General features: G+C 39.2%; 1 protein-coding gene across 1 annotated transcript; it reads left to right on the top strand.

The window, feature by feature from the left end:
• Positions 1–2835: 2835 nt before the first annotated feature.
• LOC308137748 (BMP/retinoic acid-inducible neural-specific protein 3-like) lies at positions 2836–44839 on the top strand (the record flags this gene model as incomplete). Its single annotated transcript, XM_080506557.1, has 8 exons — positions 2836–3056; positions 17628–17818; positions 21815–22005; positions 29117–29222; positions 29486–29722; positions 34070–34292; positions 42836–43178; positions 44069–44839. 8 exons carry the CDS (start codon positions 2836–2838, stop codon positions 44837–44839), a joined length of 2283 nt encoding a protein of 760 aa, XP_080362683.1.
• Positions 44840–72089: the final 27250 nt, after the last annotated feature.

A 72089-nucleotide genomic window follows, 5' to 3' on the forward strand; every position in this document is an offset into this window, starting at 1 on the left:
TTGGAATTTAGAGCAAAAAACGAGACTATAATTCTGAACAGGGTCGGATCATCATTTGCTGTCCATGAGAAATTGTGCCATAACAGATTTGTCTTTCAGGTTGAAAAATGTATTTGAAACTGATGATGGATTTAAAATGTTGCATTCAAGTTTGAAATGTCAGGATGTAAAATTACAAAAGAACGCAAAGAAAATGTTTAAATGAGACAAACATAAAATGAGTGCGCATACACATGTATACACTCAGAGGTCCAAGCAAGCTCGAGCAACGACAGCAGAGATGTCAAACTGAAGTCAATTTCCAAACAGCCAGCTCGTCTCATCTCATCTCAATAGATCGACTTAATTAAAGTCCTCCTGTGTTGCTTATCTTTCAATAATTAACCCTCATGTCCTTCACTCTCCGAGAAAGGAGATATCGTACACTTTGGTATCACAAGTGAAACCTGGTTTTAATGTTTCATCTGTCCACCTCCAGCTGTTGAGTGTTATCCCTGAGCTGTCGTCCGTGTTATCCTAGAGTAGTGATTTTTCAAAACCCACACACCCACACATGGTCATATGGCTGAGTTAACTTGACAGATTGTCATCAGAATACTGTAATAGGACTCAAACCCCCCCCCCCCCCCCCCTTCCATCCATACCAGACACACACACACAGACGCACGATAAAGAAAGAGTGTATCGCTGTGGGGGAGATGATTGGCAGCACTCAAAATGATGGTAGAGACTAATACAGGCTGAGGACAACTCTCTGAACAGCAGGTAGACTGACAACAAGAAGTGTGTGCGCGCGTGTGTGTGTGTGTGTGTGTGTGTGTGTGTCCCACGCATGACTGTATTCATTCCCACTTCCTTAATTTGCATGTAGGTCCAACTTTTAATCAGACTGTTGGGCTTTTACGGTGAAGTTTTTGTGCACATGCATATCATTTAGGAATTCTTTTTTTTTTTTTTTTTTTTTTTTTAAAAAGGAGCAGCAAAGCAATTATTTGTGGGGATAAAAGAATGGAGTTGGGAATGGAGGTTATGCTATTAATTGCATCAATAGCATAACCTCTTCCAGTTTGGAGGCCTTTTCCATGTGCAAAACTTTGTCATATAACTAATAAAGTATGCAGAACTTTTTCTTGCCTGTAAATATTAGGTGTTTGCCTACTGCACAAGCGTCTCTCGTCTCCAGGAGGTTTCCAATGGATCATAAGGAGGTTACAAAGTGGTGTGGTGGTTCACACTACACCACAATAGCGAATAGCGATAAATCCACGGGTCGAGCGCAGGGGGATCTTTCTGTGGGGAATCTGCACAGGTTTTTGCCGTGTACTCCAGTGTAATCCTACAACCTGAAATCATGGGTTTGACATTTATTGGTGCTTTTAAGATGCTCTGTAGGTGTAAATTTGAGTGGGAGTGATTGTGTATTTGCCCTATGATGGCCTTTTGGCTCATCGCGGTGTAACCTGGTTTAGCTCTGTTGCTGTTTGTGTGATAAAGTTTATAAAGTAGTACAGAACAGGGACTTTGTGCTGAACATTAATGGGCTATTTAACAAAGTTGCAGCGAGTAACAAGATTACAAGCCTACTGAAAACCTCTAACTTAATTTCATAATCACCTATTGTCGCCTTAAAATGCATTTAATTTCATAAAATTAAATGATTAATCAGAATTGATATTGAGTACAAATATGAACACTTCTCCCATTTTACTGACATTTTAATAAATTGTCGGAGGGGCCACAGTGAAGGCGGACAGGGGCAACATTTAGCCCACGGGCCACAAGTTACCTATGCCTGAAAAAGAGAATGGATGGATTATTAGGATCATTAAACACTCTGGTTGGGAGGGGGGGGGGGGATCTGGAAAGGGCACTATAATGTACCATGGAAATGAATCCGTCTTTCTATAAAGACAGCAATTTATTATATTTTTTAATCTATTTTTTATAACGTCTATGGCAGGGGTGTCAAACATAAAAGTCCGTGGGCCAAAACCGACCTGCAAGAGGCGCCAGTCCAGCCCACCACCACACCACCAAGCACATTCTAAAAGGTTCAAAGGAAGGATTCATTTTTTAAACAAATGTCTTAAGAGTAGCAGGACACGACACAACACCGAGACCCGAGCTGAGATATATTGGCATGAAAGTGCACTAACTCATTGCTATCCAACTAGTAATAGCCTCAAAGCCATGCTGTCACAGTGAGTTTGTAAAAACACCCATAATGTAGCAGCTATAGGAGACATTTCACAGCATTTTAACCAGAAGGTTTCATTAAAATTGGCCTCATGCTGAGATTTCCAGAATTAATTGTTTCATTTTGTGAAAAATGGGACGAATGGCTGGATGAATTTTGTCAATTTATTTAGTGCATTGTGATTTTTATCTAACCTAAAAAACTGTCAAAAACCGAAGCACAGTTTAGGAGCCAAAACTTGCTCCTAAACTAAACACAAAATGTGGCGTTTGCTTTCATTCACAGATTCACCAATTTGTTCCCCCCAGCATGCCTCAGTGATGTCACATTTTCGAACATCCACATGCATCTTCCTGTCCCAAAAAGCCACTTCAAACATGTTTTTTTTTTTTTCTTTCCACCTCCTTATTTTTATGTTTCCCGCTGGACTCCCACTATGCAGTTTCCATCATTAATTGTGTGTTTGTTTACCTTTGTAGGTGTTTGGGGGTCGTTGAGGTGATGCAGGTCCCCCGGTCATCCCAGTGGAGGAGCCAGCTAATGACAAGTGTCTTTGGCTGCTGAAGACCTCCAACCCCCCCCCCCTTCCCACCCTCCACCACCCTCATCCCTCCCCCCCTCCCCTCCCTCCATCACTGATGGCTCTATGGGGCGTCGTCAGCCTCAGCCTTCATTGCTGGGTGTGTTTACGGATCGCTGTGGCGGCAACGGCAGCGACAGCGGGCCTCCCCAATGACAAACCCGGGGGACCACTGGACTGGCTCTTGTCCGACAAGGGGCCCTTTCACCACTCCCCGGAGTACATCGACTTTGTGGAGAAGAACCGGCAAGGCTTCTCCACCCGATACAAGATATACAGGTGAGTCGTGACTGCGGGATGAAGTGGCAATTTGCGCTAATTACTGCTGCCAAATCACTGCTCCATTGCCATTATGTTCATGGAAAATCCCCCGGCAGTCACTTTAAGTAGTCTCCACAGTCACCCTTTGAAAGCTCAGCCATGTATAAATAAAGACAAGGTAATATCAATATGGTAATGTGTTTACACAGTTAGATTAGTTTAACTCTGTCATAACATTAAGTTAAAAAATAAAGCCACACCGACGTGTACGCCTTCTGAAAAGCCACTTATGAAGCCATTACTTTCAATATATTTATTTACTAAGAGAGTATTAAACCAAAATGTTCACTTTTTAAATATTGTTTCAATGAATGCAACCTTTATAAAGCACTCTTTTTAATGAATTTGGCTTTTGGAATGGTGGACGAAAGCGATGGTTGAAGAAGTTGTATGGTGAACGAAGCCAATGACATTTTTCTCAACATGAAAATACAAATTAATAGCAGTTTTTGTCATCAAAATGCATCCATTTGTTTATTTGATCGACAAAATATGAACAATTAAGCAGAAAGAAACAACCCACACATACACAGCTCTGGTAGTAAGCCATCAAACATATTGACCTAATCAAAATCAACCTAATTTGACAATTTTTATCCCAAAGAGTGAAGTCAGCGTCTTGTTAAAAAAAACAAAATACTGCTCTCCTTAATTTAATGTCTTATCCAATACAAACCACAATAATATCGACTTACTGTGTATAACTTTGTAAATGGTCAAAACATCATGTCAAAAGTTTGATTTGCACAGTCCACACAGTCAAATATGGTGTCAGAATTGTTTAGCCTTTTCAAGCTTTTATTTATTTTTTTAACTTTGAAAGCATCAATCAGCTGGACAGCCTGAGAAGCAAAGCAAAGGGCTAAAGAACTAGTATATGCCTTATTCTCAAAAGTGTAAAACAAAGATTTCACATTGTTGTTGTGACTTAACAAATCAGACATAAGCAACATCTATCAGTTCGATGACAAAGAAGCCTTGGGCAAGACATTGAAACCCAAATTGCTCCTAATGAAGGCCGAGCACTTTGAATGGCTGCTGTCACCATTGCAGTGTGAATGAATAGGTGAAAGTTTGAATAGTATTGAGACTGTATCCATGAAGTCAAAGTCAATTCACCACTTATATTTAAGGCTCCAATTACACAACCGTTTTAAGTGAAAACAAAAAACGTTCGTAGTGCTTTAGTGGTCCGTTTACACAACAGTGGCGCTCAAAGTGGAACTGTTTGAACATGCGCCGGCTGCGCCCCGCATGTGTGTGGTTTCATTAAGACAACCAACAGTGCCAACTCATGGCCCAGCATGGTAACGGCATTGTTTTCAGCATTTCTGCCATTTACGTGTAAATGGACATCGTTTTCAAAACATTGCAGTGTAAACACAAAGCATTTCTGAAACGAAAACACAAAAACTATGCATTTTCACTTGAAATGCTGTGTAAGAGTTAAGAAAAGTACAAAAATTAAAGTTAGAACATGCCAGCTTGAAATTGTTCTCAAGTACATTTGAAATTATTATTATTATTATTATTTATTTTATAACAATGGGGGTTGGTGTACAAAAAGCACACAGTCTTAGTTTTGAGCAAATCTGAAGTAATAAGACAAGCATAAGTGTTTATAAATAGTTTTACAATTGTTAGAATTGATTGTTAGATGTTAAACATCATGTCATAAATGCAATGAGATATGTTAAGAGCTATATATAAACCACCATGATGTTGAGGAGCAAAAATAACAGGATGAGCAATCTTAATAAATACAGACTTACCAATATTTTCAAAGCCTTCTATTATCTCCTGTTACAGCAACTGCAGTATGTCCTTGTGGCATTTCCTACTAATTTCCTAAAATGTATTCTGATTTAATCAGAAGAAGGGGCACAAAAGCCAAGAGAAGTAATTACGAGTGAGATTTTGGTGATGAGCTTGGTTATGTTGTGTTCTGATTTTTGTTAAAACGTGTCATTGGTCGTCACCCAACTGGAATCAGTGTCTATGTTTTAAGATTTTTAGTTTTGTTGGTGGCTTGGGTGCATTCTTTTGACCTTTCAATATAAAATGTATCTAATCAGTCCCTTATCAGTTGTCTTTTCATCATACTTCCATCTCTGGTTTATACTTTCTTTATCTACTCTTATTTAAAATAATCTCCTTAACATTTGTTTGTAATAACAAAGACATCTTCAAGATTTCTAATCCCAGTTTAATTCAGTGTCTTCCATTCATGCCGCTCCTTGGTTGTTTTTGTTTGTTTTGGGTTTTTTTTCACAAACTGTACACTCAGTGGACTTGACAGTTCCTTTGCTTTGACACTTTTCTTTTGTTAAATCTATTGTGTAAAGTCTTCTGTAGAGGTCAATATGATCAAGGAGCCAGTTTTAAGAATTTAAGGAAAAGAAAATACATGAAGGACGGTGTTGTAAAAAGTCATATGAAATATATTCAAACAATCTACTGAAGTACAGGGTATAATGCATAATTGCATAAACACAACATAATAATGTCTGAAGAAACAAGAAAAAGTGACCAAATATGGCAGTTTACCCTTGAAAAGGGTTTTAAAATATATTCCCCCAAAGAATTCAAACTATTAAAGTCCCTGCATTTTGGTATATCTCCTGTGGTGCACAGGTTAAGGAACAGATTAAAGTTGAGGAGAAAGTTATTCTGAGGACATTTCGTTCTAAAAGCGAGGCTATTTGAACACTTGTGTAACAGTAGTGGTCGCAGCTGCATTTCAAGAAGGCTTTTAATCTTTTTTTTTTTTTCCCCGAGCTTCCTTTGTCATTGTAAAATGATAGCAGAAAATGCACCATGACTATGTATCTGATATTAGAGTGCACAGTGATATGCTTTATTAAAAAAAAAAAAAAGTCCCATTCATTGCTCTTTATTAAGCAGACAGTATTATTTGGCTTGTGTTGTCATGCAGAAAAGGTCCGTCAGAGCCAGCTTTCACAGGACATCCGACATGCCGAGACAGGGGTCGTGATGTATTGCATTTGTGCGTGTTGCTATCAGCTGGCTGTATATCACTTCCCAAACCCTTGGGGAGTCACCCGATCATGTGTGCGGATGAGATATGTTGATTAGAAAAAAAAGGGAAAAGAAATAAGACGATTTGTCATGGTCGAAACACAGTCTGACGTATCGGCATGTGACCAAATTAGTGCAGATTGTGTCATGAATCATATCCGTCCGGGTTCGGGGAGACACGGTCCACACTTCTGGAAATGGACAGACAGGGTTCTTAACATCTATGGATCGGTGAAAGGATGCTTTACAGCCTCTGTGATCGGTAGCCATGTTAGAGCTTTTTAATATTTCCTTCTCTGGCAAAAGGCAGTGGTCCATTGGAGCTGAGCTGTATGGGAGGCGAGATTAATAGTCTTATCATGTGGCCAAGTGATTAGTGAGCTCTTAGTACTTATTACTCTGCATTATCACAGAATCCCCTGAGAGGCTTCTGTCAGCTGCAAGGTTGTGTTTGAGGCCCTCTAGATTACCACAATGCGGCATTGATTAATAGTGATGATATTAAAGGGAAAAACTAACCTAAAAAGTAAATAGCCTGTAAATCTTCTTAAATTGAATTTACTTGGACGCAGTCCCATTCGATTTTCAAATGCCGAAGCAGACAGGAGGGATACAGCTGTGTGTTTCTCACCCCCTTTCTCTTTTTGGCAAATAAATGTTTGCTTTTGGTCGAATGAAATGCGGTCATCATTTTGGCAGCTTACACCTGGAGGTGTGTGTAAAAAAAAAAAAAAAAAATCAGCAAGATTGTGTTATTAGAGAAAGTGGACCCACTGTAATATTCTCCAAAGGCGGACCAAACTTCATTGCTGTGGCCCTGCCGTACAACAAAGGTCCTTACATTTTCAGATCATCCTCTTCGCTGTCGTACAAGAACAGGCAGTGATGCACTGTGGCAGTAATACCTGACCTTTCTGTCTTGTAAAAGGCAAAGTAATATCTACTTGCCATGCCTCACCACCTGAGGTACGGCACACCGAGCTGTGAGCACATCCTTGGAGACTAGCTGTTGTGTACGAATCCTATCAGCCTACACAAGCATGGTTTTATGTGGACTTTACATCAATGCTTTTCAACTTCGGATGTGCGACCCGTTGGTGGGGCACAAGGGATCAAGAGGGGCTGAGGCACTGCTGTCAAAATTAGATTTGCACGCCCCCCCCCCCCCCCCCCCCCCCAAACAAACCTTACTAGAAATTTGAGTGCAGCTGAAAAAAATCTTGTTTTTAATTTCAAAAGCTCCTGCTCCTGTGCGTGTTAGCATGTCTGTAAACAAGCGTGAACTCACTGACCCCTTTATTAGGTACACTACCGGCTCTTCCATATTTTCTGCATTGTGCGTCTTTAGAACGCTTTGACTTGCACGCAGGCCACAAATGTAACCCGTAACCTGTTTTCACAACATTTTCAAGTGAAAACGGAAAACTTAAGTTTTTGCAATTTGGAGGTTGGTTTACACAACAATGGCGCTCGAATTCTCCATGTAACCAGGGAAAATTTAACTTTTCTGAAACTCTACTACTCCCCAGGCACACTACAGCTGTAGTAAATAGTTCTTCTGCACATAAACGAGTTTATTGACAATAACAACTATGTTTCCTCCATATTCTCCTGGGACTTGGTAATTAGATTTTGACAGTCACCCGTGACAGCTATTTAACTGCATCATATGTCCATATGAATGTCTGGGTAGTTCCATGTTCAAATCGTATTGTTCTCGTGAGTTTGCTTTCATTACAAAAACAACCGTGTCAACTCCTGGCACAACAAGCCAACTATCTTTATCGCGCCCAATAGAGTGAAGCGAGTGCAAGCATATGTGAATTATACTGTAATCAAATATGACTTTAACCCAAAAGTACTTCCGCAAACTGTTCATGCACACTTTTTGGAAGCCTGCTATTGTCGAAGAACGAGAGCATGCTGTCAAAAATCTCAAAGAGGAGCACAGATATGCTGTGGCTTTCTCGAAAGACAATGTTGAGAATAAAATGTCCACAAGAAGGGCCCGGACATTTTATTCCCAGCCCATCTTTAAAAATGGAAGTATCCAAACACAGTCGATTGCTTATAGTTACACACACACACACACACACACACAAAACAAACACATTTTAGTGTGGTGGTAGAAGATATAATAAGCTATAAATACGATATAACTAGATGCAGATGATTCATTGATGTTGTAAAATTTTGAACTTACTGCTGAAGCCTTGATGAACAAAGCGATAAAAAGTTCTGTTTTTAATCTCAAATAAAACACACTAAATCAAAGCTACAGCTAAAGGGGCCCTTGAGGATTTGCCAAGGAGGAATGTATAAATGTGTGTGTCAGTGAGCAAGGCTGTGCTAATAAGGAATTAAAACAATTGGGCTTCTATAATTATCTGTGATTAATTTATTATGTGCATCTGAGCACGTACAGCACCCCCCCCCCACACACACACTTTGAATTTAACCTGATCAAAAGCAAGCAGCTTTTACCGTTTGATAGGGGAGGCATTTCAAGTGTGATGAACAGCAGCAGATTTTCCAAACCACAGGGGAGTCTGCAGGTGCTCTGAAGGGGGTTGAGGTGAGTGTTTTAGAGCAGACTCCCCGAGCGCTGCTTCTCAGCATCCCACTGCTTCATCCGCACTGATGTTCTTTGTCTCATCTTGTCTCCTGAAATTCCCTCAGAGGTTTCAAGCAAACTTGGTTTCCCCTTGTTGTAAATAAACGAGAGGGAGAGAGAGAGAGCGATAAAGTAGTTTTATGTTTGTTAGTTAGTATGAATTAAATAGTTGAACAGAGACTTGTAAAAAGGCTCAGTGGACTTGGTGTTGTATCCTCAGACCCTCTGGAGTTGGAGCCCGAGGGTGACGAGGAGCTTGTATGTCTCCAGCACCCGCATGTCCAGAGTGCATGGCCGTGCAGCACCTCCACAGTGTAGCTTTACGCGCGGCTGTCGCTGCACTATGTATGTGCTTACTCTGAAATTAGACTGATTGTTATACACTTTGGCACAATTGATAATCAATGACTTCTACCCACCGCTCGGGATCATTTGAAGATGAAAGTTTGACATATGAACACCGTGCTGCTGATTCAGTAGTAACGGCTCACTAAAGAAACATCTATGCCACTGCAAGCTTGGCTGTTTATGATCACATTGGATCTAGAAGTCTAATATTTGAAGATATTAAATGTATGAGATGAATCTGGCTTCAACTTTCCACCTCGCCATCAGTGCTGCCAGTTTACGTGTCTCCAAAATGTGTGTGTGCAAGGTTCAAAGTTGGCGTACCGGCACGTACATTCTCCTGCAAGGTTTGTTTTTGGGTTTTTTTTGTTTTTTTATCACAAATTTTGCGTGGGAAGTGGCGTACGCATCTTTCACGACCCGTTTTGTGCATAAGCAACCTTTATAAACGAGGCCCCAGATGTACAAAAGAGTTCCGTACATAAAAATACGCACAACTGATTTTACACGCAAACACGTGTAGATACTGATATATAAGTTGCCATGTAAATGTGAACTTTTCTGAAGTGAAAATGCAAAAACGATGCATTTTCACTGGAAACATTGTCGTGTAAATTGGGTCTAAGGATCGTGTCTGATAGACGAGTGAAATGGCACACACAATAAAGAGCATGTATTATTGGGTGTCTCCCAGATCATACAAAATAATGTGATTACTACATTAATATGCAGTGTCATTTTGGCAACTACTTGTGTTCAGCCTGCTGTAGATATGCGGCTGTTATTAAGGAGAGAGCCACTTCCTCTTCTGGCAGACAAACACACAAACAATGAGTGTATTAGGCAGTAGCCTTGCTTTATTTAAAATACACATGTCCAGTCTGCTAGTGAAGTAGCATTAATAACCAAGTGGATGGAATAGATTATATCCCCCTTGTGATGAAGATAATTCATTAGTATTGCACTCTGGTTAAAAGACGGATTAACCTAAAACTGTGTTGAAACATTGAAACAGCTAATTAGAGTACATGACCGACGATGACCTGGACAATTTTAGTGTGAGCAAAATCCCAAATGCTTAATTTGCATCCAGTTTTCATGAACATTTTGTGAATTGTTCAGATTGTAGTAGCATTTTGAGAGGACATGAATAATGGGCAAACTTCTTATAGTAGTAAATAAATAATAATTAATGCTCTATGTCAATAGTAGCGCTATCTCATCTGCCATCATTTCATACTCTCTCTGAAAAATAACTAAAATTTTCCTGTTGATGTTTTTCCAGTATGTTAATTCAGAGGAACTATTTCTGGTCATATTATGTATGAGAACCCTTACTTCCAGCAAAGTGCACATATATGTCCGTGTGCTTATGTGGAGCATAAATGAGCTTCAAACTTTTAACTGCCTTTCACTGAATGAGAAAAAATGAGTAATTAAATATTTTCGGATTTAATTGATTGGTGTAACATTCCCTGTAATAGGCTGTGGAGCTTATTGCTGTTGTCCTATTTGAAGCATTATTGTCTGTTTTGTTTGTATAATGATGAAAAACACCAATTTTAGCTTTCTGTTAACCAATGCACATGGTTTTTCTTAATTGCCACAATGAAAAACTGTACTTTAAAAGCTACTTTAAGTCAATTATGTATTCATTTTGGGAAATAAATGGACTCCCAGGTCTGCTTTGGAGTACGTCTTATAATGATTGCACATTATACATGGGTCACACAACATTGCTGCATTACTGATCATATGTCTATTTATTGATTTGCTATGAAGTACCAGATTTCATAAAGGCAGTGTGCATTTACATATGTGTTAATAACCAGGCAAGCCGCTGAATTTTTGAAACACAAACAATGATATGGCACCTTTAACATCTAAAATCTGTGAAATTAGCATGAAGCGCTTTCTCTGTGGATTACTATCAGTATGGTTCTTAAAATTAAATCAGCCCACATCAGATTGTCACTGACCATTTTGCGAAGACTTGTAAATCTCGCTTGATCTTGTGATTGTTTGAAATGATCCATCTCGACAGTTTGGTTGTGGTTGAAAAGCACATCGCTGGGTTCAGAACACAGGGCAGAGGTGATTGAAAGTGACAATATTATTTTCTGGTTTGGTCTTCCTCGCATGCAGTTCAGATCCCTGCTAAATCCTAATAAATGCTCAATGACAGGAGAAGATGAATTGCCAGAATTGGTGCACGGAATAGCAGCGTTTGAGCTACCTCAGCAGTGACGGAGTAATGGATTCACACCGCATTATGCCTCTGCTCAATTTCCTACTTTTCCCACTGATTGAATTTGAAAGATTTTTTAACAAGTCCTCAGAAGGAAATGAATGAGCGCGCGCGTGTGTGTGTGTGTGTGTGTGTGTGTGTGTATGGTGGGGATTCACTGGAGAGACTCGTCATAGCTTCCAAAGCAAACACAATGTGGGCCTTCCGCCTTGGCCACCTGTTCACTGTAAACATTGCCAAGGGAAAGCTGCCACATTCACCAGGGTGAAGGTTGGAGTGTTGACATGCATTTGGCCTCGTTCTGAACATATTGCATTAGGATAATGAATGTGATTAATTTTTGCGAGATGGGATTTCATTTTAAATAATGTTTAACTGTGGAAAATCTCACCGCGCCGATTAAATGTTATCAAACTGTTTAATTATTAGGGCCGCTTGCCAGCAAATAAACGTGGGTGTACAAATGATCAGAACCAGAGTGGCTGATCTATTTACATTCTCTATATAAAATGTTGATAGTAATAAATCCATTCCAATACAAATTTGTGACTTAAAGTTTGCCAGATATGTGAACTTTAATGTGTTATTTATCCAGAGATGACAAATATACAGCTTGAAAAAGAAAAAAAAAAAAAAAACTAAGTTAGATTAAAAGGTACTTTTACTGTTGATTATTTTTTTATACTTGCAAGGTACTCAATAATGTTACACACCGCACCTTTACCCTCACCGGAGTTCTTTAAAGTGTGAAATGTATTTTTTTTTTCACCTATCCAGATTGTCATTTTCAATTAATTCGAACAGCTGTATTTAAAACAAATGGTACTTCTATGACAATTAGCAATAACTATAATTTCATGTATGAAGTACAATGAAAACCATTACAATGTAAACCAAACATATGTATGTCAGAGACCGCAAATAAAACATTTTTGGGAAATCACAACAACAAATAATGTTTATTTTGTGCTATGTTTTCATAACCGTTTTGATGTTCACACTGCTGTCCTCATGTATGTTTTCTGAGAATACAAGCAATGTAATCGCTAAAGTATTAGTAAGTCTGGTAGCTTTGTGGGAATGAAAGTACATGTTTTACACGTACAACACTTCCAACTAAAACCTATTAAAAGTTTTTTCTTGCTACAAAAAAAACAACATAATTTTAAGTTTAAATAAAGGTGCCAATAATATTTACTCTCAGATTAGTTTTACAATGTACTAATAGATGTAGCACAAACAGTGTCGCTGAAATTATTTCTTTATTTGATTGTGTACTGTCATCTCAATAGTGAAGAATTTTCTTTTTTTCTTCACTCCGCCACCAAATCCCACTCCTACTAGTAGCTGAAAGTTTGCAACCCTGATGCAACTGATGTAGCCCTGTGAAAAGGAGCAATGAAATTGATAATAATAATGACTTAGCTGGTTGTGGGGAGGATTGCAACCTTCTAAATTCAACTCTGTGGTGAAACCCATTTTATTTCATCCGTTCCCTGCAGGATGAACCATTTGGCCTATCGGGAGTTTAAGATAAGACAGGGCTAGCTTATCACCGTCAACGATAACTGAAGAAACGAACGACAGCGGGGATTTGCGAATACTTTTTCGGAACCTGTCCTCCAAATCTCGCCCGCTCTCCCTCCCACTTTCCCTCTCTCTCTCTCTCTCTCTCTCTCTCTCTCTGTGTGTACCACCCCACCCCCACCACCACCCTTTTCCCTCCTGCAGAATGTGCAGTAGCTTTGAACTACTGCTTTCTCACTGCAAAGTGGAACTCAAGAGACATAGTGTCCCATTTGAAGAGGTCATTTATTTGTATGGCATAAAATGAGGTGAAGATTAATAGCCGTACCAGATATATCTGAGGCAAAGATTAGTCAAAGGCTTTGTGTGAGTACTACAGAGTCAGCAAAAAGGTCAGCAGGTACCACGTATCCATTTAACATCATTATGTTTACTTCCAACCGTGCCCACAGTTTCTGCTTAATATTGTGTGAATCACTCCCCCTGCTTCGTGATTACGTAACAGAAAATGATGCACTTTGCAAATCTTTGGCATCAGCTCGTTCTAACTTCTGCTTTCAGCGCTCTGCGTGCCAGGCAGTTTATGCTTTGTATCATTTAAACATCTGTGTGTTCAAGCTTTCCTCATTACTCCTGCTTTAATGTGATATATACCCTTTTCAAAAGGCCACACTCCCTTCATCCATCATCTGCAAGCCAAGGTTGTTCAACCCATTCTGATTACAGAACTCAATTGTTGTTTTCTTTTTCCTTTTACACCAAACAGAGAATAGCAAACATTTGACCGATTCAACAGTGCAGTGCATATACGTTGACTAATTATCTGTTGCATCATGTCTCACATTATTATCATATTAATGTCTGCATTTCTCTTTTGTGCTTTTGAAGTTCACACAGCATTAAAAAGAAGGTTCTATGAGAAACTACCGCCCCCTTATTTTTTATTTTTTTCCTTCTCACCCAAGCAGGAGTACATTGGGGGCAGAGCCAGAATTGGTGCTGCACACTCTCATCCTCTACCAGAGAAATTTCAAAGCAATCAGTCGATCTGTTATAATTACAGCTGCAAAATCTGACTGTGATTTTATAACTGTTATTTTTGGGAAAAACCCATTGCATTGCAGGGTGGGAGGGGAAATTGCTCACCAAAGTAATAATATTGATAATAATGGGGTGTATATTTTCTTTAGCTATAAACATATTGGTTATGAAAAAAAAAGCACACATTAGAACAAATGAAAGCCTTTGATGACATAATAGTTAATTAATGACTGATACATATACTCGTGTAATAATGAGGCAAAAACTGATCATTGTTATTTCAGTAATAACAACCACACATATAGAAATAAGAAGTTTGGATTTTTGTTTATTTTTATTATTTTTTATGTATTAAATCTAGAGTTACGTAACTCCTGAGCTCGCTATTTGGATTTCAGAGTATTTTCTTCAGTAAAGCAACCTGTTTTGACCTCACATTTTTTGATCTTCTGCTGCTTTAGTCATATGGAGTCTTGCCATCGGTTCCCTATTTTCAATTTGTTATGACAGCGGGTTAGCAGTGGTCAGAGTGCAACCTGTAGCCTGGACTGCTTGGGGCCAAGTGGCAACTCTTTCATCAAAATGAGTCGAATTTTCTTTGGGAGGCACTGCGCTAAATGACCCGGCCCTGCTGCCAATATGCCAGGTTTGTAGTTTTGCCGACACTGAAAACTATGTGTTTGTGAGAAGGCATGATGCTGCAGACTGCTGCATGGGTTTCATATCAAACATTCTAAACCAAGCTTCAAACATACTTTTTTAGTTATGCCTTTCACAAATTATATATTTACACCCACATATCCAAAAAGTTGACTCATTGTGTTACCTAAATGATACAACATAATTAATGAAGACAGGACATGTGTAAATGTAATAAACCTATATTTAACCAAGCAATAGAACATTTCTTCTTCGTCTTTTTCATGTTTTCTTAGTTACTTGTAGTTTTTCTTTCATTTTCACTGTTATTTACTATTGCTGTTGCTATTTCTTCCATTGGATTATTGTCTTGCATTCAATATTTCCTTGTCGTCACTTGTTCCACTGTATTCTAATTTTTTGTTGACATTAACCTGTATGTAAAGCTTGGTTATTAGTCCTGGGTCAAATGGATTTTTACACAATGAAATGCTTACATTGGGGGGTTTTTTCTTCCATGGTATGAATGATTCACTTTCTATTATCAATTTAAATTGATCTAACACTATATTGATGACAAAAAAATCAGAATATTGGGTGACTTTTAAGTTTATTTGATCAGAATCTAAATAGAACAATGTTTGGCTCGTCACTGTGATTTTTTCCAATCAACACAATTTCAACAATATGGGCAAATTCTATCCATCCGTCTCCTATATTTTTATCTTATGATTATTTTGCACTGCCATCTCCAAGTGCTAAACATATTGTCATTGTGCCGATTCAGTTACATCGACACTTTGTCTCACTTGCAGGCTGCACAGATCACTGCCCGTGCTGAGTGAGTAAAAAGGGCACATCCCTGGACATGAAAGCTTGTATATATAGAGACACAATCAGATATACGAACACTCACACTAATAGGAAATGAAAGCCTCTTTTATGCTTGACATTAATTAACCGCGCCGATATGGAAATAGTCATTTTGCATGAATTACGTTCCTATTTCTGACCATCTCCTGGAAGCTTGTGGATAAAGACCAAGTGTTGCAGTACCACCCGGACGCATGGGGGCAGTGGATAATGGCGAACAACATAAATCATGAAAGGTTTCCAAGAGTTCCTGTGGGCCACCTAGAGATGTTTAAAAGCCTCACAGGCTGCCGCTGCCTGCCTCCAATAGCGTCGCTTCAATATCAACACCAGCACCTATTTGTATAAGTCTTCTTCTCACTTTCAAGTAGCAGAGTTTTCCTTTTTGTAAAAATGCATGACAATAAAAAAGGTAGTTATTTTTGTATCATTTCAAAGTATTTATTTGTATGTTAGACATACAAAGTCAACCCATATGTTTGATTTGTGGGAGAAAGCTGTAGAAAAGCCTCATAACAAAATCCATACAAAAACGGCCATGAGCACGATCACACTGGGAACACCTTGATGTCAGCCAAGAAAGATGCCCCTGTACAATGAAAAATGAAAAAAAAAAAAAAAGCCTTTCAGTTTTGACATGAACACATCTTCGTCTTTCTTCAAACTTTACGCAAAGCAGTCATTTTAATTGTCGAATTTTCATTGTCACACAGAGAATTCAAATAATAAGTTACGAAGGACGTTTTTCATGGAAATACTTCTTGAACGTCTTGATACGAGTAGGGTAACTTTGTTCCCAGTCAAAGCACTACCAAGCAAAATATCAGTTGAAAGAGCTGTGCCTTGGGCAAATATTCAACAAGAATACTAGACCAGAATGCAAGCAGGGTGCCAGGTTGGCCTTTATTGATGGAACATCAATCAGGTCCTTTGTCTCCTTGAGTTTTGCTACACTTCTGCAAAGCATGACACTTTTGAAGCTGTGTTTATTCCACCCCTGCGTTATATTTTTACATGGCAGTGGAAAAGCAGAATGAAAGCTGCACGATTTTTTTTCCTACATTTGTTCAACTGTCAGATTCCATCATATCCTGCAATCACTCAAAGCTATCGAAGGCAGCATATATAGGCTATAGTGGTCGAGGTCAGGCAAATGTATCAAGGGGAATAAAACACCCAAGAAGGCAGCACAAATTAACTAAACATTTCTTGTGGCATTCTTGCTGCTACTTCGTGTTCTCTGTCATTACGTTTTGTATTTCAGCATTGGGGCTTTTTTTTTTTTTTTCTTACTCCACGTCGTGCTCGATTTATTTTAATGCGTTATGTTACAATGGGGCTATTATTAGCTCGAGTTTAAATCCACATTCCACCTGTATATTCATCCTCGCTGTGTATAAATGTCCCCACATACTTTTTATTTCACTTTTTTTGTGTTATATTTGGAATTAGGCTGTGCTGGCGTTGACAGATTTCTAACATTACCAAATAAGCCTGATATAACAAATAGAATTTGCTACTCTGGTTCTCCAACAAAAGTTGTACTCTTGAGACATTTCATCTTGCTTTACTAAATGAAATTTAGAGGAGTACATACATGAAAGCTATCTATCAATGTTTCGGGATACACATATTATGAACTCTAAAATTCTTAAAATAAATTGTTATTATTATTTATTATTATATTATTGTTATTATTATCTAAACGTTGTTCATTACTATGTCACTGACTGTGCATAACTACCACCTTAAGTAATATTGGGGGATTTTTTTTTCTTCCTAGCTGTTTTTTTGTCATCTACACTGACAATAATGTTTTTGAAAAGGTGGATAAAGGGTTTGTTGGTAGATTAATGCAACCTGCTATTTAGCTTGTATGAACTTTTACTCAAAACAAAATCCTCTGGACAATCGCTCATTTACTGATTTACAAACAAGTATACAACAAAAACAGATGATACAGTATAAAGTTAAGCAATTTTCCAGAAGATGTGTATATGAATACAGTAGAAAATAAATTAAACAGCGGAAATCCTAGTGTACCCTGCTTAAAAAAGAAGTAGAAAGAAATATACACTACCTCAGTAATCCTTCAAATATTACCTTTTTTTTCTCTTGCGAATCAGTTTTGCTGATATAATGCATGTTAACCTCACGTGATTTTTTTTTTTTCCCTTTCCTTTTCCAAAATCTTTTCTAGGGAGTTTGGGAGATGGAAAGTGAACAACCTGGCAGTGGAAAGACGAGATTTCCTGGAGTCTCCATTACCTCTGACTCCCGAGTTCATCAGGAACATTCGACTGTTGGGCCGGCGGCCCACCACCCAGATGATAACTGACAATCTCATCAGGAAGTATGGAACACACTTCCTGTTGTCAGCTACCCTGGGAGGTAAGGAAAACTCTTTGTTTTGTATTTTATTATTGTGATCAGCATTTGTTTGGGTTTTTTTTTTCCCATTCTATAGGTTCACAGGTGGTGGAATTCATTTCAGCTGATTCTGTGTGTGATTCGGTTTACACCATGGACTGGTTGCCAAGTTATCACAAGGCTTCCATAAGAAGTCAGACAACCACGCACACACTCGATCATATTTTCATATGATGGAGATACCCAATTAACCTAACATACGTGGTTTTCTTCCATTAGAACGCAAAGGATATAAATCAAAGAACAACCTCGACACAGAGTCATGCATGTCCTGCAAAGTTAAAAGTCACTCCTTTGGACTCAAATAATACTTTACTGCCATGCTATCTGTTACAACCTTGTCTAATCAAATTCATTTGGTTACAGTGCAGAAAACCCCTGACCTAAACGAGCAATGACAAAGTTGCTTTGAAAATCACTGTGGTGCAGGCGCAAGCGGAGAGAAAATTGCTGTACCGATGGATTTAGTCCAAATTTAAGTATGTTGGCATTTAGCGATATTTTTATGTGCATGTTGGAGAGTTTAAATAAAGTTAGAAGTGATTGTAAGTGCACTTAAATCTGTATAAACAGCAATATTTTCTATTTACAGTGGCCAAAAAATAATATAATAGGGAATTAGCATTTCATTAAAAGAATTATTGTTGATGGAGTTTGCACTCTCAACTTTGAAGGCAGAGGTGTAACTTGCTGCATTGTTTTTATGTTATTACCAGTTGTGACTGCTGTCCAGTTTTGTATTTTGGGATGTTTTAGTGTGAAACAAAGATGAGATTAACAAGTGAGTTTTGGTATGATTTCTCTGCGATCAAATTTTGCCAATATATGATTTATTTTAATTTTGTTTCACATTTTACCAAACTTTTTGCCAGTTTTGTTTTGAGCTCATGTGGTGAGTCAAATTTAGGTTAATTTCAACAAACAGCATAAGTTATATGGCTTCCCCATACAGATTGTGGTTAAAAGTCGTGCCACCCCCAGTGTGGAAGGCCCAAAATGCGCCTTCATATCACTGGGCATGTCTTCATTATGGTGTGTGTCTGCATGTGTGCATGTGTGCGTTAATTTGCTTTTTATTCATCTATTTTATCTTTGCACTGTTTTTAATTCTTGTTAAAGCACTTTGTGTTACTTCACTGTATAAAAAAGTGCTATACAAATAAAGATTGATTTGATTTGATTTGATTACAGCAAAAAAAGAAGGATATTGTTTAAAACCTGCTGGGTTGGTGCCATTTCAACTGGTGCATCTCTTCTATTTCCTAGTGCAGGACTAAATTGTCTGAGGAAAGCTGCAGACCAATCACATGCATATTCGTCACACCACATGATACCACCCAGGCGCTAAATACAGCAACTCCAAAGCCCTGATAGATATGACTTTATATGGAAATATAAAGTCAGTGAAAGAATATCTTGTTAGAAAAAAATATTAGAAATAAAAAAATACTAATGATACAATGGTACAAAACAAAGCGAGAGATACAAATGACTGAGCAGGTGAAGGTTGAGAAAAATATGAAGCACACTGCACTCTCCCAAAAAGAAAAGTTGACAGTGAAAATAGAGAATTTATTTCACAATGGACTGACTAATTTCAGTTTGTACTGAACCAGTGTGTCTCATTTGTTCACAAACAATGGTGCTTATGAACAGTGCCAACATGAAACACAAATATGAGGGAAAAAAACGTGTTTAATAAATATAACATTTCAAATTTGAAGTGAGATCATGAAATTAATGGTGAAAATAGGAACTAGCTGCAGCATTTTCCTTCGATGCCAGCCTGATAATACTTGTTGGTGCATATGTTACAGTGCACGACGGGATATGCCTTTTAAGGAATGACTTCCTTCCTAGATTATATGGGCTTTAGTAAAGTATACAATTTGCAATGATAAAAGCTTTTAGAATTTGTTCTCATAGCTGTTCCATATGGAAAACAGATGGACATAGCACAATACGCCAATTCGGTCCGACTAACTGAATAACACGCCACAACCAAATTATATGCTGCTGGCAGCACAGAAATTGGTCTTCAGAGATGTTTGAATGCGAAAGCCTGTGTACTGTACAACTGCCACTCCCACTTCTAATCTAAGTCACCCCATTCTGGGGTTTTTTTACACTCTGATGAATGAACATGCACTAATGGTCCTCTTGTGCAAGAAAAAAGGGAGGAGGAGGAGGAGGAGGAGGAAGGAAAAAAAAAACCTAATTTAAAATGGCAAAGAGGCCCAGGCGAGTCTTGAAAAGCAGATCTGCCTTTACAGAGCAACACTTGTCAATTACTTCAGACCAAACTCCGGGCTTTGAAAAGGTCGCTGTTGTGAGCGGCTGCTTTCTATAATACAACCGTTGCAGCTGCTTGAGCTGATGCAGCCCCTCACTCTGGCTCCTGGCCAGCAGTTGGCGGTACGAAGAGAAAGAGAATGAGGAGTTTGCCTTGGCCCTGTGCCAGAGATATGCCTCTGCGGTTCCGAATAGATTGCCTCTGTGTTCGGAAACATATGGACTTAATGAAATTAATAAATAGATTGCGATATGAAGAGGGTGCCCTTCAGCGGCCGCGCAAGAAAGGCAGTGGGCAGAAAAAAAATGCCCCCAAAGCATTAACGCTGCATTATGATGAGAAATATGATGTGCGGTGTCTTAGGGAACTCTCGAGCAAAGAGAGAGTGAGCCGCGCCATGGCCCCTGGACTTACGAAGAGCTGATTGCTTTGATCAGTAGCCGCAGATAAGAGAGTGACGCGGCTCATCCACATTGCGGTCAAGTGTCCTCATGCATCAGAGACGCTCGCGTTTACTGCCGCTGTACTCGTAAACACCTGGACGTTTTTTATGCGCGTGTCCCTCCTGGACGCGAACAGGTGGTTTGAAAAGCTGGCGGTGTTTAAACCGTGGATTCATTGGGAAGCCAGATAATTAAATAAATCTAAATGCGAAAAGGCATCGTGCGCCGTGTTCTACTTTAGGAAGACGGTGAGCGTCGAGGAAGTCGGAGCCGCTCGGTGATTGACAGCTGGCTCGTGGTGGAGTGCAAGTGTACAAACACCTCGCAGATAAGTGCTCAGCAATGACGACTGAAAGAAATAGGAAAAATATCAACACATTAATCATCAACTTCTTGTTATTCTTCCAAGAGGCTTTAAGGTGCAATTGTGGTTTAAAAACCTATATAAACATAATTCGAGGGGCCCAAACATCTGCCTTACTTTAAACAACGTATTTGTATCCCAATAGATATTTAGAAGATACTATGCATTTTGTACCAACTTCATTAACACCCCCAAAAAACTTGATTCACAAATATTGTCCAAATTTTTTTTGTGGATCCACAAAAAATGCATTTGCATTTTAATATCTAGTTGTTTTTTTTAGCTATTGTTACCGCATGTATTCTTTTGCTACTCATTTATTACTGTCCACTTGCTGCTGCAACAATGCAGATGTATCTGTTAAGAGACAAATAAACAATCATCTTATCTCATCTTACATTTAAAAGTTATATCCATCCCTTTATATCCTTTGGAATGATTTGGTCATGTTTTTTTTTTTTTGTTTTATTGGGGTTTTTTTTTTATCCTATGTATCAATACAAGTGTGTCAGAGGGAAAATAACTGATCTGCATGAAATGTGGACAGACAAAACAAACAAAATAAGTATAATCTCACTACATTCTGTGCATTTCACGATCAGAAGAGTATCTATAAATCTCAGATCTTTACTTTGTTGATTTCTTCACAAGACTAGCCATGCTTAGGAAACGTCTCAGGTATTTATTGAACATACCTTTTATGTTTCTAATTTTGCAGCTTGATCCTCACCAAACAATGACATGTTCGGGACATTTTTTTTTTGTTTTTTTTTGGCCCTCACTCTCAACAATAATACGCCCTCTATGGCCACACTTGTAACAGATGTATCTTTTTTTCTTTCTCTTTCTGTGTGCAGGAGAAGAGGCCTTAACAATATTTGTGGACAAAAGGAAACTGAGTAAGAAAACAGAGGTGAGCGACTACTCTGGTAACTCCTCCACTGTGACTCTGGAAGCTCTGCACCAGCTGGCTGCCTCCTACTTCATCGACAGGGAGAGCACTCTGCGGAAGCTGCACCACATCCAGATTGCCTCCACTGCCATCAAGGTAATAACACTTATTTCTTTTTTTCTTCGCCAGGTTCTTTCAGCGCTTTCAAATGCAGCGATATTAGAGACTCAATCTACTTTGATCTTTGGGTCTGTCATCAATCACATAAAGCTCATTACACTCCAACAATAAACTGAATTTCTTACATGGCTTGAAGCTAAAATGGCAGTCATCTCTTTCTCTTTTTCGTTACTTGCCAACTTTCATACTCCCCCGAAAGCCTACTATTACTTCTGTATGGCATAGAAATACCAACGGTGTGCTTCTGCAACATCTTGCAGATTACACAAGGGCCAGAAAAACACTGACCGAAAGTATAAAACAGAGAAACTTGGCTCCATTTACATGACTTGTCAAGTGCAAATGCCTCGTTTTTTCGTTTTAGTTTCAGAAAAGATTTGTATTTATACAGAGTGCTTTGAAAAAAGTGTCCGTTTGAACAGAAACAATAGAAATGCTGAAAACAATGGAGTTCGCATGATGGGCCAGGAGTTAGCGCTGTTGGTTGTTTCTGTATTAAAACCACGCACACACATGCATGCAGGGAATTATACTGTAATATAATACACTATAAACATTAATAGTGGAGAGTAAATGAACAGTATTATAAACGACAAAGTTGATTACTATAACACAACTATTAAACTACCAAGTCTCTGGAGATTTTGAACCCTGAGTCATGACACACTGGAGGCCAACATTGTTGTTACTGTCCACTCGCATATGTACAAAAGAATTATGTACTACCGCTTTGGTGCATCTGCGTGAATGGCAAGGATTCAGAACGCTTAGATTTTCTCCTGTTTCCACAGAGACTGGGTGAGAGCACTTTGGCTGTTTTCAAAAAAATTGCCTTCTCAGTGGCCCCGAGCAACGTTGTCATCCAAAGCCCTATTGAAATGTTTCGTTTTCACTTGAATATGTCTTTGTGTAGTCTTAGTCAAGTGAACTTGTTAAACTGTTCTTGGTAATTTCTTTATACCTTTGTCTAGTTACCCGTCTCATTGGCACTGGCATCATCAAGTGAGACCTAAAAGTAGCATTGCATTAGCCCTCACACACTTCATATGAACAGCACACATTACTGCATGCAGCCTGAATTCACAGATGCATGATCCTGTGCTGCTTGTGCGTTGTCCTCTCGGTTGTAAATCATTAGACTTGTTCAGATGGAATATTTCAGCATGTGCTTTTGGAATATAGATTCTGGAGCCAAGATATCTCACTCATTGTAGTTCAGGTACCACGTACAGACTGATGACTTAATGCTTCAAATCATCGCTTTGTTTTTGTGGATGCACAACGCCTGCAGTATAGCTCGCAAGCATCAACAGCACAATTAGTGCTGCTACAGTCTACTGTTCAGGTCTGGGTCTCTGGTATTCTGTCAGTAATAAGGAATTGTTTTTCAATAATGCTCTGCAAGATTAGCCTTTTGGATCCTCAAAGGACCGATTTAGCATTGAGGCAATTTTGTAGACACTTCTGATCCTTAACTGTATATGTTTTTCAGTATTGGTGGAAACTTTTGTTGGTAGATTTTAAATATAACAAAGGATTTTAGTCCTTCCTGACATATATCTCATTGTAAACTGAGTGAAAACATGATTCCAATCAAGTAAAATCACTGTGCAATCCATGCTTCATCATGCAAATCTTCATCATGCAAAATCTTGTGACCCACAGAACGTATGCACCTTTACACCACTACATACCTTGGACTGAAAATACTTCTATGTAGAAACAGAATCTTGAGATCAAATCTTGTTATGAAATGCTTCCATGAGCTTTCCATGCAGAACATTTTTTATTGTAAAAACGAAAACAAAAAAGAACCAAACAAAATGGTTAAGCAAGAAGTGCACCCTTCATGTGTCACCGATTTCAAGATGGTTCACGTGATCGTCGGTACAATTTTTATTGTTACCAATTTCCTTGTTAAATTACCACCGATGGAAATCAGGTAGAATATTACCCTTTTTATCTGCCTTCTTGGTATGAGATATGATCTGCAGCTGCCGCGAGCAGAGCCAGTGTGGAGGAAGCTCCATGATGAGCACATATGGTGAGGGGAAGATAAATGAGTCTTGTGAAACATGGCTGGTGACAGGCTTCTGCCTCCGGTTGTCACCTTCAGGTAGCATGGGGTTAATGGGGTGACAGAGGGAAGGATGACCCTCCTTTCTGACTTTTTCATTTCTCAGAACACAGTGGTAGACAGCTTGAGAAGTGCGACTTTCTCTGCTGTAGTAGAGCATGAATTAGACTCCCTGTACGTATATCAAAGATCTGTCCCCACACTATATTGTGTTCAGGGTAGATTGAGAATTTTTTTTTTTTTTTTAACATCTAAAAGGTGGCCACATCTGAGCTGCGGAGGCAGATGCTTTTGTCTGTTTCAATTCTTGGGAATTAGTTTTTTTTTTTCTTTCTTTCTTTTTTCCCCTGCTACACAGAGGACGAGAAGACAAGTGAGTGTGCTTTCATGCTCCAAAGGTAGTCATCAGGCGTAACTGACAGGTGGGAAGTGTGGAGAGACGGGAGAGACTCACCCCCATCAGGGGTGGAAAGAGAGTCAAAGGCGCGACGGATTCCTCCACACGTGTGCTTCATTTCCGCAGGGCGTTGACCCGAACCGCAGCAGAAGAGATGCAACTAAGCACTTCTTTTGCATGAATGTGAAATTGAAAAGTTTGAGAAACGAATGAAATGAGGGCTGGTGAGTCAACGTCCATCCTCCCCGGCTGTTTCAACGCGAGGAGGAAATTGAAGCTCATTTTGCAAGAAAAGCATGTTACTCACTTTTTTTTTTTTTTGAAAGAACAAGTCACGGCACTGAGCGCAGTCTGTGATTGGACCAGCTTGTTTGTACAATGACTAATGGCTCCAGTTGTTGGGGAGCGAACAAGAGCATTTCTGTTGCAATTTTAGAATTTCCTAGACTGAATCGATGGCGCTATCCCCACCTGACTCAGCTCATATTTGCCAGTCTGTCTACACACAGTGATGAACAAGGCGGCAGGCTTGAACGAGGAAACAGCAGGATCTTTTTTTTTTTTCATACTTTTCTTATCTCATGGGCAGTCTCTTGATTTATTTCCACTCTTATTATAGCGGAGAAAGGCTTTTTTTTTTGAAAGCATACACAATAATACAACTGAATCAGTCGTTGTCTGGGTTTTCATACAGTAGCGAGACAATCCCCTGTAATCACACTTAACTATGTTTGTGCTGTATAGTTGTGGCACAAAGTATATCAAATAGAGAAGTAAAGTAATAGGGCTGCTAAAAATAAAAATAAAAAAAACATGCAAACATAATGTACACATCAGACTAAAGGCTGCTTTTATGTTGTTGTTTTTTTTCAATGTTTAGTTGTTTTTACAGCACATTTCTACTGCCATCAGTTCTGCTTCCAGTTGCGAGAACAATTTTGCCAAACAAACCGATAAGCAGACATTTACAAGCACTAAACTGCAAACAAGAAAATTAGTAGCTGGCATAGAAAATCCAATCTATAGTAGGAGATTGTTTAAAGGAGTGAAAGAGAGCAAACCAGAGCAAACATGAGGGCGAATAGTGGAATTATTGTGGCCAGCCATGTCAAGGTAACTGATGAACGCACTTGGACTCAGACCTGATTCAAGTTTTTTGAGGCATCTCCTACCGAGTCAAATGAGAGCATACATAAACATAGTGGACCATGGTTTTAGGCAGCCATGAATCTTTTGACCAATCAATTGACCAACCACGTTGCTCTTTACTGGGCCTAATACAAACACTGAAGTCAGTTGTGCATTGCACACCCGAGACGATAATTCGCTATAAAAAGATGGATTTAGACAAAATTAGACAGTCTCGACAAGCTGCGGAATCATTCCAAATCCTCATAATATATTATATCTCACCAAGGTGTAGGGAACATTGATTGATTGATTGATAAAAAGGAGGGGTTTCCTGCCAATATATCATTTAACTTCCTGTTATTGTTGCAATGTTGAGGTTTATTGACGATGTTTGTTAGTTCTGATTCTCTTTTGTCACCACCTGAAAACACCATTAGAGCGAGTTGGCCTGCGATTGGCTGAGAGTGGAGAAGGGAGTGGGTCAGGTGAGCGTGCGGAAACTACTTGTGTGTGTGTGTGTGTCAGGCAGTTTGGAGAATGGAGGAGCGGGCCGGTTCTATTCAGTAATAAAAAGGCTTCACAGACTTGAAACTCGTCTTACTTTACAACTTCCTGCAAGACGCTGCAAGAGTGACGCACAGTGACGTGGGGAAGTAACTTTGATCTAATTACTGGTTTGTAATAGTACGCATTACTCGTTACTGAAAAAAGTAGTCACATGAGAGGAACGTGTTACCAGTATGACTGGCTCCAAGTAGGGCTATTCATTAAAATTACAATTTAATTTAAAACCCAATACATTATGAAATATTGGGCTGAAATAAAAATAAAAACCAAACGTGATCCAGTATGTTAAACAACTCAATTGTTGCTAGCTTTGTCAAAAGCTGAGGCAGACTTTGCAACATAAATAGACTGAGAGCTGATTACAACTGCAGCTTGCCTACTTAAACAGTGATTAATTACTACCTTCCAAGCTCATTTGGTAGCTATGAGTAACACACACACGCGCGCGCACACGCACGCAGTTTGTTTTCAATATGATTACATTAATGGATACACAAATGAAAGCATAATTGTTGAAGGGTCAAACTGCTGCTCACATAAGTGGCTATAGACATTTCTTTTTTCCAGTAATACAATACAACAATGCGTGCGCTGCGTTCTGGTGATTACATGCTGCTATGAAAAATGTTTCTACAAGTGTAATATTTTTCTACTTTCTCATCATTTGTTTATTTGTCGAACTGAGCACATTGGGGAAATATCATTTGCATGCACAACCTGGACTTTTAACATTGTCATTATCCATGAAAATACAAAACAAATCTTCCACAGAATCAAATCCTTTGCTGCTCTGCCACATACAGTGATGTGCTGAGATACAGGTGGCCAATAATGTCCTATTAAGTATTTTGTAATATGCCAGGATGTATCTACAGTGAATAGCAGCTGCTCTGCAAAGCGGAAATTGAATGCTGTGCTCATCAGTCATTGTTTTGCCATATGGCATATCATATGGCATATCAAATAATTCCTTATATGGATACAATATCCATGTTTTTCGAAACCTTGGGTTGTATCTCATTTCCCACATTCATATCAGCATTAAATCCCCCATAAGGAAAACAGAGGATTTATGCGATGTAAATGTTATAGCGGGAGAATTCCACTGAAATTGTCCTCATTTCCCTTTTTCCCCATCAACGGAGGATATTTATTCTCGCTCTCAACCCCGTCCTCTGGATTAGACTTTTGATTAAAGAGCCCCATATTGAGTGTTCACTCCCCTGCAGCACAAGGTTCATATGAGCTCTCGAGCCCTTTAGCCCTCGATGATGGTGTTACTGATCGACTGACCCTCATTGTCTCGCCTCATCCATCTGTCACTTTGCACCAACTGTCCTCTGACAAGCCTGACCAGGACAAATCGCTGAACAAAATATGGTGTGCCACAAGCACAAAGGGAGAAAAATGGCAACAGCTCAGGTGCGCCCTGCTCTGTCGCAGCAAGAAAAAGCGGAGCCCAGAAATAAGATCTCATTTTGCAAATGAAGTAAAAAAGGTGCTTTGTCGGAGCTGCTTTGTGGCAAAGGTCAATCGAAACGTCTTCAATCAGTTGCGAGACAAAAGAGAAAAAAGGAGAGAGGAAAAAAATGCAGCTGGTTTAAAAAAAGATATGGAGCAAAACTCTGTTACAAAGCCAAGAAGTGTTGTGTTTTTCTGTTCTACTTCACACTTAAAAGTACAATCGATTAGGGAGACATTCGCTTAAAAAGGAAGATCATCCACAAAATGATGGCCACCTGCCTGGTATTGTGCAAGTTCCTCTTTGCTGCCAAAAGGTCCTGTTGGGGCATGGACTCCTCTAGACCTCTGATGGTCTGCTGTGGTATCTGGCACCAAGATGTTAGCAGCAGGCCCTTTGAATTTCACAAGTTGTGATGTGGGCTTTTCATGGATCGGATTATGTGCAGCACATCCCACTCGATGCTCGATTGGAGTAAGATCTGAGTAATGTGGAGGCCAAGTTTACACTTCAAAGTAGTTGTTTTGTTCATTGACCCATTCCTGAACCGGTATTGCTTTGTGTCAGGACGTATTATCCTGCTGAAAGAACCCACCTCCATATGGGAATGCTATCTACATAAAAGGGCTGACATGGTCTGTTGCAGAGTTTATGTAGGAGTTACATATCAAAGTAACCCCCACATGGATGCCAGGACACAAACTTCCCTTGTAGAACACTAACCAATAAAGCATCATGTAACTTCCTCTGGCTTGTCTTCTTCACATTGTGCATCCTGTGTGTTTTACAGTGAGCAACACACACACACTTCCAACCACATGACTTTCTGTGCCGAGTGACTAAAATCTCACTGGCTGGGTCATGACTGTAGGACCATGTGCAAAGATCTTGAACCCTGAATACTCCTCAGGCTCCTTGGAGATGGGGAAAACACGGAGGGCAGATTTCACAGCACTGTATGTACACAACAATGGGAAGGTTTACGGCAGAGGAGCTGTTTAAATATATCCCAGCACACACTGGGGTCCGTGCTTAAATACTCCCTCGATCAGGCTTTGCTGCTCATGTACCCATTGTTGGGACTTTCACTATTCATTGGTTTACTAGATTTGTATTTATTTCAACACTTCTGATAGATACTGAACACTAGAGTCCAGTGACAACCAACAAAATGGCTCTTGTCAGACTTGCTCAGTTCCACACATTTAACTATTTTTCTTTTGGACAAAAGGTTCACTCTCTGACTTAATGTGTCCCACCTACTAAAATGTTCCATGATAACCTGTGTTATTGACCGCTGCTTTAAGTGGTCATAATTCAATGTCTGATTGGGGTTTTTCGGAATTCACTTTTGCATTAGATTTTAAGGAATACCTGTTGTGTAAAGGGCCCTAATTTAACTGAGTGAAATTAGAGTGAAATGTATAAATAAGCTGTTTCTTTTATTGTGCAGGTGACGGAGACCCGCACAGGTCCTCTTGGATGCAGCAATTATGACAACCTAGACTCTGTCAGCTCTGTGCTGGTTCAAAGCCCCGAAAATAAAGTTCAACTGCAAGGTTTGTGTCTTTTTCTTTTTCACTTTTTGTGACAGTCGTTAGAACTTTCTTTTTTTTGGGGGGTGGAGGATCAAGCCTCCGCCTGCAAAATTTAAGCACATGAAGCAAACAGCAGTAACTCTTTGGAATCCAAATATACAGATTTATAGATTTTATTGAGTAATTTATAAGCTCAGCCAGTGCTATGTTGCCACTACACTTTCACTGTCACTCCCCCAAGTTCACACATTGATGGCAGCACTAAACCCAGGTTGGTTTTACAGGCTTGCAAGTGATCCTTCCAGACTACTTGAGAGAAAGTTTTGTGCAGGCTGCTCTCAGCTACATTGCCTGCAATGGAGAGGGTGACTTTGTGTGCCACGGAAATGACTGCTGGTGCAGCTGCGACCCAAAGTTCCCAGAGTGCAACTGTCCCTATATGGACATCCAAGCCATGGAGGAGAGCCTGGACAGGATCACAGAGACATGGGGGTTGCTCTATAAAGAATTTGAAGAATCAGGTAAGGAAACGCCCATGAAAAATAATACATTTCTGCTTCCCCTTCTCATCACAAGGCTCATCTTAAATGCAAGAAAAGCTTGGATTTTTTAATATAAATCATTTATATGATGGGAGGTGGGGATGAATTTGAGTGTTTTATCTGCACTATTAAATCTGAGTGAGAACCCTATATGCATGTCCCTCCCTATTCCATGATTTATGGTTGAACTGTGATAGCGAGTTGAGAATCCTGGATCTTGGCACACTATCTGCATATTGCAAATTAACAACGCAGCATGACCACATGAAAAAAAAACAGGAAGAAAAAAAAAAAAAATCAACAGCGCTCAGCTCAGGTAGTTTACAATATGTCTGGAGCAGATTAATCAGCTATAAAAACCCATTAATTTCCAGTCCAGCTTTTCATATCACCGGGGAAACAGAGTTTGAATGGAAGCTCTTAGCATAATGTTTGGTTATTATTGCTGTGCTCGGTCACCCTGCCTTGGCGATTATTACTCAGGTGAAATCAAAATGGATGTCCATTTTTTTTTTTTTTTCCTACTCTTCAGATTTGCCTGAAATATCCGTAAGTGCAATTACTTTCAAAGTTTATGTTTTAATAGCCGGCCGTGAAGCAAGGCCAGAAGCGTGCCCAGAATACAGACACACCTCAAGTGTCGTAAACTTGTCCTTCAGTGAGCGATATCACAGACTTCTAACCCGCCGTTTTATCGCCGTAAGAAGACGCCAGAAGGTTCATCCGCTGCCTCGGAGAGACGATGAGGAAAAGTGACTCCTATTGCTAACTTTGATGGATACACTCGGCTCATATGAACTGTGGTGTCAAGTCATGCGTGCATTGTATAGCTTTGAGCCTGACTTGAACCTATTTTTAGCCTGATTTGAATCACATCATTGGGATGATTGTACTTTGCTCTTGTGTCGTTACCTGTGCTGCACCCATCCATTACAGGGCCAAGATAAATGTGCTGCTTCAACAAGAAGCCAGGAGTTTGTTTTTTTTTTACCACTGTGGAATTGGTGACAAGATGACTAAGTGGTCAAGGACTCTGAGGATGACTTTATTTCTATTAAACTGTGAAATTCATTTCAAATCAGCAATGTGTAGATGTTAAAAAGTCAAAATCTAAATGATTGAAATTGTCTAATAGTCTATGGGCCAAAAGAAGCATAGCAGTAGGAGTCCAAAGCATACACAACAAACACACATCACACAAGCATCTTGCTCACCCTTTCTCCAAACTACTAATACTGCCACATATAACACAATGCACAAGAGACTTGTAAATTGGATATCATTACTAAAAGCAAGCCTATCAACAGAGGAATTTCCCATTACTACAAATTAAAAAGGTGAGTAGGTTGTTCATAACATAAAGAAAGAATGCTCGATGGATTCAACTTCAACAGTGATCTCAGTACCTAAAATCGATTTGCAGCCCAAATACCTCCCAATTTCCAGAGTAGTGTCTGGTGCAAGGACATTTGACACATGGACAGGTGGATGTCGGGGACATAACCTGCAACCCTGCAATTGAGCTTTACCAACTGAGCCACAGCTGGATTATAACATAAAGTCCTGAATCAAGGAAAAAACATTAAAAAAAAAAAAGTTTCACATTCTTATGGAAGGTCAAGAAAGATTCGAGGGCAAGGTACATTTTACCCAGCCTTCTCTGCATAGCACACTTTGTCTGTGATTAATCAGATTGGGTTAAATTGTGAAACATGTTGTGTTTGTCCTGCAGCTCAAGAACCAAGAGGGACACAATTTGCCTTTTCCATTAAAATAGTTCCCATAATTAAAAAAAATCCTCGTGGCAAATTGTCTCGATCACAATTTAAGCCCTCTGGTAGTGGTGATACCTTGTTTGTGGCCTTGACAATGATCGCTGTCATAATGTCACACTTTAGTTGAAGCTTATTCTAGCCAGAGGTGGGAATTAACAAAGTAACTATCCTGTCCATTTCCTGTTCAAAAGGCCATATTTAATAACTTTTTTTTTTTTTTTAACACCAACTAATAAATTCATAAAAGTGGTGCTGGACATCGGTGTTGTTTGTGCAAGATTTTAAGAATATAGAAGAATTCAAAGAAATAGTGGATGCTGCCATTGAGCTCTTATAATAAAATGAATATTTTGACTTGGTCAATTATACTTTTTCCACATGAATCGCTGCTGTGTAAACAGGGACTTATTGTCAAAGTTTTATTCAAACCAAGATATAAAATGTACAGTAGAACACATTGCAAAAATATATTGAAATGAGTGAATCATGTCGTCGTGAGCAGCAGTGGTAATGTCCCACAGCTATAAAAAATCCTGTTTGCAGGATGGAGTCAAGGCACCAAACTGACAAATTCCTCTCTCCTGTAGAGCAGTCAGCGGGGAGAATCTGGGAAATACAAGGTGGGGCAATCAGGAGAGTTCTTTCAGATGTAGTTCATCCTCAATCCGGAGACACTCTTGTCCTTCCTAATTCTACCTCCTCTACAACGCGCTGCACAGAGTGTGGGGATTTGTCACTACAAAATCCAATGTCAAACCACATGATTAAATGCAGGTTTTTTTTTTTTTTTTTCATTTTCTGATAAAGCCTATTGCTATATTAAATTATTTTAGATAACAGCTGTGGCAGCCCACACCTGTGTTAATGAAGTGCTTCAAAATGTCTCCAGGACAAACTGTGCAGCTTTCTGCTCTGACCTCTGTGTTGCATATGCATTCAACTTTGTGTGACACAGTTTTGTTCTTTAACCTCTTAAACGGTCTGGTTATGTTCAACAGTCAACGGGTGCAGCAACCAGTAAGGTACAATTGTCAATACCCTAATAGTGTTGGCAATTTTAAATTGTGTTTAAATTGTTGGCTGCAGTAATGACATTTTCAATTGATTTTGTGTAATGGTGTTTCCATGATGCACGATGCAGCCAACATTGTAATCCAACTTCTATACTGCTTTAAAGTGTTCAGGGATGCACCCTGGATAGGTAAACAAGCCATCACACCAATAATGCAATAGCTTGTTAATTATTGACAAAATATTAAAACAATAATAGCTGATTTATTTCATCAAGCCATCCTCAAACTAATATGTTATTGGCAGGCGACGTTAGTTAATGACAATGTTTAAACTTCCTTCTTATAGGGCATTTGCAAACAACTTCAGTCGCTTTAATACATTATTGGGTGAAGCAAGAATTTATTTCTCTCCTAATGCATTTTCCACAGAATGTGCCTCTCCTTGCCGTTTTAGTGCCTCATAGTTACATTAGATTAGTTTGCATGTGCATGAGACCATAATTGAATGTTGTTTGTTGTGTGTTTCAACCAGCTTCGAATTAATGCTCAGGTTAAGGGGAATTTAAAGCGAAGTAGCTATTTGCTGCTAACAATCCTTCTTGACATTCCAAGAGCATGCTGATGCTTTGTTTTTGTTTTTTTTCCACCATTGCTTTTTCAGGATAAAACATAAACAACAATGCAAACCACAACACAGTAACATTTGGGCAGTACAGTATTGACAAAGCAAAAGTAAATAAATAAATACATACATTTGGTATGATAAGTACTAAACAATACAAAAATTATAATTATGAAATTAATACAGTTATTTACAAAATATAATTCTATAATTTTTCACTTTGCGACTTGATATTTCACAAAGGCACTTAAGATTATCTGAGAGGTCCAGCTCTTATATATATATATAAAAAAAGGGGGGGATCTTATTAAACTTTATCAAGAAGCCATTCTTCATTTGTGGTTTTCCATATCGACACACTTAAGGATTTATCTTATTCAAACAGCATGAGATGGGGCTCTTGACGCTTTTCAATTAAACATGGGGCATGCAAGGTAAAGGAATAAAGGGTACCTCCAGAGAGGAGAGTGGCCTCGTAGATAACAACACAACTATTGTAGTAAAAGCTTTATTTTATCAGTAACGAGCACTGACCCAAAGAATTGTTCCAATAGGACAGCGAAACGGCAGAATTTACGAACACGTAACACATGCAAGGTGCATGACGTAGACCTTGCTTCCAAAGGATTGTCAGCTGCCTGGGGACGGGTCTGTGCGAATGGGTGACTGTGATTAATGATGTAAAGCACTTTGGGACTGCTCACGAAGTTGAAAAGCACTGCATGAGTTATAAGCTATATATAATCATTTCGATTTTGAGAGAGCTTAACCTCCGTGAGATAGGTGCAATGCTCAACTTTGTACTTGAATCAATCAGCGTTTCACACCGCTCCTCCCAGAGTTTCTCCTCGATCGCCTCTCGAAGGTCTGTCTCGACTGCCCGACTTCATCCATGTGTTTTCTGTGTGGTTTACAGACGAATTCAAGGCCTTCTATGGGAGGCTGCCTCAGAACTATTTCCTCAATGTGTCCACTATACAACACTTGTGGTCCCAGGACAGCCTGTTTCAGTGGCGCTACGAACAGCTGGAGAACAGCATGCGGCTCCTCTCCAGACGAGCCCAGAGAGTCATCTTCAAGCTCTTCAGCCTCAGTAAAAGGTGTCACAGACAACCCCAAGTCCGCATACCCAGAGAACGGTGAGCAAGCAACTACACTTTTTTAATTCAATTCAATGCGATTTTTATTTTTTATTTTAATAGCACCCACGCAGACATTTCAGCGCGGTTTCATAGCAAAAAATATATCGGCAATCTCACACGAGCAAGCAGAGGAGACGGTGGGAATGAAAAGATTTTTGTTTGAAGAGGAAGAAATCTGCAGAACAAGGCTCGGAGGTGGAGATATTTGTGTAGAACCAGGCACACAGTTCATAGATTTGTTGGTGTTCTAGTTGGGGTTGGGGATTAAAAAAAAGAGAAAAAGATAGGACTAAGACAGATTACTGGGTGTGAGTCAAATCTGGTTCGGGTAGTAGTCTACATTGCTTTGCGGAATATATTTATTCGTTTTTGTTTTTTTGGGGGGGTATAACTCAACGATTATTGACAATTTTGATAGCTTTCATATGTTTAAATCCTAATTAAGAACTTTGAATCCCTTTATCTGATTGTGGCACTTTCATGACATTTTATATAACCTTTAATAGGTTTATTTTTGGCCTCTTCTCCCCTCAGAGTCTGTTGCTTATCCCACAGGAGAAAAGCATAAAGGTTAAGTTAATACATAGATTCACACAATGGGATGGTTCTTTGTATTTCAAAGGTTACGCTAATATAGAGAACCATGCAACTGAGCATCTTCAGTTCAGGTATTTGCAATTCACCTATATAATATTGACACTAAAGAAGTAATTTTATAGTTACTTCTTTTAAATGATAAAAGTTGAAGTGGGCTTTCATCAACAAATCGTTTTTCACCCGGAATTCTTTCTACTACCTGCTCCGACGGTGATCTTCAACAGGAGTCCACAAATCTATGTTTCAATCAATAACTCAATCAAACACTTCATCCAATTTTAATGGAATCATAAAATCCTCATTTGATTTCACTGGACTTGATCTCCCATGAAATCTCCTGAAATGTCTCCACACCGAGGTTTATGGCTGCAATAAAAATAAAAAAAAGAGTTGTTATGAAATGCCACAATTTGATAAGTCTGAATTTGAGTTGGAAGGAGAACAAAAAAATAATAATAATAATTTCCCAATTTGTGGCTCCATTTCAAGTCAGCCAATCAAGTTAATAGATCGTTACACAGCGATTTTACACTCTTTGTGGAGGTTAAACTAAAAATATTGGGTTCTTTTTTTACTGAAGTCTCTGTGCTACAATCGATTTCAACACTGAATTATAGATTTGTTCTCTCATCTGTATTATTTCATTGCAGTATTTCTCAGAATAACCAACAGGTTTGTCTTAGTTTCTCTGAGTGAGTGAGTTGGGGAGTTTTTTTTAGATTCATCAGCAGAAAAAGAAAATAGTGTTTAGCCTTTAATCCGAATCCAGTTTTGTTTTGGAATGAACGAATGCTGAAAAAAAGCATCTACCTGACCCCAAATGTTTCCTGCTTCTTCACCTGCAAGAGGTCGTTCAATGTTCTAAAAACCATTCACGGAGAATGAATGCACAAACAAACACTCACAGTAACTTTATGTCTTACATTTTATAGATATAACTACTGTGTGTGACAGTTGTTACTCAGGAAGTGGACTCAAAGGGAGCCATCACAGAGAAAAGTAGATTCAATTGTCAAATCATTGCTCTTTACCCACAGAGCAGACACTTAAAAGAGAGTCTGGCAGCAGCAGAATCGCAGAAAAGTGTTTCAAGGTCAAATATGAGGAGGAAAAGAAAGGCTGCAAAGCTCAAGTGACAACCCCCCCCACCCCCCCCTTAACAAAAACGGAGACAATCTGGCAGCATGGAGGTAGAAAGCAGGACTTTAAATACATGAGTGGCTGAATAATGAACGAAGAACAGGTGGCAGCAGAAATTGGAGTGGAAACCAACTCAAAAAGGAAGTACACACTAAATGCAAGAAAAAACAACACGCACTCATGAAAAGAGAAAAACTGAGGGCTCACACTGCTGACTTTCTATACATTAATCAGTCTGTGTATTAACCGAGGTGAAATGTATTATATAAATAATTCAAGGTGCTTAACAGACAGAAGGTGATTAGGGGGAAAAAATACTCTAGCTGAGAAAACAGTAAGTACGAGACAAGAATAAAAAGCATTAAAAAAAAAGGCTCAATAAGAATAAATATATTAAAATTAGTTGCAATAACAGTAATACAAATAAATTATTAAAATGTTATAAATGAAAATGGCCATGCAAAGCTGGTCTTATACAACAGCAAAAGTCAATTTTCTGGGCAAATATAGACTAAAGCATTAAATGATTAAAAGTTACTAGGACAAATAAAGCACTGAAATAGCTCGTTTACTTCGAAGAAGTCTGTCTTAAGTTTTATTTAAATGTTTTAACATTTGCAGTTGCACTCGGGAAGCCCTTGAATCTTGCAGCCTCACTAAAGGTCCCGGTGTGACATTTTGAAACCGTTAGCCAAGGGTCTGAGGGAACAACCTGGCTCAAACTCTGTGACTATGTGGATTAAATGTCCTTCTGAAAGGCTAGGAAGTGCATTAAATCAACAGATTTTACAATACTAAAACTCCCTGGAGGTAACAGTTTAGAGTTTTGATCTGGTTGCAGTCGAGTTCATTGCTTATGTTTTTATATATATCATATTTTGAGTATCCCAATATTTAATTCTCATAATGTTGTTGGTATTTCAAATATCTCCCTATGTTGTCTGTTTGCATAGTTACAGAAAAAAAAGAAACATTTTTGACCAACTGCTTGAAAATGCATCCTTTCTGTTTCCGTTAGAGAAAAGTTTCACGTTTGCACGGCAACATGTTGAAAGCGACATCTGTTAATGTGGAGAACCATTGAAAACGATGTCGTTTTCATGTAGGGCACCGAGTGGGAGCTTGTTGGTCGTTGTAATAAAACCACACACATGCAAAAAGAGAACAACTTGCCATAAACATTAACAACGGTGAGTACACAGACATGTCCTATGGACAGACCACCATTATCCATCCACTTGCTCACGTGCAGAGGAATGATTTGCCATGACCATGGTTGCCATGCACAGTAGCAGCGTTTCAGAAAAGCAAAGGAGTCAGTGCGATTTGAAAAAGCTGAGTTTTCCCCTCGAGTGGGAGCATTTTTAATCGACACCCAAAACATTGTGAAAGCTTTCAATTTTCACTTGAATACGTCGTGTAAACACAGTGCAAGCCTTTGCAGATCTTTTTTTTTTTCCATCATACCAATCAATAGATTGGCCATTTCAGTTGTTTGATGTATTTTCCGATGAAGACCACTTTCAGATCGCATAGTTTTTGAAAAGACCAAATAAAAGATTACCTCTGGATATCTTTATCCTCCAAAAAGGGTGCTTTGCAAAGGTTATGAATCCCACCGTCACTGTCAGTCACACGGCACTCGCGGCAGCAGTAATGGCGGCAACGGCGCATAAATCACGTGTCAGATTAATCTATACAGCGCACTCTGTTTAATGTCCCTCGTCTTTTTTTCTGTTATACCTTCGTTATACATTCTGTGTCTCTGAAACCCCCCCGTTGTTCTTATTCTCTTCCCTTTGACAAAAAATACATTAATCGCTGATCTATGCGGCGACTGGTCCTACTCTCGTCCCAGAGAGCGTCATCACCTCCATCCGGGCCGTGTTTATCCATTTTACTGCCGCCACATCAGCCGTGGAGCTTTCTGCTTTGTTTTCTCTCATCATAAGGAATCTCCAAAGGAAAGATATTGGGAATGCGGCGTTTGCCTACAAGAGAAAAGCGGAAGCTCTTGAGAAGAAGAAGAAAAAAAAAAAAAAACCTTCACCCTCTCTTTAACATCCTGTTCGTGGTACTTCAGATAGATGAGAGATGCGCAATGGATTCTGCATCCCGGGGGCTACTTTTTCAGCCACGCTGACAATTATGAACAGTCGAGACGGCTCTCAGCTCAGCTTTTGTTTGGCGGGTAATGATAAGACAGCACAGTAACACTCTGTGCTGAAACTTTTGCTATTAGGCATAATGATGCACATTGTCATTCCAGTGATGTTTTCAGTCCTGCTTTAATCAGCTTAGAAAATGCCTTTCTTATGCATAGTCTCTCAGAAAAAGGTGCCGTTTTTTTTTTTTATGTTCTCTTCACACCTACATCAAAGTTGTGAGCGCTGAGCTGGAGAAGTCCTCTCATCTTTCTCTGACAACTTATAGAGTGCAATTAAGATTAGGCTTTAAAGGTGTTGAATAGCTCTTTAATGGCCCTTTCAAGGTATTCTATAGATTTTACCAATTTTGTCCCGACAACCTCTCTGTTTTAATCACATCTATTGGGTGTGGGGGCGAGGGGGGGGGTGTTAAAAGTATAATTGGTGCACTTCATACGTTTGGCCTTTTCTTCTGTCACATCCTTCATATCGATTACTTTTTTGCTGCCCGCTTTAGTACTGACTGACTAGTTGACTTCTCTGAGGAAAAAAATGTCAATAATAGCATGATAACACTTTATAGCAGTGGTTAATAACGAGTAAATCGATAGTTAACTGCACCTTGGACAATAGATATTTTATCTTTAACAGGCAATCAGTTAAAGGTTATTGCCCATTATTAAAAATGCTTTAATTGGCTTTTGGTCCAATGGAAAGGCACCACTCAGTGTGCCGAGTGCTAATTACAGAGGCTACATCAAACAGTAATTCAGAAATCATCAAACTATATGAAAATATCTCTTGCTTTGTCTTTCTTATTATTATATCATATTATTAGATTTATTCGTAAAGAGACAATATGGCTCTTCAAAAACATGGTTAACTTTGTAATCAAACCGAAGACGGTAATGATTATTACAGTGATTTCCACATAGTCATTTGCAAATTGCATCGGAGATTTTGCTAGTATTGAATGCTGGATGCTGTTTAATAAGTAATTATGATAAACAATAGTTGCAAGTCAATTCTTTTTAAAGTATATGTATTTATAATCAACATTGATGGCAATTCATCTGCAGAAACTACCCCTATTTGAACTGTTTTTGTATTTGCAGTTCTTGCATTCTTCCATAAATATGTCTTTTAGAAGTTTCCTGTTGCATGCTTGGAGACGGGACACAAGAGTCATACTGCATAGTGTGTTAACCACTGTGCATGTCAGCTGTGTACACACATGGCAAACATCTAGAATCTTACTTCCAATTCAAAGATTGTCAAGTGATATCAAAATTGTTCCCAGCATTCACGTTGTCTTGTTATTAATATACAGTCTCGTAAAATAAATTAGTCCTGCCAATACTTAATTTTTTACATTTTAGACAACTATAGCATGAGAAATATTGTGCCATTATAGACTGGGAATCAAATAAAATGTTGAACAATGAATTATTGCAATGTTACATACAAATTCAATTATGGATTTAAAAGTAGTGAGTGTGAATTTTTATCCGGAAGATATTGAAATATAAACAAAAATGCAATACAATTAACTTCCAAGGGCAACAGTTACAATTGCTTGTGATAACGCTTTAAATTGCTGCACCTTAAGCCCGCCAAATATACTCCTGTTGATTTGAGACGTATCGTGACGCCGACCTCAAGGCAGTACTGGGGAAACTTACTGCAGGCACAAGTTTTCTGGACTGCTCCAAACCTTTGTGCTTGACACTACCCACCACCCCTTTCATGTGAGCTAGAACAATGGATTGGGGGCATTATCGCTCAACGTTATGTTTTTTCTGAACCTTGGTAAGGTTCTTTTTCTGACTTAAATGGAGCAAATCCCTACAGTCATGTTGCAAACTGTGCTTCCTTTTACACAAGCGAGTAGCTTTTCTTTTTTTTTTAAGTCACACAATGAGAAATGGCTTCATCGTAGCATGTCGTCTTCCTTTGAAAAGAAAATGTTTGAATTCAAAAATGGATAAAGAGAGAATTGAAGTAAAATTGGTATTGATTTTGTTAAAATGCTCTTTAAAGATGGGCTTTAATGCAATTGTCATGAACACAGAAAAAAAAGTAATGACAGGAGGTAAAACCATGAGTGTATTAAATGTGATTGTTGCAGACTTCAAATAGTCACAATGACTTTCAAGATAAGAACTTTTGAGGACACCTCAATGATGTTTTGTCTTGTCTGCTGTTTTGAGAGTTTCAATATTAAATATTAAAATGCAGTTATTTGATGTATTTGCTTGTGTGCTGCTTAATACATAGCTTTAATTACAGAAAAATTGGGATAGATTTGATTCCTTTCCTCGAAGGTAGGGATAACTAATCGGAAGTTAGGGATACATGGACCACAAAGTCGGTACACCCATTTGCATTTACAAATCGTGCATTGTGTGTATCAGCTATAACTGTTTCCCAGAAGAAACAGTTAACCTTTGTGGAACGCTGTAGACCCCTGATGGTCTGAAGACAAATGCTGGCAGACAAACGTAATTTTACGAACACATAGAAGAAGAAAACTTCGATAATATATATATTGATTTTTTTTCTTTTTCTTTTATTTTATATTTTTTTGAAATAGTGTATTATTTACAAATGGAAACTTATTTCAGGGTGAATCTGACACTGCTTCATTTTTATCTTGGAACTTACTGATAATGTTAAAAGTAGACAAGTTAAACAAAGGGAGCAGTTCATCCTTTAGACTTTGAATAAAACCTAAAGTATCTAAGAGACACAATGTGGAGAAAATGTATGTTGCCACTGAGATGCAAAGCAGCTGGCAACAGTTCATCTTCCTTGTGATTCTACTCCTCTTCCACCTCCTCCTCTTTCCCCTTCCTCTTTCTGCTTTTCCTCCTCTCCTACCTCCTCCTACTCATCCTTTTCTTTCTCCTCTTCCTCATCCCCCTCATCCTCCTCCCCTTCCTGCTGTGTGCCAGTGATAAAGACACCACAACCAATCATCCAGCAGGTGTCGTGACCAATCAGTAAATTACGTTCACACTGCCGTCGTCTGCTTGTGAAACGGGGAAAGAGTCACACAAAAGGCAAAAATCGCCCCAACTCTCCAACAGAATCTGACCATGGTCTTCACAGCGTATTTCCTCAAGCCTGCTCATTCTCCAGAAAGTTTCTCATCGTGGATTTCTGGATTTCGTGGGGCTTATTGATCAAATTTGCTTTTATCAATAAGCCCCACACTCGGGTTCCAGATCCAACAACAACTTGATTAACAACTCAAGGGTGTCGTTCTTCTTTCTTTCTTTTTTATCAGAATCCACACCTCTATATTTACTTTATTATTTTCAAAACTTTCTGCTCCTTGCAATCCGGTAGTGAGAAGACACAGATTTACAGCAGTGGTTCAGAGGGAGAGTGGTGGAGAGCAGCGGGACTATACGAAATCACACCGGGAAGCGAACACTGCAGTCTTGTCTTGGCGACCGCTTCGCTCTGCTGAAGATGCTGGAGGTGAAACGCTTTACCCACAGGTAGCGAGTGATGGAAAGGAAGCGTGCCTTTTGGTTCATTTCCCATGACCGCTTTTTTCCATTAGAGGGTTTTTGATATTCAAATGAAAGATTTTGTGAACTTAAGCTCGGTTCCCCACCGCCGTGCACACAATGAGATTGTGATATAGTGGAAAATGCCCCGAATGTAATCCAGCAAACATTTTAAGATTACCATACATTTTTTTTTAACCTCAATACACCCTCATCAAAGAAGATTTTTTTTTTGCCCTTGAAAAAAAAAAAATCCAAAAGCATATGCTGCGCATTTCTTCTCCTTAGTAAGCAAAGCGGATAAGAGGCATAAAGGGATCACAGTAGAGGAAGCGCTACAGACGGGAATCAAGCTGCATTCCACATGAGGGAATTGTATGTGTGTGTCTGCGAGTAAGTTACCCTACGGCTGCAGTTTCACTTCGAATATTTATGTCAAAAACTGATCAAAGCCTGTATTCTCTGTTTCTTTTCTATCACTCACTTACTTGTTTTTTTAAACATTCCTTGTGCTGATATTCTTATCATGTGCAGCCAACTTTAATAGAGCACACGCACGCACGCACACGCGCGCGCGCGCGCACGCACGCGCGCACGCACACACGCACACACGCACACACGCACACACGCACACACACACACACACACACACACACACACACACACACACACACACACACACACACACGATCTTAAGCTGGAGTGACTACATGAGCTCAGGGAATTACTTTCAAGTAATTCTAATGATGTTCTCAGACTGTGAAACCTTGTTGATAACCAAGAAATAGTAGTTGTTTGAAATAAGACTCTCAATGTATAAAATCCATGCAGGGCAGCCGTTTTCGATTTCAAATATCACCTCTTTGGTAATAAATAACATTTTGAAGCGACGTGGTTTTTAAATTTAATTTTAACAATGCTTAAACACAGGTTTTGTGACACACAAATGGCATAAACCATGTTCGCTGAAATGATCTCACAGCGTGTCTTATATTTTTAACAAGCAAGCTGTCTGCCGACCCAGACAGGTGTCCAAGGCTCAATAAAGTGTTTCCCTATTAAACCGGCACATCTTTAAAAACCTGCTCATTAACTATTCCCCACTTGCTTCCCTCTTCTCTTTCCCGTTTCGTTGCAGGCCTCAGTCATACTGGCTGAGTCACTTCCAGTCTCTGCTGTATTGCTCGGAGAACAACCAGCTCGGCGCATTCTCAGAGGAGCTCCACAGCTGCAGCTGCCGATACGAGCACAGCCCCTGTCAGCTGCCTCCACCCTGCACCGTTGGCGAAGGTTCGGCCTGTGCGGCCTGTGCGCCGGACAACCACACCCGCTGCGGGAGCTGCAACCCTGGTTTTGCGCTCTTGCAAGGAGCCTGCAGGCCGATGGTGGCAGACTCGACGGAAAACTACCTTGGATTCGAGACAGATCTCCAGGATTTGGAGCTGGGCTACCTGCTGCAGAGAGCCGACCGCAGGCTCGAGGTATTTAAATCTGTGTAGCCTCTGATCAATCACGAGATGATAGCTGCAGGTTAAACTGTCAGTCACAGCAGGAACACCATGCAGTGGAGTAATTCAGCATCATTTCCTGTTATGAAATGTGTGTGTTTTAGTCGCCATTTCAAGTTTTAACCTGTTCCAATGTTTGGAAAAAGGATGACAAATGTGCCAAGCTTTGGTTGCATTGCCACAACATTGGTAGTCATATAGAGCTATTTAAACTAAACTGAGAGTTTTACCTTTGCGACTAATGATACAGTGAAGTTTATAAAACGTAAATGTATTAAATTATTGTGATGCACTGGTATTGCACTATGTATTGGTGGAGGGGTTACAATCTCTATAAATTGCCACTCTTTGTTATCTGGGTGTAGGATAGACGTTGATATTGACACAAATTGAGAAAAATTAAAGAAATTATTTAATAAAAATATATTATTGTGTGTGATTTGTAACGATAAAACAATATAATGGGGTAGGATTAAAAAAAGTTCTGCCTCCCCCCTTTTTGAACATGTAACACAGTGTGTGTCAACTGATCTCTGAATTACTCATTTGAATGAGTGACTTTTTTTTGTTTTGTTTGTTTCTTGTTTTATTTCTGTTCTATGTTTGGAAATTAATTAATTAATTTAAATTTAAAACATTTCGCTACGAAGAAAAGGACATTTTGACCCACACTCAGTCCCTCTCAGTTTCCCTGTATCATTGCCCAATTGCAGACCTCATACAATGACCACCACACTCTTGCTTTTAAACATATTTGCTTGATTGCAAACCTTTAGAACAATGCAACCAAATAATCCATCTTATTAAGACTTTCTGGGGGTTTTTTTAGGCAAAAGAAATGATGGTGTTTTTCCATCCAACAGGTTCATGCGATCTTCATCAGCAATGACATGCGACTCAACAGCTGGTTTGACCCGTCATGGAGGAAACGAATGCTATTGACACTAAAGAGTAATAAGTATAAGTCCAACATGGTCCATATGCTGCTCGGAATATCCCTTCAGATCTGCCTTACAAAGAATAGCACCTTGGAGCCTGTCCTTACTCTCTACATCAACCCTTTTGGAGGGAGCCACTCAGAAAGCTGGTATATCCCCGCCAATGAGAACGGCTTTCCTGACTGGCAGGCCACCAAGCTGGACCTCCCCTTTGAATGTTATAACTGGACTCTGACATTAGGGAACAAGTGGAAGACGTTCTTCGAAACGATCCACATCTACCTTCGGAGCAGAATAAAGACTCAGGACGGAGTGAATGACAGTGTTTACTACGAGCCTTTAGAAATAACTGATCCCACCCGGAACTTGGGCTACATGAAAATCAACAGCATCCAAGTGTTTGGCTACAGCATGCACTTTGATCCGGAGGCAATCCGGGACCTGATTCTGCAGCTGGATTATCCGTACACCCAAGGTTCACAGGACACGGCCATGCTGCAGCTCTTGGAAATACGGGACCGGGTGAACCGGCTCTCCCCTCCGGGTCAACAGAGGTTGGACCTCTTTGCCTGTCTTCTCAGGCACAGACTCAAACTGACCGCCAGCGAAGTGGTTCGCATCCATGCATCCTTACAGGCCTTCAGTTCACGTCTGCCCAATTCTGTGGATTATGAGACCACCAAGCTGTGCAGTTAACAGCTGCTCGAAGGGAGTGCTGGACTGTAAATGAACACAAGGACAATTCTTGGACATATGAATTGTGCCCTTTGTGGCGCTTACATTTGTGCTTGGTCTCTATGGATTAACAGACTGTAGTTAATCACAAGACAACCAGCTGTGGACAGCTGAAGAATGTACTCATCTGGTTGGGGTTGTTTTTTTTTTGTTGTCGTTTTTTTTTGTGCCAATTACCTTCAGTGCTATATAATAAAAAATGGGCCAGACCAGTGGTTTTTTTGAGGAATTGCACAACAATTTCTCCACAGCAAACTGTCAAAACAATCTTAAGGTAGAAGTACAGATCCAGCTACATAACACTGAGTCACCCTGTTTCAATATGACTGCTCATTTATACTTGTAAGTACCAATGCCAAATGAATGGACATTTTATGGGGGTAAAAAAAAGGTACAGTCTGTTCGTTTGTAATTTTTATATGTTCCTTTGCTTTAGTGACAGTGCACTTTCCATGAAGACCAGAATACAGTGGTGTCAGTTAAGATTTTGTAGATAAATTGATATTAAAACATCATGTTATAACACATTACTGGTGTTTGAAACATTTTTCAAATGGTGGAAGTTTCAAGTTATTGCCTAAGTGATTGCATAGCATAGTTATATCCATCCGTCTTCTGTACCGCTTTTTCCCCAATTTGGGTCACTGTGGGCTGGAGCTTATTCCAGATGACTATGAGCCAAGGCAGGGTTCACCCTGGACAGGGTGCCAGTCCATCATAGGGCAAAGGCAGAGACAGCTCAACATCAAGCATTTGTGTTCATACCTTTCAACAAACTGTTGAAATCATTGTTTGCACTTTGTTTGAGTGTATTTTGCATGTACTTTTTGAAGAATGACACCATAAACGAAATACGATCTGCTGGAAATAGTATCAATCCGGTGTTGGTTTGCTTGCACTCACAATGAAGTGAGTGATTCGATGAAGTGTTATGCCCTCAAATGTAAAATGGAAACCATGGAGTTGAGAAAATATGAATTGAAATATTGAGAAAAAAAAAATACCTCCAAGTATTTTGTGTGATCTGGAACACATTTCAAACGTCCTCTTTTCATGAAGCCAAACATGGCAGTGTGTGTAATTTTATGCATCTGTCAGATGCAGCTACCAGTGTGCACCATTCCAAAAGTTTGTGCAAACAACATAAAGTTTTCATTTATATTAATAAGCACAAAGCTTTAGTAGGTAATTGTGGACGCATGGTGGGTTCTTGTCTTGCTCAAGAACACTTTGACAAGTAGACAGATAGGGAATCAAACCTGCAACCTTTCAATTGAAGGACGACCCACTCTACCAACCAAGTCACTGTGGGTTTGATTACAATGATAGTTAGTTATGACTAATTATTTAATTATTTGCGATCAAATACATCAATAAAAGTGCATTAATCATGTAAGCATCACAAAAGTCGCATTTACAAAAGCTTTATCTATATATGCATCTATATTGACAATTTCAATAGTAGTTAAATATTTTACTCACTATCAAAAGCAGTGAATGTAAGCATACACTCCCACCGGACAATATTTGGTTCAGTTGTGAGGAAACCTTTTTTTGTTTCACTTCTCTAAAAGACGTGAATTAAATTAGAGTTAGCTGAGGCAAGCCAGTGTGAAATTAAAACTAGAGAATTCAAATGGTAGAACGACATTGTGGGTTTGTAGTAATTTTGCAAATTTTTTTCTGTCAAAGCTGAGTGCTGAGTACACAGGAGAACAAGTCCAGTCTCAACTTACAGGTAAGTAAAGAGCAAAGGTCTCGTCAGTACTTGACTCAAATAGAAGTGCAGGTTTCAGCTCACTCGGCAGGTTCAGGTACCAATCGTTTCAAGTAATATATTCTCTCACTTTCACTTTACTTTTTTTACATAATAAAAACACAGATACAGAATATGTATACAGTGATTTGTTATGCCCTTTCACCTTAAAAGTGTGATGGAAAAGATACAACACCTTTCAAACCAGGACTGTCAAACTCATTCCACAAATTCCTAATTCCATCTCAGTTGGGTCAGAACAGTAAAATGATTTGTTTTAATAACATAACATAACACCCTATATATTCAATTTCACTTCATAAATGTGTCATAATCTTATGCCCAAATAATTTAAATTATATTCTAACAAAATTCGTAAGGTTTGGTGAGAAGACACTGAAGCCAAAACAGATATCAGTGTCATGAAAGCGAGATACCGCATTGCATTCTAACTATCCTGTCAGGGTGGGTTTGTAAAAAAAAATATGCACAGTACAACAGCTACCGCATAGAAGAAGGGCTTTTTTCAAGGGGAAATTTCACTGTATTGTGCACCCAAAGGTTTAATTAAAATTACCTTTATGTTGAGATTGTAGCCATTTTCTGTACTAGTCGTTTGGTTTTGTGAAAATATGGACATTTTCATCACATACATTCTGCACCACAACAAAGAAAAACTTTAAACCGTAGATTTGATGGTTATTACGTCACTATTTTAACGGTCTGGCCCACTCAAGATTAACTTGGGCTGACTGCGGCCCCTGAACTAGACCACCGCTCTTTTTTTTTGGCATATTTAAACAAAGCAACCTGCTGTAGAAGATGTGTACTACCTGGTGCCCCACACAAGTTTACTGATGCAATAGACCTGCAGTCTTTCACAACACTTTTTTTCTCATGCACATCAGTTCTTCTGTATTGGCCTGAGAGCTCCATTCGACTGTTGGGAAGAACGCAGCCGTGTCAGTGTAGACACTGACAGCGGACGGCAGCTGCTCCTATTGTGCTGCCGTCATGCCGCTTCCGCTGCACGGCCAGTTTAGACAAGGTGATGGGACCAAATACCAATTAGCTCAGGCTAGCACACAGCGCTTTTTGTCAAACTCAAGCAAGCCAGCAGTAAACTGCGCCTGCAAGAAATGTCTTTGTGTGGTTGTGTCAGCATGTCAAGGCTGCGGAGAAGAGGGAACACACAAATTTTGCTTTGAACGTCAACGGCCGTCACTGAAAAGACAGTGAACACTGACCTTGCGTCATTTAGATGCGTTTTAGAGTAATCACTGGCTCAGGGGTACTTTCACATGTTTTTGACTTTGAAATCCCCATATTCATTCAGTTCTAGGGATTCAGGGAGGTGCTGGGTGGAAAGGATATGTCAGCACTCATGCCAACTCCAAAAAGATATTAGGGAAAAAAAAGAAAAATAGTATGATGGTGTGCCAAAATGCTGTGGTAGGTACACTCCGGCCTGAACACGTAATAGCTACAGAATTATGGCAGCTGCATTTGAAAGTACACCACACTTTGTTTGTTTGGGGGGGGGGGGGGCTTTCTAAGTAGAGAACTTCCTGTCTGGCTGGCAGTTTTGGGTTGCGTTAAGAAATTCACTATAAATGGTCACAAATGGCAAACATGACCACCAGAGCAGACATTTTTTGAGACACTTATGATGCAGCGCCAAGGTCCAGACTTTAGCTAAAGAACTGGGAGAAGCTTTCACTTTACTCTGGCTCGATTTTTGAGAATTATCATATCGGCACTTTGAAGGATCCAAAGAACATGCTATTTTACTGTAGATGTGCTGTATATGCTGGGACATGACATCCATCAGAAGCTGTATGCTATGTATTTAACTGTGAAAGTGAAACCCAGTTAATCCTGAAAATACTGTACATCCAGGTATCAGACAAAATGTTGTGCTTTCAAATGTGGCAAACCGTGTACAATTTGAATGAACTTCTGAAATTACTTTAACCATCATGAGAGGATATTTTCAACCCTCGGAGCGATGGAAATAACTGAACAGTAGCAGGGTATATAGATCCAGAGGGGGTGTGACCCACCAAAGTCTCATTTTGATATGTTTTATTGTTATAACTTCCACAAATATTACTTAAGCTCCCCATTAATGGAAGCTTTTAAAGGCTCTTTCCAGTCTTTCCCAGGCAGACTCAAACAGTAACACATGCAAGAGTGTCTTTTAAATACTGTTTTTATGTCTTCAATCTCACTGGCTTTCTGAGTTGTTCAACAGCAACAGGCTCAAAGACCAAAAGTGGATCTTTGCTCTTAGAGCAAATTGCAAGTCACACGATAACATGCAATTTAGTGGGGTCTTGCATAGAAGTGTCACATTTTTCCCCATCGAGGGATATTTCCCCCAAGTGCATCTGAAGATTCCGTGAAAGTGGTGGTATCTTTTCAAGTTGAGGACAGAAGGGGTGAAGATGTGAGGTCGCGCATGGTACATCTGATGCAAGAGCACGCAATTCGTTTTTTGTTTTTTTTAAATCATGCCTAAAATCAGCAATGGCATCCATGTGTTTTATTGGGGCCAAACTAGGACCAGATGAGAAACACTGCTAACGGGCTTCGCAAAAGCACAGGAAACGCTTCATGTTGATCATGCTGCGAATGAACCAAAACTCCTGGTTGTGAGCATGCATGCTAAAACATTTTTGCGCATACATTATAATCTTTTTGGTTACATGAGTCAATATCAGCTGATTCAATTCTTTCTGGGATGGGATTAACCTCTTTTTTTTTGTGGTTGGGTTAATATCTCTATTCAATCTTTTATTTGAGTCCTGTTGCTGCTGACACAATTTGGCATGCGAGTTTCTCCTGACCACCACTTTAAGGCCCCGCTTATAGAAGAATAATCAGCTTGAAACTGTGTCCTTTTTTCCCCATTTTTGTTGCAAAATTTTGACAGTGACTATTATTTGCACAGGCCTATTCAAGCAATGTTTTCAACGGCAAATATGGTGGGTTTTCAACGATGGGTTTGAAAACCCACCGTTGTCATTACTTTGTGTTTTTTATGTAATTGTATTTTTGTAAGTGGCTCGCAACTGAGAGACATGATTTTGCAGTAAATGTACACTTTGTGCTGCTCACTGCTTTGACTTTAAAATTTCTTCTCCAACAAACATTGTGGACATCCCCATTGCTATTGTTGTCGATCTACTGGCAGGTATGGAGTAAAACGTCTTAACTGCAGCTGTGGTGTAAATTGAGTTTTCCATGTTTAGAAGGAGACATGGGGCATTTCTAAAATGTTTCACTCTGAAAGAGTACCGGTCCTTTGGAACTGTATCACCCTGTAGTTTATCAATTTCTCAAACTTTTCTAGCTCTTCCAAATCACCTCTACTTTTTTTGGTGTTACGCAGTACTACGGTGTGGCTGGATTTCTACATAAACAGAAAGAGATGTTTGCATTTACAAAGGATAATAATTTCATAGTTTGTAATCAGCTTTGAGCCATAACTTGCAAGGAACACAATCAATATGCTTACTTAATATTTTATGAGTCAAATAGGACCTACAGAGCAGCAATTCAGACTTTGACACAGTAAGTAAAAATGTTCATCAAACAAAAGTGTAGAAATGATAGGGAAGAGACTTGACAGGCCAAAACGTCTGGGTTTCCATCCCAAAAAAAAAAAATCTTTATAGATGAGGGATTGGCAAAGCAGCCGACACTGGTTTATTTTGTGAGATGTGACCTGAAGCACAGGAGTGGTGTGGAATAAAGCGGAGAAAAAGGCATAAACAAGGCAGCAAAAATACTCACGGACAAAATTGCTGCCACTGAGGGAAACAGACAATCTGAGAAATACTGGAGGCAAAAGCAGGAGTCTTTAGTGAGCAGGTAGGTGAATTCATGATTAGTTTGATTGATAGCAGGTGTGCAGTGGAGGGAGCTGAGGCAGAGGAGGAGGAACAGCAGGGGGGGGGGGGAGTGGCCAGCAAGGCAGCGCAGCATGAGGGAAACAAACACAGACAAGGGAGAGAGAGAGAGACAGACAAGAGACGGAGGAAATGCTGCGTTAGATTCCCAAATGATGTTTGTTTGGCTCTCGTCTTTCAAGGTCTCTAAAGAAGAAGGCATTGTTAAAGTCACCGTGTTTGGCCCTGCAATCCAGGTGTCTGTTTACACAGAGACGGTGATTGGAGCCACTGAAATCGCAACGTTTTGATAATACTCCATCTCAGTGGATATGGGAAAATGCAACTTTTTGAAAACACTTCTACAGCAAATGCCCACCACGGAGTAAATAGCTCTTTGGCACGTGTAGATGGACAAATAACAAGAATAGCGTCACGTTACAATAGTGTCACGACTCCCAGTCCACATTCTCCTGGGAATTGGTAGTTTGATCATTTAGAATACCGGTCACACACAATAATGTAAGGAGATTTTAGAGAAATTAGAAATTCAAATGGCTAAAACAAACAGTTATTGATTGGTGTTGAGGCGATACAGAAACTTTCTGAAATGCTGACTTTTGTTAATGTCACTGCTCCAGCACTGGTGTTTTCCTGTATCGTTGGTGAAGTATTAGTGGTGTTATTAATATCGGGAACAAGATGTCATCTCCTGTCATGTAGGCTACATGTCACAGTGACACGATGGACCAAAGGGAAGCCAAGCGTCTGTGAAGGTTAACAGTCATCACCTCAATTTGTCTGATCCTGCCATCAACTCATGTCAAAAGCCACGTCGGATGAGGGCTGCACATGGATGAGTAGTGTTTGATGAGTGGTTTTGTGAGGGGTGGAATGCATTACCAAATGTCAGCACGTCTTTTCCTGGCTGCGGCGGTGTCAGTTACACGGAGGAGAGGGGTGCTGCAGCGTAGCATGAAAGTAGCAGCAAGGTAAGAGTGAAAGACATCGCTTCTGGATGTTTGAGAGTAGGTTCTGACTTTGTTTCAACTTTGAGCTCACAAAAGCAATCACCCCATCTGGGTAGCAAGTCTCAAGGTCATCGAGCATAGTTGACCTTGGAGGGAAAGGCATTACACCACTTTTCCCAGCCTTGTGTACATTATAAAAAGAATTTGTAATTAATGCAAATAATATTTAAACATGTACAGAGCCAGAGTAATTAGCGATATGAATGGTGTTTGCTAAAGAAAAATGGAAATGGAGGACTAAATAAAATTTGATCTTCCCTCGCAGTACCGGTATATGTTCCGCCACCAGCAAAATAATACAAGATCCCAAGGTAGTGTAGGGATAATGATGGTGTTTAACAGTACTCTGCTCATTGTGCAATTACGAGACTGGATTCTAAAAACCCTGTCTGCAAAGGCAGCGAGTCATAATTCATTACTGCAAGCTTGTAAATAGCTCTGCTTTTTTTTATAACACCAGTGCTTCCAGCCTCCCTCGTGACAGTGATGGTGGGTGGCGTGAAGGGAGCTTTGATTAGGAAAACCGACCTTTCCCTGTCTGTCAATCAAAGGCATCACAGGCGTGTAAAAGCCAGTCCAGTTCACAGTAAATCTGCCTAATTAAATTCACTGTTTGAGATTTACTGAAGATGATATTTCTCTCTTTCTTCCCATCTTCTTTTTTTTGTTTTGTTATTATTTAGTTTCAACTGAACCCGAGGAGAAACTTTACCAGAGACTGAATATTTACACTGCTGCTGACCTTGGATATCTTAAATCAACGTCTGGGACAACAACTCTCTCTCAAATCTGAAAAGCAGAGACGTGCATTTGTTCAACTCTTTAGTACAGCCGACTGTAAACAACTCTGAATGCAGTTTGAATTTGAATCCCGAAACAAATGGTTTTTTTTTCATGTAGGTGCATCATTAACTTATTTTATTTCTGGGAACAAATTTTAGATTAGTGTCAAGATCTGGTGGGTCAGATTTGTTAAAGGATATGTCCAAAAACCAGGAGTGAAGAACACCATGAATTGTTATACTATTTGGGTACTTATAAGAGTAGTCATATTATATAATTGTAATTGAACTTGATAATTCAATAATTCAATTTGATCTGCACATTTGTATCCAATGAATGCTTATGCATTAAACAGTTTCTTTTTAAATGCACATATTTTATAGAGGTCAATTGAATGAAATACCTGCTACTGATAATGCATTATGTATTAGAACACAAGAAACAGGCTTATAAAAAGTATGAACAAAATAAAAAGTCGCCAAACATACAATAAAGGGATGAATAAAACGCTAAAAATAACACTTTACATTTTTTGTACCTGCCTGAAAAGGCATGTAAGAAGGTTTAAGCACATCAAGTCCTACCCTTTAATTCAAAAATACTTACTATTAACCGTCCTGAATAATTTTAATTGCTATTATATACCTTATATTATACATTATAAAAGATGAACTCCACCATTAAAGAATGGATTTGCAGGTGGTAGCCAAAGATCATTTTCTTCTGTGGTCCTCTGTGGTTGACTCATGGCTCGTTGTGTATTTTTCCACTGGCCTCACCACTCGTGACATCATGAGGTGGAATCTGCTTCTGCAGTATGGCATATCCATAAGTGTAGTACCGAGAAGGTTTGCACCATCTCCTAGCATAGTGTCCAAAGCATGGAGGTGCTACGAGGAGACCGGCCAGTCCACCAGAAGATGTCGAGGGGCCAGTGGGAGTGCAACATCCCAGCAGCAGGTCTTGTATCTGCTTCATTGTGAAAGCAGGGGGAAAAGGGAGTACTGCCAGAGCGATCCAAAATAACTTCTAGCAGGTTGCCCAAAATGCCCAAACTGTCAGAAACAGACTCCTCGAGGATGGTGTGAGGAGCCATTACCAACAACTGCAGCCTGCACCCCAGCACCAATCTGCCAAAATCAAAACCAAACAAAAATGTCACATGTGCCACCGGCACCCTATTCTTTTCACAAATGACAGCAGGATAAGACAGAGCACACAATGCAGAGCACACAATGCAGAGCTACCTTGGAGCTGTCCTGTCTGAAGCATCCTCCAGCATGATTGGTTTGGTGTCGTGCCAGGGATGGTGTGGGAAAGCATATCTTTGATGGACTGCACAGACGTCCAGGTGCTAGCCAGAGGCACTCTGAGACTGCTGCTCCATTCAAGGACCAGATCCTCAGACCCAATGTCAGAACTCATACTGATTCAGTCGGCCCTGGGTTTCTTCTGGTACATGACAATGACCGGCTTCATTTGCCTAAAGGTTATCAGCAGTTTGTGACGGCCAAATGAAGCTTCATGAACCACTTTCTTTATTTTCTCACTCCACCAGATGACACTCTCCATTTAAACAGAGAAGTTGAAAGACATGAAATGAAGCGTGCTTTCAAACATTTGTGCCACAGACCGTGTCTTCAGAAAATAAAGACAGTGGTTCATGAAGCTTCATTTGGCCATCACTATCAGCAGTTCCTTGGATGATGAAGGTCTTGATGCTATTGACTGGCCCACCCAACTCACAGACCTGAATGCCATCAACTATATTTGGGATGTCGTGCCTTGCCACAACTCCCACCACCACATCGCACCAGACTCACGAGGAGCTCAATAATGCTCTGCTCTATGTTTGCAACATAGGGCAGACCCGCAGCAGACCATCTTTTATGGACAGCATAAGGGCAATGACAATAGAAACAACTAAGACACATTCTTTGTTCTGAGGAAACTGACAACTGATCAGCCGTGATCTGAATTTTCTACATTGACATAATAGTCTAAATATATGCATATATACACACGTGTAATGATAGTTTGTTTCTTTCATCATTCTATTTGTTTTGATGTACTCATTTCAGAGGTAGACTATAATTGTCAATGACTCAGATACATTACAGACCTCATTGGTCTATACAGGTTGAATAATATTGGTCTCGCACTGATCATTGAGATATGCCACACACATCCAAACATTCTGACTGATGTTCCTGCATCTTCACAAACTGTTGCCTCTTCTCTAGGTAGCTCCTCGCCCCAAAACTATTCCTCAAATGTCATAGCTCTCCATTTGTTATCAGTGTAATTATGTATTGTATTAATTGCTTTCTTTAAATGTGCATAGATCCCAATGACTAATTTATGTTTGTCTGTGGAGTTGGTGATTTCTTCAGTGGGTTCAGTTAAGTTCAGTTCTGTTTATTTGTTTTGAATTGATAGTGTCTTTGAGTAATTTTTGTTTATCAATACATTTGCATAATCTGCCATTAAAGAGATTTTGGAGATATTTGAGAAATGTATGTATGTGCTTGTAGACACTGGAGAATAGCAAATAAATCTGTGAGTGTGTTTTGAGTTCTCATAATCAGATAACTCCTGTCATAATAACATCTCATTGCATTACACTGTTTATATTCTGACTTGAATAATCTGATACATCCAGGAATACAATTACAATGCAGATAATGTTTAGATGTTTAGCGTGCTTGCAAATGTCCTCAGTGTACTACTCTTTTTGTTTTCAGTCCAACACTTGAATTTCTGACAAGAAGATCCAAAGAAGTTTACAAAGGAAGCTCTGGCTATAATTCTGCTCATAAACTTGCCCTGTGTTACTCTTCTCCAACTGTTCCTGCCTCCAGCCATTTTTTTTTTTTTCTTTCTTGCCTTTTCTGGCATATTGGTGTTTACTTGGCATAAAGCCACAACCTGTAGGTCAGAGGAATAGTGTGCAACGACTGAACAGAAAGGTGCACAGAGTCACCTCTGTGTGCACAAGATAAACAGGAAGGTGAGTCATTCATGCATAGGTCACTCCTGTAGTGTAATTGCAGGTCAAAGAGGTTACAAACACCCTTTATATCATAAGAAAATGCATAAAACCTATTGCCACATGTATTAAAAATCCAATGCTTTTTTAAAACCTGAATCAATGAAGCTTCAATCTAAAGGTATGCCTGAGGCTACAGTATATTGATCCACACCTTCAAGAGTCATTGCTTCTCCAATGTTTTTCCAGGAAAAAAACCTAATGAATAATATCAGATTCTATGTGTAAATCCAAATGTACTGCATGGATTTAAAAAAAAAAATTGTCTGGTTTGAACACGCATTTATGATTAGAGTTTATGTAAAATAAAAACTCTTTGAGAGCGGCAAGCTGTTCCACTGACAATAGCTGGCCAAGTCCATTTGCTTCTGTTCTCACATCTGCCACTTTGTTTTCCTCACTTATTCCAGCTCACGTTTATATAATTATGTTATTATGATAACTCAAGCATATTGTTGATTTCTGGAATGGGAGATTAGTATTGGAGAAGTTCTTTATCATTTCAGGGCACACAGAAAATCAACAAACATGACAAACCACACATTCTTAGAGAAGCCCACATGTCTAAATCAATACTTCTTGCATTGTATTTTTCCAGGGACTCTAAATCTGTGTCAGTATGGATGCGCAAACGCCGCAGCACAGTCCAGGGCTTCAGCTTTTGCACAGACCAAACTTTTACTCTCCCGGGATCCAGCAGCAGAATGAAACAGAGAACAGGAGTAGAAGGCAAAAGGTAACTGTCGCCCGCCGATAAATCAATACGCTGCTTTATTACTTCAGAGAACAAAAGGCTCTGCACTGAGATCGATCGCACCACTGAGGAGCCTCCGATAAGAAAATAAATATATAAATAAATAAAATCCTCCTGGCATTTGGCTGCTCTGTCCCCACGACCAGATCAGCATCAATTTATTACCGATGTGATGGTTTCCGCCTGATGTGTTTTTGTATAAGCACAAATCAATCCTGAGTTTATTAGCCACTATGATGCATTGTAAAAAGACATTACTGGGGGTGTGAGATGAATGCCATTCATTAGGAGGTAAGGCTGCATCGACTCAGGGTGTGCAGAGAATAAGAGAGACAAAGTGAGAAATGTACATGAGGTAAACTGTTTTGATGTTTGGGGTGACCTCACATTTTATTGGTTTCTGGTTCAACTTAGAGACAAATTAAAAGATGAAGCAGCCACTGCTTTATTATTCTTATTATCATTGTTATTAGTCAATTCGTTAAGACCCCACAATATCTCTGTGCTGACAAAACATAAGTAATCCATGTACATGTATTTCATTCTTCACCAGACAGTCTTTTTTCCATGCATAAATTCTCATTTATGTATAAAATAGGGTTAATTCTATACAATATTGATCAGAAGTCATCTCTGAACAGCCACTTTTGCACTGTTAAGTATCACAAAGTGGCCCCATTACCCAGCTCCAACAATGACAAATGACCATCACGATCTGTCAAAGAACTTCCATGTGGCTGTTTTTTTTTTTTCATTAGAATGGAAATAAAAAAAAAAAAATAAATTTAATTAAAGAAAAGGGCGAACATAATGAAGAGCTATATTTATGGTACACAATGGTGATTGCTATAGCAATTCATAACATACTGTTACTGTACATGAGAAATCTATGGTAATTCTGATAAAAAACAGTCATTATATTGCAATTTTTTGTACTGTTTGAGCACATTAATGGCATAAACTGATTGCTTTTGTTTTTTTTTCGATTTTGCACCCAGGATCAAGCTCCCAACAACTGAGACATGAACAAATATCAGCTCGTATATTTGTTTTTGTATTGTAACAACTGTAATTGTGGTTTTTGTCTGTTTCTTTTTTAGAAAAGAAGCGATTTCGTCTCATGTCTCACTTTTGCACTTGACTCTGCCTTGTAATTTCCTCATGTATCCTTGAGCCTTCAAGCCAACTCTCAGAAAAGTATCCCAGACACAGAGGTTATTGGAGTGAGAGTTTGAAGAGAGGCAAAAAGTCATTAATGAGACACCAAAAGGTTTTCTGAAAACCAATAAACAAAAAACTATATTAAAAAACAAACAGTACAAGCTACTTAAGCTGTTAAATCCTTAAAACTACTTCCAAAATAAGCCAAATTAAGCTAAATACGAAAGGCACAAAGCAAAGTAAACCCAATGGAAAGGATGAGAGTCGTGAGAGGTTTTAAGTATTTCATACCCCTAATGCCCTGTGATTAAGATTTCTAATTGCTTGCGTATTATATTTCTTTTGTTTATCTGTAAAACTTTAATGCAATTCTTTTTTTTTCATGTAAAGCTTTTATGTTTTGTTTTGTTTTTTTCATTTCTTTGTAAATCACTGTGAATTGCCTTGTATTTGAATGACTGAATGAATTTGCCTTGCCATGTCTGGCCTTGCCTTCATTGACATGAAAATTCCCCTCATGCTTTCATCTTGCAGAGTCAACGCAAAGGTGCACTGAATCTCATCTGTTTGGCTTTTCAAAGGGACATGTTGTATTGTTTTTGTCCTTATATTTGTCACGTGTCTCTGCGTTGCATTATAGGACAATCTCTGTTATGTTACTGAGAAGAAGTAGTTTATGCATAATGCATAGAACATAGACACGATGAACCATAAGTAGCAACACTGGATGGCAAATAATTGTGAATAATTATTCAAATGAGCACAGAAAAACACTCAAAACATTTTTTTCAAACTCTGTTCTGTTAAATTAATTATTTAGTTTCTCAAACAAGCTCTGTGTGTGCCTTTATAAAACTTCTGAATTAAGTGAGTCCTTGGTAAATCATATCACACAGAGATAGAAACAGTATGAAATTGTCAGCATGGTGAGATGAGAGTCTGACTCGGTGCCTGCATCTACTTTGACTGTAGAAATGACCACTTTTACATAAAACAGTGTTAATAAAATGCTTTTTAAAACATGAAAAAACAGATGAAACTCATAAAGAAGGAAATTGAAGCAGAAGCTAATTTTACAGTACTGTAAGAATACCACGGCATACATTACAATAACACTGACACTTATATATCAAATCAAAGTTGTAAAAAGTACAGCTAAACAGTACTTTGCCCAACATTTGATGCCATCGTAAAATATCCAAAAATGGATGTCTGATCTCATTTTAACACAACAGAAATTGGGGGACAATTGCACTGGAGAGCGACTGGGTTTCTCTCATTCCACCTTTCCCTGCTTTAACTACTGCCGGAGAGAAACTTGCACTGCTGCTATGTCTGATAAATGTCTCAGCAATGATTTATTTCCACCAGATAGCCATAACGTCACTGTTCTGTCAAATTCATTCACTCTGATCAAGGAGCAATTTCGGCAGATACACTAGAAGGGCTTTTTTGATTTAGTTTTTGACATTTTTTCCAATATGTCTGACATACAATATATGCAAATTGAACCTCTCTAATAAGCATCTTCTTTGGTTCAATTGGTTCAGACCTTTTTTCTCTCATCTGACAGTCTGAGCGTCTAATTTTCGGTCATGAAAATAGCCTTATTATTTTCTTGATAAGGGCATGCCTATTGAGATGTCACTATTCTGTTCTTGGGGAGCAATCACCCTATCCATTCAATTTGGATTCAAAATATCACTTGTACTTCTCATGGGAGACTGTTACCTTTCCGGAGCATGTAGGTACATGCACAGATGCGCACATGCACACGCATACATACAAGTACCTCATCATTGTCATCACAAATACGACTCGAATGATGGATGGTTTTGCAATGTATTCAAGGCCAAATGGGAACGTTGAGTTCTCTTGCCCCACTCGCCAATTTTTCAGTGTCTGGTCTGCCAGCAAGAGCAAAATGCAATGTTATTCCATGGCATTGGTCATTTCCGCTCTCCTCATCAGTATTAAAACAACAATGATAAAGTCAGGGGTTAGTCTGATATACTTTATCTGTGGAGGAACAACACAAGATATATATCAACATGCTTTCTGCCCCAGGGGTGACTCTGATTCCACCTTGCATGCTGTCTGCACTCCTTCTGTGTGTGTGCTTGGTCCCTTTCAGAGGTTGAAAAATGAATGGCACAAAAGCCAATCCCAGGAACTGTAACAGAGCAGCTGCACTGTGAAATTGATATTAATTGAAATTGATTATTCAATCTGGGACACATGGGTCATTAATTTCTAATCTCTTCCTTCAATCAATAATAGATCCCTCTCTCTAAAGCATCTTTTACAGCTTTTAACTCTTGTTTATGAATAAAAATGATGACAATGATAGCGTTCCTTAATTAAAGCTGCGGCCTCCGTGCCTCATCATTAGTTTGGTGAAATTCATGCCTCTATCGTGTCAGAGAAAAAAAAATCTGATTGATTAAAGAAATGAGGCACTGGAGCATATCCCAGCTAACGACGGTCAAAGGGAGGGTACACCGTGGTACTGGTCACCAATCTATCACAGGGCCAACCAGGAAAGACAAACCACCACACAACCACATTGCCACCAAAGTCACCAATGCTACATGGTGACATAATATATTTCTTTGAACTGTGAGAGAAAACGGGAGTACAAAGAGATAACCCATGCACATGGAGGAAGAACGTGCAGACCATCCAATACCCCCAAACCCCTCAGTTTAACCCTGGATTGTAAAATACCTGTAAACTTCTGGAGCTTTTAGCACTTTTGTTATGCGGGTGATTTCATGGACATTCATGGACAAATAGTGGGCTGCCTCCAGCGCCAAAGAAAAAAACTGCAGAACCCTGACCTCACTACTTTGTCCCCGATTAGCTAGTCCTGACAGCAGCTGGTGTTTGGCATTGAAGAATGATGATTTGTTGGCACATGTAAGTTAATAGGTGGCATCACAGCATTTAGTAGGGCATGAACCATAATTTACCATGTGAATAAAATACACATTAAGATTATATTGTGCAACCAATCATATTTGATAGCTTTTACTGTTTCTCCGAATTTCCTATAGTTAATAGATGACAACCATGGATAGAATAGGAGAGATTTTTTGGGGATTCTTCTGCCTCATCAAGGCAAAAACAGAGAGACGGAAGGAGCTTCTTCTCCTCAAGTTGTCAGGACTGTTAACCTCTGACCTCTCGTCAACACCTCACAAACAAGGACCATACAACTCAAATACTTCAACATTGCACACGAACTTCACACAGACTGCACATCCTCACCTTCGCACACGTGCAGCATTTTATACTGCGTGAATTCCATGATTGTGTCCATTTTGTCTCTGGTGCTTCTTGTGTGTTATATTTTACCCATTTGTGTTTTTGTCCTGTATTGTTTGTGGGGGTTTTGTCTCGCACAATATATGTATGTGCCTATTTTCTTATGTATTGTTCCATACTGCATGTTTTCTTTCTTTTTTCTCTGTGTGTGTACCAACTAACGCATACTTTATAACCCTACCTATTAAGAATGGTTGATAATTATTGGCAGGATTATAAATATTCGCTCCAGTTTATATGGTCAAATATATGTACAAATCGTGTACTTCACAGTCTCAATGTAACGTATTCAATTTGTTTTTTTCAATGTAATCCTACACAAAATATGGTAATGCACCAATATCCCTCTTCTGATCATCTCTATTCAGAATAATCACCTGGCGATACCAATAATGTTGATGTGTCAATTTGTTGTTTTTTTTAATTGAAACTAACACAATTGTTAAAATGACTACAGTGCTGCACGAGGTCACACATAACTATAACATCTGACATCATCCATTTGAAACTTTAAATCTGTATGACAATGGCAAAAACTTTCAGCTGCCAAAACTCTAAGGGCCAGACCGGATTAACTGGATTCTGTCTCTTTTCCCAACATCACTCCAACTTTCAATATCTGGCAGTTCGTCAATGTCGCTGTGTTTTTGCCTGTGGTGAGAAAATTACTCATGTTACACAATCTTGAATCTGGGACAGTCATATTGCAGTATTGCGGGTTGCAATAATACATCAACAAAATAGTCTATGTCTTTGTTCTGGTAGATTTTGAGTTTTCTAAGTAACAAATGGTTTGGGAGTTTTGTTAAATGAGACTACAGTATGTATGACAAATCTGGTCAGCAGGATATGAGTGAAAGAAAAGACTGTGTAGGTTGCTTATCTGTTTGTTTTTTCCCCAACAAATGTGACTCAAACTAATCACTTGGAGTGTAAGCATGAAATAAAAAAATGTTTTGAATCATTTGCCATTCATTGCTTATATTGGGTCATCAAGAGCAGCATCATGTGCACAATGATCATTTTGGAGTAAAGGCACTGAATGCTTTGTTTTTTTTAACTCAAGCAACAGTATTGTATGAGTTTTAATGCATATTGCCTCAAACACCACTTCTAATTTTCCCAAAAATGTGTTGTTGTCATTTGGCTTGTTGACAACGGAGCATCCAACACTCAAAAACGGGTCACAAACGTGGTGGACCCAAGAGCAGACAGACACAAGTCATAGAGTAGAAAACTGTATGAACAAAAAGTCCAGAGGCGTGATATCCAAACGGCAAAGCGAGAGAGAATCCAAAAACAGGCAGGGGTCCACAACCACCAGAGCACACAAGTGAACACAAAGAATACAAGGAAAAATGACACAAGGCGCTGCAGGAAGCGCAAGTGCAGAGGAACCAAGACGATCTGGCAGCATACACATGAGGGGAGATGGTGTTTATACACAGGGGAAGAGAGGAGATGTTGGTGAATCACAGACAAGACAAGACTGAAAGCTGACAAAAAGCAGAAAGGTTGAAAAATCTTGGCAAATGTGAATACATATAACAAAGCAAATTTAATCCATTGCTCACGTACATATTCTGCTAATGAAATATACCTTCACCTAAATAATTAAATACGAGATTTTACCTTCAAAATTAAGCAGTTTGAGAATCTTCTGCCTGATCTTGGTTTTATCGTCAAGGAGAACAGTCAATTATATTCAGATTTATACTCAATTATACTCAAGTGCAGAAGGCTGACTGGAGGAGCACGATAATGTAGTAGTTAGCACATTCTTCCTCCGATAGCAGGAGTTTGAGAGTGTGCTTGGAGGCCTTTCTGTGTGTAATCTGCATGTCTTCTCTGTGTGTCAGTTTTTTGTTTTCGTTTTGTTTTTGTTTGGGTATAACCAGTAGCGTGTGGTGGTGTTCCAGTCTGGGCCAGCAGGTAGCCCCCCCCTCCTACTTAATCCACACCAACATGACAACTGATCAACAACCACAACATATCAAGACACCACTGTGCAGCTTCGCCATCAAATCAATTTCCAGTGTCGCAGTAATAACAGTGCGTCATCACGCACCTGCCCGTGGGCCAATCAGTCAAACTCATTTCAATGACGACAGCAAGACCAGAGCGCGAAACTTTGCTGGCGCCAAGGCGTTCCGTCAATAGCATATCAACATTTGATTGGCTCATGATACTGTCACTCAACATTTTAACCCAATAGCAGCGTCCAATTTCCATCAGAGGGTTGCAATGAAGTAAAAAAAAAAAAAAAAGAACAATTCTTTTTGACCCTCTGACTGCACACCATTGGGTATACCAGTTTCATACATTGTCCAAAATCATGTATTTGTGGTAAATTGATGTCTGTACCTTTTTCAGGGATTTGAATGTCAGTTTCTCTGTTTTTCCAATTCAGTTCAATTCAATATTATATCTATAACGCAGAATACAACACACTCATTTCAATTTCACTGAGAAAAAGCTAACAATTCCACATGAGGACGCAGAGGAGATTGTGGGAAGGGGAAAAATCCTCCCTTTTAATAGGAAGAAACCTGCAGAACCAGAATCATAGGTAGACTATAGAAGGAGAGAATATGATAAGATGACAGAGGGCAACAAGTGTCAAGTAGATTATCATAATGTCTCTCACTTCAGACATGACGTGGCAGGAGGATCAGACCATGGACTTTGAGTGTTCCACAGTAAAAAGCAAGAGACAGAGAGAGAGAGAGACAGAGAGAGAGAGAGAGAGACTGCAGGAGAGGGACAGGATGTTAGTGACATGTGAAACATGGAGAATGAGAAAGTAATGAAGTTCATTAGGTGGCCTGAACCAGCTATAACCATAAGCTTTAATAAATAAAAAAGTCTTAACCTTAAAACTAGAGTCTGTGTTTGCCTGCCTATCTGAACCTAGGATCACATAAGAGGAACCTGACTCTGATGACAAAGGCCAAACACAATGCACTTCCAATGGCAAAAACCAAGAAGAGTTAAAAAGAAGACCAAAGCCATATAATGATGCCACATAAGCAACTGAGACTCAGATACTCAGACTGAGATATTGTCATTTGACAGACTGCAATCATGGAGGATGTTCAGCTTGTGTTCTTTATGATGCCACTCTATTGCATTGTGAAGGGGTCCAAAGAGGATCATTGGATCAATAAACAAAACATTTTCAAATCAATAAATACAGTCCGAAAATGTGGTCTTTCAGAGGTTTTTGTTTTTTGTTTGTTTTGTGTTTTTTTTTTTATTTGGCAGGTAAACTACCATACAGTAGTATTAATCCACTGAGGGATCTTCAACACCTTGTAAAGTTTCTGAACACCTTGTAAGTACAACCCCATAATCAGAAAAACAACAGAACTGAATTTATACGTTAATTCCAGCAGACAAAACACAATATTCCTGTAAATGGTTAATAGTATTTTAGGGAATGCATTGCAGTTGAAACGCTATAGTCAGTTGGGAATAGTTATGGTATGAACTTAGTCAATGCAGCATACAAAGTTAACTGGTGGAGTTATGTGTGAAAATGTGTTTGTTCAGGAGTGTGTCTTGTTTTGGATGCACTTGACAATAATTTATGAGGACTGTGACAAAAAAAATAAATTATACATAGGAAAGGGTTAGCAATTTATTCCTGATTTAAAATGGATTAAGACGATTATGTCGTTTCAGTGGGTAAGCAATCAAAGTAGAGTGTTAGAAATAATGTGCAGGGTGTCTCAAACAAAAAGTCTTTACCTTTAAATAAATGGCTGGTAGGAGAGGTGAGAAAGGGCTTACTAGTCAATCCCTTGAATAGACCGAAGCCCAAATTACTCAGGTATATGCAATTTCCTCATGTCAGTCCCAGTTGTTTGGCGACTTCTGGACCAGGAAACAAAAGTGCTCAAGAAGAGGGCTGAGAGAAAAGGGTTTCACAGTGAATCGATGCAATTGAACATGTTTGTACTTCGTTTGGTGCTGAATTCTGTCAGTTGAAAGGCATGTAAACAAAAATTCTTGGCACATAGATTAGACATTCAATGAAGGGCAAATGCTGGAAGAAAAAAAAACCCACTGCCAGCAGGTTTGTGGCAAAGGGTTTTTCTTTTAAAGTCTTTCAAAGGCTTATTCAAGGTAAGTTATGTTCTCAACACCAAGCACTTTACATGGGCCGGGAAAATTAACATAGGCTTCTTCAGGCAGAGTGGTTCGGCACAATACAGCCTGATTGGGCGTTGATTATGTTTGTTGGTTCAACTTTAATTATCTCGGCTGTTTGGTCCGCATCTTCTCCCTCTGATTACTTGCACATATCACCATAAGGTTGCGAGGAAGAGCCTCCTCTGTGTGTCAACAGCAACATCCCAAGTGCCACTAAAGCTTCTAATGATCATTTTGCAGCACTTCAGGCTCCTCGGGATTTGATTTGGTGTGTGTGTGTGTGTGTGTGCGTACTTGAAACACTTTTTTTCAGGAAACACTAAAGTATTGCAAAAATAGTGCTTTGTTCATGAACCTTCATATATATTTTTTATCGTTCTTAAAGAGAACGTCACTTTACTTCTAAAGTGATTGAATTACCTTTTTATCTATTGTCTATTTACATCAGAATTAACATTCTCTCTTGAAGTCATAAAAATACAAGTCTTTCAAAACTGTAGTGATACGAGAATTCAAGATCAAGCCTCTCTGACTTGTTGCATGGATGGATGGATGGATGGATGGATGGATGGATGATTTGTTGCTATACATTTTCTGGTGAAAGGAACACACTGATAATGATACAAATCATGTAGCGTTGTGCAATTGAGAGAAAAAAAGATTAAAAAAGTGGTGATTATATTATACCACATACCACACTAAATTCATGTTGTGTGGAAAAAAAAGTAGTACAATAATGGTTATATATTTTGATAAAAGGAATATACTATTGATTTCAAAGCATCTTCTATTACACAGATGTCAAATATGGAGCAGGATGTACTATTCTTGATAATGTAGCTTATTATAGTTGTATTTTTTTCTCAGGAGCATTTTTCCCCCTGCAATATTCACTGTGTAGAAAAAGAATAAATATAAAAAGAAAAGGGAAAGTGGATTTTAAAAGTGTTATCCATTTTGATAAGACGGATTTCAGAATTTTGGCTGTAATGATCACAAACTTCAATTATGATATCGGTTTTATCATAAAACTATAGGTTTAAAGTTTTTAGTTGTTCCTGTTCTTTACAGATTCCCGCAGCCACTAGCAATATCATTTATTACGACAGTACAGAAAGTCTATTAGCAAGGGTAGATTTCTCACACACACACACACACACACACACACACACACACACACACACACACACACACACACGCACACACACGCACACACACGCACACACGCACACACGCACACACACGCACACACACGCACACGCACACGCCACACTACAATGTTGTTGACTGATTGATTTTACGGCAATGAATCAGAATTGCATGTAAATTTGGATTGATTGCAATCTGACTTTATTTGTAATCAAAGCATTGGATGTCTTTTTATTTAATAAAGTGAATGATGTATTTGTTTAAAATCACACTTTATATTTTATGTGTGCCTCATAAGCCTTCTTCTTACCAATTAAAAACTGCCCTGTAATCTAGCAAATTGAATACAATGATGAGCCATTCTCCATCTGGAGCTACATACCTATGAATGGCATGAGGGCTGAATTACCATTTCACTATTATCAAACTCCTTTCACAGTTGATTTCCTCTCTTACACAAGATGTATGCAGATGACCCCATCCATTTTTTATTGCTTCCATAAAATATTAGAAAATTAGCTCAATTTCAATTTCCCTTTTCGGTCAAAACGATCATTATCAAAGGACAATGCTCACCTATGATGAACATTAAATAGGTTAGTAATTCTTTATTTAAGCGTTGCAGGACTACAGGGTCTCAAATACCCAGAGGAAAAAAATAAATCAGGCAGAATTGATAACCAACGCACCTAACACACACAGACCGACTCAGACATTGACTGTGAAGCAGCATATTTGTTAAAAAAAAAAAAAGAAGTGACACAAATTCAAATAATTCATAAATGACCTTGCCTCGCGCCGGTGCCTCAATCCTCTGATGAGTACATGTCACAGCAAAGGATTGTCTAATAAGTGATGCAATGGAAAGCCTGAGCTGAGTATCCCTAAAGCAATTCTTTTGTAATTGATGTTGCAGCATAAGATGGCTCTCACTGGGCCTGGCTGATTGGGTTGGTTTTTTTGAGGCTGTCTAGCCACTCGCCTCTCACAAACAGTCACTCACCAGGTGGAATGACAGTTTCACATCCAATTATCCCATTAAGGCTGATCGCATTCTTCTTGTGTGTCCCTTTGTGTCTCTCATGCCTTGTGCAAATCTGTATTTGCAGTCCAGAAGGGCCCATATTTAAATTTCAAAATCTGCTTATTGACTATTGTGCACGTTGATGAGCAGAAGAGAAAATGAGCACAAACACGCTCTGGGTGTTTATGTTTTTTTCAGGATTGAATGTAAACTAAATTATGAAAGACCTGAAGGAGTTTGTGTCCGGAGTGAGAGGGGCTGCAAGTGTCCGGGTCCTGGAGGCGTACAGCTCCTGGAGGGGGTTGGAGGTTGCAGCTGATCACCTTCTCAGCAGAATGAATGACCTGCTGCCACTTTGCCACGATAACAGCAGCAGCTCTGCTCAAGCCTGAAACATTTCGCACTTCCTTTTTTAATGTGTTAAAAAAAATAGACATACAATAATAAATAAAGGCAGCATTTTAAATCACATTGCATGTTGTACGTTTACATATGGCCACAGGCACCTCTGAGTATATTGGACAATCTGGAAAACAGCATTTGTTACATATTCATGAAGCCAAACACACTTAAATGCTTGTCTTACTTTGCACATTGGTAAGAAGCTGTGAATGGGTCTCGTTAGTAGACCCACTTCCACATTCCTCTGTATGCAATATCAGGTTTATGCCTGTTTTTTTTTTACCTGTCAAACTTTAACCTGAACAGATTGGCTGACACAATTAATTCTCTTCAACATGTTTGTTTGTGTGAATTTGGATTATTTGGCAGCTAAACATGCAAAAGCAAAATTCTAATAGAGGTTAAAGAACAGGAAATGAAATAAATAGCACGTAAACAACACAAAAACAAATGAGGGCTTGACAGAATTTGGCAATCGTGAGTCAACCTGCTCCAACGTTGCCCGGTATCTTCCATCTCACCACTTACTGACTTTGGTTAAATTGCTCAATGGGCCAAAGCCCATTATGCTTCAGTGAGTAATCTCCCCATTTGCTCTCGCAGAATGCTGCAGTCTGGCAACCGGCTCCCCTCGACAGTGGCGGTTTTGGTCACAGGCCTCAGTACAAGTTTCCCGAAAGTCATCAAAGTGGTTAAGTTTTCAAGTGCGGTAAGAGGAGACTTCTGACGGATCAGCCCTGTCTCCAAAGGCTTCAAATCGCCTGGCAGATCCCTGTCAGCCTCTGTCTGTGATGCGAGCTGGAGGGCCCCTAATGTCAAGTGCTTTTGACATTTAAGACAAATGATGTTCTCGCTGCACGTTCAAGAATATTGCGAGACAGAAGATCCAGAAGGATCCATGACAGACTAGTCCACAGACACCTACAGGAAACTAAAGAGCGCTTTTATGTTGTCATCGTCACAATCACCATCATTTCTGCATTCACGGGCACGTTTTGGAGAAAGTGAAGGTGGGAGAAAGCCTTATCGTTGGTGCAGGCACCTTTCAAAACTTACAAGCGTTAATCAAGAACCTATTATGAACCTAAATCCATCAGAAAAATGTGCACATTATGCAGAGTGACACCATCTTATTAAAGCCTACCTTGTATTTTGTATGCGAGAGATGTAACAGTTTCTTGCGGGTTTATGTAAAAAGAGCAGCAAAGCCATCTGTTCATAGTGGTTTAAGATGCAGAGTGAATATTGATAAGGACTCCAGTGTTCTCGCTAATGTGTCAGCTCGCAGTTCTATCAGATAAGCCTGAGCAGCAGGATATCATGTAGCTTGTGTCATAACTATCAATCTGACACAAACAGGTACAAGATTTGTCACTCCTCCAGGAATCATGCAGATAATGACGTGATAAATTCAACTGAATTACAGCGTATTTGCTGTGGATTTTTTTTTTTTTTTAACCCTTTCCTGAAGGCATTTTACTGCTTTACAGCTCTGCAATTTCCATTTAAGAAGACTTCAGGCCTCACAATGCCTGTGTTCAAAGACAATATTGATTTTTTTTTTTTTTTTGCAGTACCTTGGTGGGCACACCATTCACATTCAGGTGTCAGTCAGATAGATGTCAAGATGTGAAGTCATGCCTCAAATATCCATTCAAAGACAAACCTTTTCTTCTATTTTAACAGGGTGAGTAATTGGCTCTTTTCCAGCTTTGACTTTATATAATGAAGTCTCGCCTTCTCAATAGAGCGAAGGCTATTTTGAATGTGTGAGATTGGAGTACTTGACAAATTTTGAATTTGCTCAGGTTTCCAAAGGTGAGGCTTTCATTTCAAGGTGACACCATTGGAAAAGGGGGCCAGCACAATTGCATTGAATAATAAGGACCCTCAGGAATTTACAAAATCATCAGGGTGATGGCATCTTGTGTTACTGGAGGACATTGTTATTTAGAGTGGTTACATGTGCGCCACACTCAATTCCAATGGCTACAAGTCAGTAAAAAAAAAAGCAAAAAAAAACCTAACAACTGCCAACAGGTCACGTGAAACGTGCTCAGATCGACCCACACATCTTTTTAAGTTTGCACAGCTCTTTCTAATCTTTATCTCCAGCCTTCATACTAAAATCAAACAGGGAGCAGAAAACGACAGAGAAACAAGATTCATCTCAAATCCCTCTAAGCCTTTATCGAATAAATGCTCACTCACAATGAACCCAGCACTCTGGAACAGATGTAAACAAAGAATTCACACACACGCACACACACACACACACGCACGCACGCACGCACGCACGCACGCACACACACACACACACACACACACACACACACACACAAACCAGGGAGCCAAAGAGAGCTAGGATCTATGAAGGAAAGAAAAAAGAAAAAAAAGCTTCACTGCAGCTGTTTTTGGTTATGTACAAAATTGCACTTTACGATAGGGCTGCAAATGAAGCATATCATTAGGTCTGTCAGCACACTAAACTTACATTTCTCTTGGGTGATTGGTACCAGGCATCTGCAGTATGCTGAGTATTGACTGGCTGCTCCAAGCGTATTCATTAGTTTTCTCGAGCCTGGATATTCAAATGCGATGCTATTCGCCACCGACACACATGCAGATGCCTTTTTACTGCTGCGAGTTTCTGCACTGCCTCAATCTCCTTCCATCATGTCCTGCTCATGTACGCGCTTGTCGAGTGCGATAACGTGATTTTTAAGCGTCTGACTAAAAGTGCCCTGAGAAAAACAAAGAAAACCCAGAAAACATTTGTTGAATTATTTATTTTAGTCCACCTGCATGCCACTGGCATCACCATCTCTCAGTGAAGGAGACAGTTAAGAAACAGATGAAAAAACATTGAATAGCAAGGAATGAAGTCACCACTCACTTTTCAGCCGTCTCTGAATCGGCCCCTGCATTAAAAGAAGGACAGTTTACTCTTGGCAGGCAAAAAAATTGATTCACAACGCCATCCTTTTCACTTAGTCAGACCACCACAGCAAGTATTTCTGCTGCTCTCTGCTGGTAGTACTGCTCTACACATAGTTACTCACAGCACTTAAACAATACAGAAGAACATGAAAATACAGTATATAAGCATGTGTTCAGCTACTGAGATGATTTGCCTGGTAAAAAGCTGTTGTCAACTGGTCATATCCCCTTTCCCCTTCTGCATAAATATAAATTATGTCAGAAAGCTGCCACCTCTCAGTTTGATTCTGCAAAAGTTTCTTCCTATAAAAATGGGAGTTTTTCCTTTCCGCAGCCGCTTAAGTTTGCTTATATGGAACAGTTGGAATCGTAGGGGGTGGGGACCCAGAAGCAGACTCACAAGAGAGTTTGCATTCCAACATAATTGATTTAAAACGATGAAGGTGTCAAAAGAGAAAGAAATTCAAAGGAGAACAGAGTCCAAAAACACAAGGATAATTCAGGAGTGTCCGGAACGAAACGAGACAAACTGACAAGAGCGTTTAAAAACAGTGTGAAGGAGGGGGGACACAGATGATACTCATGAGAGTAATTGACACAAGTCTTTCCCTATAGCTGTTCCTTGTTTTTCTTCCTATAAACTCACACTGATAGAATAACTTTGGCGTTAGTTTACCAGCAACAAGGTAGCTATTTTTCATGGCAGCATCACTGATATTTTAATTCAGGTGTTGTTACCATTACTTTAAAAAAATTTGTAGTATAAAAAGTATAAAGTTTTGTGGTTTTTTTTACTTGTTCTTCATGTTATTAGTAAGACCAGTAAAAGCAAGTGAATGGTGTTCGTATTTGAAAGTTAAATGACAAATCAGTTTTGGCACCCCTCAAAGATGTATATTATATCAAATATTTGAGGGCTGCCTCAGTTTTGGCACCCCGGACATATTTTATGCACTACACATCTGGTTATCTGGTTGTCAGAGTCACAGTATCGTTTGGAACGATTTTTAAGCTAATGTTGGCAAATAAAGTCACAAAGGACATTTATATCTTTTAACATTTGTCGTGGAAAACAACCACAAATCAGCTCTTGAAGAACCAAGCTTTTTGCCAAGTCTCCATTTAATGTCAAAATGTCTGGCGAGCTGTGATTGCTTTTGGAATTACTGACCCAGTTTGAAGCCTGATTAATGTTAATTGCTCCCCAGCGTGCTATGACCAATCATGACAGATCGCATGGCTATGTACTTTCGCATTTACACCTACATAGCTGAGTCAGAATGAATACCTCTGTGGGTGCTGCCAGGAGGGATTGCAGACGATGGCTGATGTGAGAACTATCCATCATGTTTTGATCACTATATTCCTGAAAGGTGCTCAGAGGGAACTGATGATAAAATGCGTAAAATCTACATAACCACTCATTGAGCCAGGGAGCAGAAGGTTTTACTTTATGGCAAAAAGATTATTTAATACTTAAAGTAATAACATATCGTGGTGCTACATGCAGGCTTTTATTTAGCCACATCTCACACGTCAATGTTTTTCTTAGATGGCTGACAACATTCTCAGCTTGGCTTTGAAGACATATACAAACACAAGGGATCCTTTTACTTTTATAACAAGAAGGCGTTATGCAGAAACTTAGAAAATTAGAAGTTTATCATCTGACTAGGCCGGGGTAATTCTGGTCATTAAAAATTCAAAACTATGTGTTCTATCCTCAGCTTTGAATTCTCGTCAACACTGCCATCCATCCTCAATATAAAATGCCAGGATAGGTTGAA

This window comes from Blennius ocellaris (assembly GCF_963422515.1).
Source record: "Blennius ocellaris genome assembly, chromosome: 12".
NCBI lineage: Eukaryota > Metazoa > Chordata > Actinopteri > Blenniiformes > Blenniidae > Blennius > Blennius ocellaris.